Here is a 67,863-nt window from a genome sequence, read left to right on the forward strand (position 1 = left end):
CCTTCCCTCTGATGAGGCCCTCTGAGCTCCAGCACCTTGCAGTGTGGAGACAGCCCCTGCCAGCAACCTCCTCTCCAAGGAGGCCTCAACCGAGGCCTAGGCCCTGGGGAAAGGCACCAGCGGGGATGAGCCTGGGGAGGCGCCCGGCCATGTCTGGACTCAGTCCCCCCAACCTGCCCCTTGGTGGCGCAGTACCCCCGGAGGCCAGGAAGGTCTGGGCAAGGCTGCCAGGGGCAGTGACACTGCTGGGTCCTGCCCCTGGCCTGTGGGGCGTCTGAGCACAACCGGCACTCTCCCGCTGGAAGACCTCCCCGTCTGCCTCCAAAGGACGGTTTGCAAGCACTCCCACCAACTGTTCCCGCCAGGCACGCACAATGCTCCCAAGCCCGGGAGAAAAGCGCTTCGGGCTGGTGCTCTCTCCGGGCCCTTGCCCCTGAGCCTGGGGGCCAGGCAGGGGGAACACACTCCCAGGCCAAGGCAGAACGACATGCACACGTCTGTTCCTGCCCCCTGCACCGGCAGAGAGCTCGGGGGAGCCAGAGACTGCCAGGCTGCTGCTGGGCTGGCTGCCTGTGTGGGACGGGGCAGAGCCGACCTAGGGGCAAGTTGGGCCTCTTGCTCTCCCTGCTGCCCTGAGGCTGCTGGGTCAAAGAGGTCTTGGGAATCCAGCCCTTTGCTGGTCGCTTTCCTCTGACGAGGCCCTCTGAGCTCCAGCACCTTTCAGTGTGGAGACAGCCCCTGCCAGCAACCTCCTCTCCAAAGAGGCCTCAACCGAGGCCTACGCCCAGGGGAAAGGCACCAGCGGGGATGAGCCAGGGGAGGTGCCCGAGCATGTCTGGACCCAGTCCCCGCAGCCTGCCCCTTCGTGGGGCAGTACCCCCGGAGGCCAGGAAGGTCTGGGCAAGGCTGGCCAGGGGCAGAGGCCCTGCTGGGTCCTGCCCCTGGCCTGTGGGGCCTCTGAGCACAACCGGCCCTCTCCCACTGGAAGACCTCCCCGGGTGCCTCCAAAGTCCTGTTTGCAAACACTCCCGACCGCTGTTCACGCCAGGCTCGCACAATGCTCCCAAGCCCGGGAGAAAAGTGCTTTGGAGTGATGCTCTCTGCGGGCCCTTGCCCTTGAGCCTGGGTGCAAGGCAGGGGGAACACACTCCCAGGCCAAGGCAGAACCACATGCCCACGTCTGTTCCTCTCCCCTGCACCGGCAGAGAGCTTGGGGGAGCCAGAGTCTGTCAGGCAGCTGCTGGGTTGGCCGCCTGTGTGGGAAGGGGCAGAGCCGCCCTAGGGGCAAGTTGGGCCTCTTGCTCTCCCTGCTGCCCTTAGGCTGCTGGGCCATAGAGGTCTTGGGCATCCAGCCCCTTACTGGTCCCTTCCCTCTGACGAGGCCCTCTGAGCTCCAGCACCTTGCAGTGTGGAGACAGCCCCTGCCAGCAACCTCCTCTCCAAGGAGGCCTCAACCGAGGCCTAGGCCCAGGGGAAAGGCACCAGCGGGGATGAGCCAGGGGAGGCGTCCGAGCATGTCTGGACCCAGCCCCGCATCCTGCCCCTTGGTGGGGCAGTACCCCCGGAGGCCAGGAAGGTCTGGGCAAGGCTGGCCAGGGGCAGAGGCCCTGCTGGGTCCTGCCCCTGGCCTGTGGGGCCTCTGAGCACAACCGGCCCTCTCCCACTGGAAGACCTCCCCGGCTGCCGTCAAAGGCCGGTTTGCAAGCGCTCCCGCCCACTGTTCCCAGCAGGCGCGCACAATGCTCCCAGGCCCGGGAGAAAAGCGCTTCGGGGTGGTGGTCTCGCCGGGCCCTTGCCCCTGAGCCTGGGGGCAATGCAGGGGGAACACACTCCCAGGCCAAGGCAGAACCACATGCACACGTCTGTTCCTGCCCCTGCACCGGCAGAGAGCTCAGGGGAGCCAGAATCTGTCAGGCAGCTGCTGGGCTGGCCGCCTGTGTGGGAAGAGGCAGAGCCGACCTAGGGGCAAGTTGGGCCTCTTGCTCTCCCTGCTGCCCTGAGGCTGCTGGGCCAAAGAGGTCTTGGGCATCCAGCCCCTTGCTGGTCCCTTCCCTCTGACGAGGCCCTCTGAGCTCCAGCACCTTGCAGTGTAGAGACAGACCCTGCCAGCAACCTCCTCTCCAAGGAGGCCTCAACCGAGGCCTAGGCCCAGGGGAAAGGCACCAGCGGGGATGAGCCTGCGGAGGCGCCCGGGCATGTCTGGACCCAGTCCCCTCAGCCTGCCCCTTGGTGGGGCAGTACCCCCGGAGGCCAGGAAGGTCTGGGCAAGGCTGGCCAGGGGCAGGCGCCCTGCTGGGTCCTGCCCCTGGCCTCTGGGGCCTCTGAGCACAACCGGCCCTCTCCCACTGGAAGACCTCCCCGGGTGCCTCCAAAGGCCGGTTTGCAAGCACTCCCGCCCGCTGTTCCCGCCAGGCATGCACAATGCTCCCAAGCCGGGAGAAAAGCACTTCGGGGTGTTGCTCTCTCCGGGCCCTTGCCCCTGAGCCTGGGGGCCAGGCAGTGGGTCCACACTCCCAGGCCAAGGCAGAACCACATGCACACGTCTGTTCCTGACCCCTGCACCGGCAGAGAGCTCGGGGGAGCCAGAGTCTGTCAGGCAGCTGCTGGGCTGGCCGCCTGTGTGGGAAGGGGCAGAGCCGACCTGGGGGCAAGTTGGGCCTCTTGCTCTCCCTGCTTCCCTGAGGCTGCTGGGCCAAAGAGGTCTTGGGCATCCAGCCCCTTGCTGGTCCCTTCCCGCTGACGAGGCCCTCTGAGCTCCAGCACCTTGCAGTGTGGAGACAGCCCCTGCCAGCAACCTCCTCTCCAAGGAGGCCTCAACCGAGGCCTAGTCCCAGGGAAAGGCACCAGCGGGGATGAACCTGGGGAGGCGCCCGGGAATGTCTGGACCCAGTCCCCGCAGCCTGCCCCTTGGTGGGGCAGTACCCCCGGAGGCCAGGAAGGTCTGGGCAAGGCTGGCCAGGGGCAGGGGCCCTGCTGGGTCCTGACCCTGGCCAGTGGGGCCTCTGAGCACAACCGGCCCTCTTCCACTGGAAGACCTCCCCGGCTGCCTCCAAAGGCCGGTTTGCAAGCGCTCCTGCGCACTGTTCCCAGCAGGCGCGCACAATGCTCCCAAGCCCGGGAGAAAAGCGCTTCGGGGTGGTGCTCTCACCGGGCCCTTGCCCCTGAGCCTGGGGGCCAGGCAGGGGGAACACACTCCCAGGCCAAGGCAGAACCACATGCACACGTCTGTTCCTGCCCCCTACACCGGCAGAGAGCTCGGGGGAGCCAGAGACTGCCAGGCTGCTGCTGGGCTGGCTGCCTGTGTGGGACGGGGCAGAGCCGACCTAGGGGCAAGTTGGGCCTCTTGCTCTCCCTGCTGCCCTGAGGCTGCTGGGTCAAAGAGGTCTTGGGCATCCAGCCCTTTGCTGGTCCCTTCCCTCTGACGAGGCCCTCTGAGCTCCAGCACCTTGCAGTGTGGAGACAGCCCCTGCCAGCAACCTCCTCTCCAAAGAGGCCTCAACCGAGGCCTACGCCCAGGGGAAAGGTACCAGCGGGGATGATCCTGGGGAGGCGCACGGACATGTCTGGACCCAGTCCCCGCAGCCTGCCCCTTGGTGGGGCAGTACCCCCGGAGGCCAGGAAGGTCTGGGCAAGGCTGGCCAGGGGCAGGGGCCCTGCTGGGTCCTGACCCTGGCCTGTCGGGCCTCTGAGCACAACCGGCCCTCTCCCACTGGAAGACCTCCCCGGCTGCCTCCAAAGTCCTGTTTGCAAACACTCCCGCCCGCTGTTCACGCCAGGCTCGCACAATGCTCCCAATCCCGGGAGAAAAGTGCTTCGGGATGGTGCTCTCTCCGGGCCCTTGGAAGACCTCCCCGGCTACCTCCAAAGGCGGGTTTGCAAGTACTCATTCCCGCTGTTCCCGCCAGCTGCGCACAATGCTCCCAAGCCCGGGAGAAAAGCATTTTGGGGTGGTGCTCTCTCCGGGCCCTTGGAAGACCACCCCGGCTGCCTCAAAAGGCCGGTTTGCAAGCACTCAGGCCCGCTGTTCCCGCCAGCCGCGCACAATGCTCCCTAGCCCGGGAGAAAAGCATTTTGGGGTGGTGCTCACTCCGGGCCCTTGAAAGACCTGCCCGGCTGCCTCCAAAGTCCAGTTTGCAAGAACTCATGCCCGCTGTTCCCGCCAGCCGCGCACAATGCTCCCAAGACCGGGAGAAATGCGCTTCGGGGTGGTGTTCTCTCCGTGCCCATGGAGGACCTCCCCGGCTGCCCCCAAAGGCCGGTTTGCAATCACTCCCACTCACTGTTCCGGCCAGCCACGCACATGCTCCAAAACACGGGAGAGAAGCGCTTTGGGGTGGTGCTCTCTCCCGGCCCTTGGAAGACTTCCCTGGCTGCCTCCAAAGGCCGGTTTGCAAGAACTCCCTCCCGCTGTCCCGCCAGCCGCACACAATGCTCCCAAGCCCGGGAGAAAAGCGCTTCGGGGTGGTGCTCTCTCAGGGCCCTTTGAAGACCTCCCCAGTCGCCTCCAATGGCCGGTATGCAAGCACTCATGCCCGCTGTTCCCACCAGCCGTGTACAATGCTCCCCAGCCCGGGAGAAAAGCATTTTGGGGTGGTGATCAGTCCGGGCCCTTGGAAGACCTCCCCGGCTGCCTCCAAAGGACAGTTTGCAAGCACTCATGACCGCTGTTCCCGCCAGCCGCGCACAATTCTCCCAAGACCGTGAGAAAAGCGCGTCGGGGTGGTGTTCTCTCCGGGACCATGGAGGACGTCCCCGGCTGCCCCCAAAGCCGGTTTGCAAGCACTCCCACTCGCTGTTCCCGCCAGCCACACACAATGTTCCAAAACCCCGGAGAAAAGCGCTTCGGGGTGGTGCTCTCTCCGGGCCCTTGGAAGACTTCTCTGGCTGCCTCCTAAGGCCGGTTTGCAAGAACTCCCTCCCGCTGTCCCGCCAGCCGCACACAATGCTCCCAATCACGGGAGAAAAGCGCTTCGGGGTGGTGCTCTCTCAGTGCCCTTTGAAGACCTCCCCGGCTGCCTCCAATGGCAGGTATGCAAGCACTCATGCCCGCTGTTCCCACCAGCAGTGGACAATGCTCCCAAGCACGGGAGAAAAGCATTTTGGGGTGGTGCTCACTCCTTGCCCTTGGAAGACCTCCGCGCCTGCCTCCAAAGGCCGGTTTGCAAGCACTCCCAACCGCTGTTCCCGCCAGCCATGCAAATGCTCCCAAGCAGGGGAGAAAAGCATTTTGGGGTGGTGCTCTCTCCGGGCCCTTGCCCCTGTGCCTGGGGGCCAGGCAGGGGGTCCACATTCCCAGGCAAAGGCAGAACCACATGCACACGTCTGTTCCTGCCCCCTGCACCGGCAGAGATCTCGGGGGAGCCAGAGTCTGTCAGGCAGCTGCTGGGCTGGGGGCCTGTGTGGGAAGGGGTAGAGCCGACCTAGGGACAAGTTGGGCCTCTTGCTCTCCCTGCTGCCCTGAGGCTGCTGGGCCAAAGAGGGCTTGGACATCCAGCCCCTTGCTGGTCCCTTCCCTCTGACGAGGCCCTCTGAGCTCCAGCACCTTGCAGGGTGGAGACAGACCCTGCCATCAACCTCCTCTCCAAGGAGGCCTCATCGAGGCCTAGTCCCAGGGAAAGGCACCAGCGGGGATGAACCTGCGGAGGCGCCCGGGAATGTCTGGACCCATTCCCCGCAGCCTGCCCCTTGGTGGGGCAGTACCCCCGGAGGCCAGGAAGGTCTGGGCAAGGCGGCCAGGGGCAGGGGCCCTGCTGGGTCCTGCCCCTGGCCTGTGGGGCCTCTGAGCATGACCGGCCCTCTCCCGCTGGAAGACCTCCCCGACTGCCTCCAAAGGCCGGTTTGCCAACACTCGCGCCCGCTGTTCCCGCCAGGCACGCACAATGCTCCCATGCCCGGAAAAAAGCGCTTCGGGGTGGTGCTCTCTCCGGGCCCTTGTCCCTGAGACATGGGGCAATGCAGGGGGAACACACTCCCAGGCCAAGGCAGAACCACATGCACACGTCTGTTCTGCCCCCTGCACCGGCAGAGAGCTCGGGGGAGCCAGAGTCTGTCAGGCAGCTGCTGGGCTGGCCTCCTGTGTGGGAAGGGGCAGAGCCGACCTAGGGGCAAGTTGGGCCTCTTGCTCTCCCTGCTGCCCTGAGGCTGCTGGGCCAAAGAGGTCTTGGACATCCAGCTCCTTGCTGGTCCCTTCCCTCTGACGAGGCCCTCTGAGCTCCAGCACCTTGCAGTGTGGAGACAGCCCCTGCCAGCAACCTCCTCTGCAACGAGGCCTCAACCGAGGCCTAGTCCCAGGGAAAGGCACCAGCGGGGATGAACCTGCGGAGGCGCCCGGGAATGTCTGGACCCAGTCCCCGCAGCCTGCCCCTTGGTGGGGCAGTACCCCCGGAGGCCAGGAAGGTCTGGGCAAGGCTGGCCAGGGGCAGGGGCCCTGCTGGGTCCTGCCCCTGGCCTGTGGGTCCTCTGAGCATGACCGTCCCTCTCCCGCTGGAAGACCTCCCCGACTGCCTCCAAAGGCCGGTTTGCCAACACTCGCGCCCGCTGTTCCCGCCTGGCACGCACAATGCTCCCAAGCCCGGGAAAAAAGCGCTTCGGGGTGGTGCTCTCTCCGGGCCCTTGCCCCTGAGCCTGGGGGCAATGCAGGGGGAACACACTCCCAGGCCAAGGCAGAACCACATGCACACGTCTGTTCCTGGCCCCTGCACCGGCAGAGAGCTCGGGGGAGCCAGAGTCTGCCAGGCAGCTGCTGGGCTGGCGGGCTGTGTGGGAAGGGGCAGAGCCGACCTAGGAGCAAGTTGGGCCTCTTGCTCTCCCTGCCTCCCTGAGGCTGCTGGGCCAAAGAGGTCTTGGACATCCAGCCCCTTGCTGATCCCTTCCCTCTGACGAGGCCCTCTGAGCTCCAGCACCTTGCAGTGTGGAGACAGCCCCTGCCAGCAACCTCCTCTCCAAGGAGGCCTCAACCGAGGCCTCGGCCCAGGGGAAAGGCACCATCGGGGATGAGCCTGGGGAGGCGCCCGGCCATGTCTGGGCCCAGTCCCCGCAGCCTGACCCTTGGTGGGGCAGTACCTCCGGAGGCCAGGAAGGTCTGGGCAAGGCTCCCAGGGGCAGGGACTCTGCTGGGTCCTGCCCCTGGCCTGTGGGGCCTCTGAGCAAAACCGGCACTCTCCCACTGGAAGACCTCCCCGTCTGCCTCCAAAGGCCGGTTTGCAAGCACTCCCGCCCGCTGTTCCCGCCAGGCACGCACAATGCTCCCAAGCCCGGGAGAAAAGCGCTTCGGGGTGGTGCTCTCTCCGGGCCCTTGCCCCTGAGCCTGGGGGCCAGGCAGGGGGAACACACTTCCAGGCCAAGGCAGAACCACATGCACACGTCTGTTCCTGCCCCCTACACCGGCAGAGAGCTCGGGGGAGCCAGAGACTACCAGGCTGCTGCTGGGCTGACTGCCTGTGTGGGACGGGGCAGAGCCGAACTAGGGGCAAGTTGGGCCTCTTGCTCTCCCTGCTGCCCTGAGGCTGCTGGGTCAAAGAGGTCTTGGGCATCCAGCCCCTTGCTGGTCCCTTCCCTCTGAAGAGGCCCTCTGAGGTCGAGCACCTTGCAGTGTGGAGACAGCCCCTGCTAGCAACCTCCTCTCCAAGGAGGCCTCAACCGAGGCCTAGGACCAGGGGAAAGGCACCAGCGGGGATGAGCCTGGGGAGGCGCCCGGGAATGTCTGGACCCAGTCCCCGCAGCCTGCCCCTTGGTGGGGCAGTACCCCCGGAGGCCAGGAAGGTCTGGGCAAGGATGGCCAGGGGCAGGGGCCCTGCTGGGTCCTACCCCTGGCCTGTGGGGCCTCTGAGCACAACCGGCCCTCTCCCACTGGAAGACCTCCCTGGCTCCATCCAAAGGCCGGTTTGCAAGCACTCCCGCCCACTGTTCCCACCAGGCGTGCACAATGCACCCAATCCCGGGAGAAAAGCGCTTCGGTGTGGTGCTCTCTCCGGACTCTTGCCCCTGAGCCTGGGGGCCAGGCAGGGGGTCCACACTCCCAGGCGAAGGCAGAACCATATGCACACGTCTGTTCCTGCCCCTTGCACCAGCAGAGAGCTCAGGGGAGCCCGAGTCTGTCAGGCAACTGCTGGGCTGGCCGCTTGTGTGGGAAGGGGCAGAGCCGACCTAGGGGCAAGTTGGGCCTCTTGCTCTCCCTGCTGCCCTGAGGCTGCTAGGCCAAAGAGGTCTTGGGCATCCAGCCCCTTGCTGGTCCCTTCCCTCTGACGAGGCCCTCTGAGCTCCAGCACCTTGCAGTGTGGAGACAGCCCCTGCCAGCAACCTCCTCACCAAGGAGGCCTGAACCGAGGCCTAGGCCCAGGGGAAAGGCACCAGCGGGGATGAGACTGGGGAGGCGCCCGGGCATGTCTTGACCCAGACCCCGCAGCCTGCCCCTTGGTGGCACAGTACCTCCGGAGGCCAGGAAGGTCTGGGCAAGGCTGGTCAGGGGCAGAGGCCCTGCTGGGTCCTGTCCCTGGCCTGTGGGGCCTCTGAGCACAACCAGCCCTCTCCCACTGGAAGACCTCCCCGGCTGCCTCCAAAGGCCGGTTTGCAAGCACTCCCGCCCACTGTTCCCGCCAGACACGCACAATGCTCCCAAGCCCGGGAGAAAAGCGCTTCGGGGTGGTGCTCTCTCCGTGCCCTTTCCCCAGAGCCTGGGGGCGAGGCAGGGGTTCCACAATCCCAGGCCAAGTCAGAACCACATGCACACGTCTGTTCCTGCCCCCTGCACCGGCAGAGAGCTCTGGGGAGCCAGAGTCTGCCAGGCAGCTGCTGGGCTGGCTGCCTGTGTGGGAAGGGGCAGAGCCGACCTAGGGGCAAGTTGGGCCTCTTGCTCTCCCTGCTGCCCTGAGGCTGCTGGGCCAAAGAGGTCTTGGGCATCCAGCCCCTTGCTGGTCCCTTCCCTCTGACGAGGCCCTCTGAGATCCAGCACCTCGCAGTGTGGAGACAGCCCCTGCCAGCATCCTCCTCTGCAACGAGGCCTCAACCGAGGCCTAGGCCCAGGGGAAAGGCACAAGCGGGGATGAGCCAGGGGAGGCGCCCGGGCATGTCTGGACCCTGTCCCCGCAGCCTGCCCCTTGGTGGGGCAGTACCCCCGGAGGCCAGGAAGGTCTGGGCAAGGCTGGCCATGGGCAGGGGCCCTGGGGGTCCTGCCCCTGGCCTGTGGGGCCTCTGAGCACAACCGGCCCTCTCCAACTGGAAGACCTCCCCGGCTGTATCCAAAGGCCAGTTTGCAAGCACTCCCGCCCACTGTTTCCGCCAGGTGCGCACAATGCTCCCAAGCCCGGGAGAAAAGTATTTTTGTGTGGTGCTCACTCCGGGCCCTTGGAAGACCTCCCTGGCTGCCTCCAAGGCCGGTTTGCAAGCACTTCTGCCTGCTGTTCCCACCAGCCGGGCACAATGCTCCCTAGCCCGGGAGAAAAGCATTTTTGGGTGGTGCTCACTCCGGGCCCTTGGAAGACCTCCCTGGCTGCCTACAAGGCCGGTTTGCAAGCACTTCTGCCTGCTGTTCCCGCCACACGCGCACAATGCTCCCAAGCCCGGGAGAAAAGCGTTTCGGGGTGGTGTTCTCTCTGGGCCCAAGAAAGACCTCCCGGGCTGCCCCCAAAGGCCGGTTTGCAAGCACTCCCACTCGCTGTTCCCGCCATCCGTGCAAATGCTCCAAGCCCAGGAGAAAAGCGCTTCGGGGTGGTGCTCTCTCCCGGCCCTTGGAAGACCTCCCCGGCTGCCTCCAAAGGCTGGTTTTCAAGGACTCCCCCCGCTGTCCCGCCAGCCGCACACAATGCTCCCAATCACGGGAGAAAAGCGCTTCGGGGTGGTGATCTCTCCGGGCCCTTGGAAGACCTCCCCGGCTGCCTCCAAAGGCCGGTTTGCAAGCACTCAATCCCGCTGTTCCCGCCCGCCGCGCACAATGCTCCCAAGCCCGGGAGAAAAGCGCTTCGGGGTGGTGCTCTCTCCCGGCCCTTGGAAGACCTCCCCGGCTGCCTCCAAAGGCCGGTTTGCAAGCACTCAATGCCGCTGTTCCCGCCAGCCGCGCACAATGATCCCAAGCCCGGGAGAAAAGCGCTTCGGGGTGGTGCTCTCTCCCGGCACTTGGAAGACCTCCCCGGCTGCCTCCATAGGCTGGTTTTCAAGAACTCCCTCCCGCTGACCCGCCAGCCGCACACAATGCTCCCAAGCCCGGGAGAAAAGCATTTTGGGGTGGTGCTCTCTCCGGGCCCTTGGAAGACCTCCCCGGATGCCTACAAAGGCCGGTTTGCAAGCACTCATGTCCGCTGTTCCCGACAGCCACGCACAATGCTCCCAATTCCGGGAGAAAAGTGCTTCGGGATGGTGCTCTCTCCGGGCCCTTGGAAGACCTCCCCGGCTGCCTCCAAAGGCCGGTTTGCAAGCACTCCCGCCCGCTGTTCCCGCCAGCCTCGCACAATGCTTCCAATACCGGGAGAAAAGTGCTTCGGGGTGGTGCTCTCTCCGGGCCCTTGGAAGACCTCCCAGGCTGCCCCCAAAGGCCGGTTTGCAAGCACTCCCACTCGCTGTTCCCGCCAGCCACGCACAATCCTCCAAAACCCCAGAGAAAAGCGCTTCGGGGTGGTGTTCTCTCCGTGCCCATGGAAGACCTCCCGGGGTGCCCCCAAAGGCGGGTTTGCAAGGACTCCTTCCTGCTGTTCCCGCCAGCCACGCACAATGCTCCCAAGCCCGGGAGAAAAGCATTTTGGGGTGGTGCTCACTCCGGGCCCTTGGAAGACCTCCCCGGCTGCTCCAAAGGCAAGTTTGCAAGCACTCCTGCCTGCTGTTCCCGCCAGCCGCGCACAATGCTCCCAAGCCCGGGAGAAAAGAGCTTCAGGGTGGTGCTCTCTCCGGGCACTTTCAAGACCTCCCCGCCTGCCTCCAAAGGCAGGTTTGTAAGTACTCATTCCCGCTGCTTCCGCCAGCCACGCACAATGCTCCCAAGCCCGGGAGAAAAGCATTTTGGGGTGGTGATCAGTCCGGGCCCTTGGAAGACCTCCCCGGCTGCCCCCAAAGGCCTGTTTGGAAGCACTCCCACTCGCTGTTCCCCCCATCCGAGCAAATGTTCCAAGCCCGGGAGAAAAGCGCTTCGGGGTGGTGCTCTCTCCTGGCCCTTGGAAGACCTCCCCGGCTGCCTCCAAAGGCCGGCTTGCAAGCACTCATGCCCGCTGTTCCCGCCAGCCGCGCACAATGCTCCAAAACCCGAGAGAAAAGCGCTTCGAGGTGGTGTTCTCTCCGGGCCCTTGGAAGACCTCCACGGCTGCCTCCAAAGGCCGGTTTGCAAGCACTCCTGCCTGCTGTTCCCGCCACCCGTGCACAATGCTCCCAATCCCGGGAGAAAAGTGCTTCGGGATGGTGCTCTCTCCGGGCCCTTGGAAGACCTCCCCGGCTACCTCCAAAGGCGGGTTTGCAAGTACTCATTCCCGCTGTTCCCGCCAGCTGCGCACTATGCTCCCAAGCCCGGGAGAAAAGCGCATCGGGGTGGTGTTCTCTCCGTGTCCATGGAGGACCTCCCCGGCTGCCCCCAAAGGCCGGTTTGCAATCACTCCCACTCACTGTTCCGGCCAGCCACGCACATGCTCCAAAACACGGGAGAGAAGCGCTTTGGGGTGGTGCTCTCTCCCGGCCCTTGGAAGACTTCCCCGGCTGCCTCCAAAGGCCGGTTTGCAAGAACTCCCTCCCGCTGTCCCGCCAGAGGCACACAATGCTCCCAGTCACGGGAGAAAAGCGCTTCGGGGTGGTGCTCTCTCAGGGCCGTTGCCCCTGAGCCTGGGGGCCAGGCAGGGGGTCCACCCTCCCAGGCCAAGGCAGAACCACATGCACACGTCTGTTCCTGCCCCCTGCACCGGCAGAGAGCTCGGGGGAGCCAGAGTCTGTCAGGCAGCTGCTGGGCTGGCCGCCTGTGTGGGAAGGGGCAGAGCCGACCTAGGGGCAAGTTGGGCCTCTTGCTCTCCCTGCTGCCCTGAGGCTGCTGGGCCAAAGAGGTCTTGGGCATCCAGCCCCTTGCTGGTCCCTTCCCTCTGACGAGGCCCTCTGAGCTCCAGCACCTTGCAGTGTGGAGACAGCCCCTGCCAGCAACTTCCTCTCCAAGGAGGCCACAACCGAGGCCTAGGCCCAGGGGAAAGGCACCAGCGGGGATGAGACAGGGGAGGCGCCCGGGCATGTCTGGACCCAGGCCCCGCAGCCTGCCCCTTGGTGGGGCAGTACCCCCGGAGGCCAGGAAGGTCTGGGCAAGGCTGGCCATGGGCAGGGGCCCTGCTGGGTCCTTCCACTGGCCTGTGGGGCCTCTGAGCACATCCGGCCCTCTCCCGCTGGAAGACCTCCCCGGCTGCCTCCAAAGGCCGGTTTGCAAGCACTTCTGCCTGCTGTTCCCGCCACACGCGCACAATGCTCCCAAGCCCGGGAGAAAAGCATTTTTGTGTGGTGCTCACTCCGGGCCCTTGGAAGACCTCCCTGGCTGCCTCCAATGCCGGTTTGCAAGCACTTCTGCCTGCTGTTCCCACCAGCCGCGCACAATGCTCCCTAGCCCGGGAGAAAAGCATTTTTGGGTGGTGCTCACTCCGGGCCCTTGGAAGACCTCCCTGGCTGCCTACAAGGCCGGTTTGCAAGCACTTCTGCCTGCTGTTCCCGCCACACGCGCACAATGCTCCCAAGCCCGGGAGAAAAGCGTTTCGGGGTGGTGTTCTCTCTGGGCCCAAGAAAGACCTCCCGGGCTGCCCCCAAAGGCCGGTTTGCAAGCACTCCCACTCGCTGTTCCCGCCATCCGTGCAAATGCTCCAAGCCCAGGAGAAAAGCGCTTCGGGGTGGTGCTCTCTCCCGGCCCTTGGAAGACCTCCCCGGCTGCCTCCAAAGGCTGGTTTTCAAGAACTCCCCCCGCTGTCCCGCCAGCCGCACACAATGCTCCCAATCACGGGAGAAAAGCGCTTCAGGGTGGTGATCTCTCCGGGCCCTTGGAAGACCTCCCCGGCTGCCTCCAAAGGCCGGTTTGCAAGCACTCAATCCCGCTGTTCCCGCCCGCCGCGCACAATGCTCCCAAGCCCGGGAGAAAAGCGCTTCGGGGTGGTGCTCTCTCCCGGCCCTTGGAAGACTTCCCCGGCTGCCTCCAAAGGCTGGTTTTCAAGAACTCCCTCCCGCTGACCCGCCAGCCGCACACAATGCTCCCAAGCCCGGGAGAAAAGCATTTTGGGGTGGTGCTCTCTCCGGGCCCTTGGAAGAACTCCCCGGCTGCCTACAAAGGCCAGTTTGCAAGCACTCATGTCCGCTGTTCCCGACAGCCGCGCACAATGCTCCCAATTCCGGGAGAAAAGTGCTTCGGGATGGTGCTCTCTCCGGGCCCTTGGAAGACCTCCCCGGCTGCCTCCAAAGGCCGGTTTGCAAGCACTCCCGCCCGCTGTTCCCGCCAGCCTCGCACAATGCTTCCAAGACCGGGAGAAAAGTGCTTCGGGGTGGTGCTCTCTCCGGGCCCTTGGAAGACCTCCCAGGCTGCCCCCAAAGGCCGGTTTGCAAGCACTCACACTCGCTGTTCCCGCCAGCCACTCACAATCCTCCAAAACCCCGGAGAAAAGCGCTTCGGGGTGGTGTTCTCTCCGTGCCCATGGAAGACCTCCCGGGGTACCCCCAAAGGCCGGTTTGGAAGCACTCCCACTCGCTGTTTCCGCCATCCGCGCAAATGTTCCAAGCCCGGGAGAAAAGCGCTTCTGGGTGGTGCTCTCTCCTGGCCCTTGGAAGACCTCCCCGGCTGCCTCCAAAGGCCGGTTTGCAAGCACTCCCGCCCGCTGTTCCCACCAGCCACGCACAATGCTCCCAAGCCCGGGAGACAAGCGCTTCGGGGTGGTGTTCTCTCCGTGCCCATGGAAGACCTCCCGGGGTGCCCCCAAAGGCCGGTTTGGAAGCACTCCCACTCGCTGTTCCCGCCAGCCACGCACAATCCTCCAAAACCCCAGAGAAAACGCTTCGGGGTGGTGTTCTCTCCGTGCCCATGGAAGACCTCCCGGGGTGCCCCCAAAGGCCGGTTTGCAAGGACTCCTTCCTGCTGTTCCCGCCAGCCACGCACAATGCTCCCAAGACCGGGAGAAATGCGCTTCGGGGTGGTGTTCTCTCCGTGCCCATGGAGGACCTCCCCAGCTGCCCCCAAAGGCCGGTTTGCAATCACTCCCACTCACTGTTCCGGCCAGCCACGCACATGCTCCAAAACACGGGAGAGAAGCGCTTTGGGGTGGTGCTCTCTCCCGGCCCTTGGAAGACTTCCCCGGCTGCCTCCAAAGGCCGGTTTGCAAGAACTCCCTCCCGCTGTCCCGCTAGCCGCACACAATGCTCCCAATCACGGGAGAAAAGCGCTTGGGAGTGGTGCTCTCTCAGGGCCCTTTGAAGACATCCGCGGCTGCCTCCAATGGCCGGTATGCAAGCACTCATGCCCGCTGTTCCCACCAGCCGTGTACAATGCTCCCAAGCACGGGAGAAAAGCATTTTGGGGTGGTGCTCACTCCTTGCCCTTGGAAGACCTCCGCGCCTGCCTCCAAAGGCCGGTTTGCAAGCACTCCTGCCTGCTGTTCCCGCCACCCGCGCACACTGCTCCCAAGCCCCTGAGAAAAGCGCATCGGGGTGGTGTTCTCTCCGGGCCCATGGAGGACCTCCCCGGCTGCCCCAAAAGGCCGGTTTGCAACACTCCCGCCCGCTGTTCCCGCCAGGCACGCACAATGCTCCCAAACCCGGGAGAAAAGCACTTCGGGGTGGTGCTGTCTCCGGGCACTTGCCCCTGAGCCTATGGGCAAGGCAGGGGGAACACACTCCCAGACCAAGGCAGAACCACATGCACACGTCTGTTCCTGCCCCCTGCACCGGCAGAGAGCTCGGGGGAGCCAGAGTCTGTCAGGCAGCTGCTGGGCTGGCGGCCTGTGTGGGATGGGGCAGAGCCGACCTAGGGGCAAGTTGGGCCTCTTGCTCTCCCTGCTGCCCTGAGGCTGCTGGGCCAAAGAGGTCTTGGGCATCCAGCCCCTTGCTGGTCCCTTCCCTCTGACGAGGCCCTCTGAGCTCCAGCACCTTGCAGTGTGGAGACAGCCCCTGCCAGCAACCTCCTCTCCAAGGAGGCCTCAACCGAGCCCTAGGCCCAGGGGAAAGGCACCAGCGGGGATGAGCCTGGGAAGGCGCCCGGGCATGTCTGGACCCAGTCCCCGCAGCCTGACCCTTGGTGGGGCAGTACCCCCGGAGGCCAGGAAGGTCTGGGCAAGGCTGGCCAGGGGCAGGGGCCCTGCTGGGTCCTGCCCCTGGCCTGTGGGGACTCTGAGCACAACCGGCACTCTCCTGCTGGAAGACCTCCCCGGCTGCCTCCAAAGGCCGGTTTGCAAGCACTCCCGCCCGCTGTTCCCGCCAGGCACGCACAATGTTCCCAAGCCCGGGAGAAAAGCGCTTCGGGGTGGTGCTCTCTCCGGGCCCTTGCCCCTGAGCCTGGGGGCCAGGCAGGGGTTCCACACTCCCAGGCCAATGCAGAACGACATGCACACGTCTGCTCCTTCCCCCTACACAGGCAGAGAGCTCGGGGAAGCCAGAGACTGCCAGGCTGCTGCTGGGCTGGCCGCCTGTGTGGGAAGGGGCAGAGCCGACCTAGGGGCAAGTTGGGCCTCTTGCTCTCCCTGCTGCCCTGAGGCTGCTGGGCCAAAGAGGTCTTGGGCATCCAGCCCCTTGCTGGTCCCTTCACTCTGACGAGGCCCTCTGAGCTCCAGCACCTCGCAGTGTGGAGACAGACCCTGCCAGCAACCTCCTCTCCAAGGAGGCCTCAACCGAGGCCTAGGCCCAGGGGAAAGGCACCAGCGTGGATGAGCCTGGGGAGGCGGCCGGGAATGTCTGGACCCAGTCCCCGCAGCCTGCCCCTTGGTGGGGCAGTACCCCCGGAGGCCAGGAAGGTCTGGGCAAGGCTGGCCAGGGGCAGGGGCCCTGCTGGGTCCTGCCCCTGGCCTGTGGGGCGTCTGAGCACAACCGGCCCTCTCCCACTGGAAGACCTCCCCGGCTGCCTCCAAAGGCCGGTTTGCAAACACTCCCGCCCACCGTTCACGCCAGGAACGCACAATGCTCCCAAGCCCGGGAGAAAAGCGCTTCAGGGTGGTGCTCTCTCCGGGCCCTTGCCCCTGAGCCTGGGGGACAGGCAGGGGGAACACACTCCCAGGCCAAGGCAGAACCACATGCACACGTCTGTTCCTGCCCCCTGCACCGGCAGAGAGCTCGGGGGAGCCAGAGTCTGTCAGGCAGCTGCTGGGCTGGCGGCCTGTGTGGGAAGGGGCAGAGCCGACCTAGGGGCAAGTTGGGCCTCTTGTTCTCCCTGTTGCCCTGAGGCTGCTGGGCCAAAGAGGTCTTGCACATCCAGCGCCTTGCTGGTCCCTTCCCTCTGACGAGGCCCTCTGAGCTCCAGCACCTTGCAGTGTGGACACAGCCCCTGCCAGCAACCTCCTCTCCAAGGAGGCCTCAACCGAGGCCTAGGCCCAGGGGAAAGGCACCAGCGGGGATGAGCCTGGGGAGGCGCCCGGGCATGTCTGGACCCAGTCCCCGCAGCCTGCCCCTTGGTGGGGCAGCACCCCCGGAGGCCAGGAAGGTCTGGGCAAGGCTCGCCAGGGAGAGTGGCCCTGATGGCTTCTGCCCCTGGCCTCTGGGGCCTCTGAGCACAAGCTACCCTCTCCCACTGGAAACCTCCCCGGCTGCCTCCAAAGGCCGGTTTGCAAGCACTTCTGCCTGCTGTTCCCGCCACACGCGCACAATGCTCCCAAGCCCGGGAGAAAAGCATTTTTGTGTGGTGCTCACTCCGGGCCCTTGGAAGACCTCCCTGGCTGCCTCCAAGGCCGGTTTGCAAGCACTTCTGCCTGCTGTTCCCACCAGCCGGGCACAATGCTCCCTAGCCCGGGAGAAAAGCATTTTTGGGTGGTGCTCACTCCGAGCCCTTGGAAGACCTCCCTGGCTGCCTCCAAGGCAGGTTTGCAAGCACTTCTGCCTGCTGTTCCCGCCACACGCGCACAATGCTCCCAAGCCCGGGAGAAAAGCGTTTCGGGGTGGTGTTCTCTCTGGGCCCAAGAAAGACCTCCCGGGCTGCCCCCAAAGACCGGTTTGCAAGCACTCCCACTCGCTGTTCCCGCCATCCGTGCAAATGCTCCAAGCCCAGGAGAAAAGCGCTTCGGGGTGGTGCTCTCTCCCGGCCCTTGGAAGACCTCCCCGGCTGCCTCCAAAGGCTGGTTTTCAAGGACTCCCCCCGCTGTCCCGCCAGCCGCACACAATGCTCCCAATCACGGGAGAAAAGCGCTTCGGGGTGGTGATCTCTCCGGGCCCTTGGAAGACCTCCCCAGCTGCCTCCAAAGGCCGGTTTGCAAGCACTCCCGCCCGCTGTTCCCGCCAGCCTCGCACAATGCTTCCAAGACCGGGAGAAAAGTGCTTCGGGGTGGTGCTCTCTCCGGGCCCTTGGAAGACCTCCCCGGCTGCCTCCAAAGGCCGGTTTGCAAGCACTCCCGCCCGCTGTTCCCGCCAGCCTCGCACAATGCTTCCAAGACCGGGAGAAAAGTGCTTCGGGGTGGTGCTCTCTCCCGGCCCTTGGAAGACCTCCCCGGCTGCCTCCAAAGGCCGGTTTGCAAGCACTCAATCCCGCTGTTCCCGCCAGCCGCGCACAATGCTCCCAAGCCCGGGAGAAAAGCGCTTCGGGGTGGTGTTCTCTCCGTGCCCATGTAAGACCTCCCGGGGTGCCCCCAAAGGCCGGTGTGGAAGCACTCCCACTCGCTGTTCCCGCCATCCGCGCAAATGTTCCAAGCCCGGGAGAAAAGCGCTTCTGGGTGGTGCTCTCTCCTGGCCCTTGGAAGACCTCCCCGGCTGCCTGCAAAGGCCGGTTTGCAAGCACTCCCGCCCGCTGTTCCCACCAGCCACGCACAATGCTCCCAAGCCCGTGAGAAAAGCATTTTGGGGTGGTGCTCACACCGGGCCCTGGAAGACGTCCCCGGCTGCCTTCAAAGGACGGTTTTCAAGCACTCCTTCCTGCTGTTCCCGCCACCCGCGCACAATGCTCCCAAGCCGGGAGAAAAGCTCTTCGGGGTGGTGCTCTCTACAGGCCCTTGGAAGACCTCCCCGGCTGCCTCCAAAGCCGGTTTCCAAGGACTCCTTCCTGCTGTTCCCGCCAGCCACGCACAATGCTCCCAAGCCCGGGAGAAAAGCATTTTGGGGTGGTGCTCACTCCGGGCCCTTGGAAGACCTCCCCGGCTGCCTCCAAAGGCCAGTTTGCAATCACTCCTGCCTGCTGTTCCCGCCAGCCGCGCACAATGCTCCCAAGCCCGGGAGAAAAGCGCTTCAGGGTGGTGCTCTCTCCTGGCACTTTCAAGACCTCCCCGGCTGCCTCCAAAGGCAGGTTTGTAAGTACTCATTCCCGCTGCTTCCGCCAGCCACGCACAATGCTCCCAAGCCCGGGAGAAAAGCATTTTGGGGTGGTGATCAGTCCGGGCCCTTGGAAGACCTCCCCGGCTGCCCCCAAAGGCCGGTTTATAAGCACTCCCACTCGCTGTTCCCGCCAGCCGCGCACAATGCTCCAAAACCCGAGAGAAAAGCGCTTCGAGGTGGTGTTCTCTCCGGGCCCTTGGAAGACCTCCACGGCTGCCTCCAAAGGCCGGTTTGCAAGCACTCCTGCCTGCTTTTCCCGCCACACGCGCACAATGCACCCAAACCCGGGAGAAAAGCGCTTCGGGGTGGTGCTCTCTCCGGGCCTTTGGAAGACCTCCCCGGCTGCCTCCAAAGGCCGGTTTGCAAGGACTCCTTCCTGCTGTTCCCGCCAGCCACGCACAATGCTCCCAATCCCGGGAGAAAAGTGCTTCGGGATGGTGCTCTCTCCGGGCCCTTGGAATACCTCCCCGGCTACCTCCAAAGGCGGGTTTGCAAGTACTCATTCTCGCTGTTCCCGCCAGCTGCGCACTATGCTCCCAAGCCCGGGAGAAAAGCGCATCGGGGTGGTGTTCTCTCCGTGCCCATGGAGGACCTCCCCGGCTGCCCCCAAAGGCCAGTTTGCAATCACTCCCACTCACTGTTCCTGCCAGCCACGCACATGCTCCAAAACACGGGAGAGATGCGCTTTGGGGTGGTGCTCTCTCCCGGCCCTTGGAAGACTTCCCCGGCTGCCTCCAAAGGCCGGTTTGCAAGAACTCCCTCCCGCTGTCCCGCCAGACGCACACAATGCTCCCAATCACGGGAGAAAAGCGCTTCGGGGTGGTGCTCTCTCACGGCCCTTTGAAGACCTCCCCGGCTGCCTCCAATGGCCGGTATGCAAGCACTCATGCCCGCTGTTCCCACCCGCCGTGTACAATGCTCCCAAGCACGGGAGAAAAGCATTTTGGGGTGGTGCTCACTCCTTGCCCTTGGAAGACCTCCGCGCCTGCCTCCAAAGGCCGGTTTGCAAGCACTCCTGCCTGCTGTTCCCGCCACCCGCGCACACTGCTCCCAAGCCCGGGAGAAAAGCGCATCGGGGTGGTGTTCTCTCCGGGCCCATGGAGGACCTCCCCGGCTGCCCCCAAAGGCCGGTTTGCAAGCATTCCCACTAGCTGTTCCCGCCAGCCATGCAAATGCTCCCAAGCCGGGGGGAAAAGCATTTTGAGGTGGTGCTCTCTCCGGGCCCTTGCCCCTGTGCCTGGGGGCCAGGCAGGGGGTCCACACTCCCAGGCCAAGTCAGAACCACATGCACACGTTTGTTCCTGCCCCCTGCACCGGCAGAGAGCTCGGGGGAGCCAGAGTCTGCCAGGCAGCTGCTGGGCTGGCTGACTGTGTGGGAAGGGGCAGAGCCGACCTAGGGGCAAGTTGGGCCTCTTGCTCTCCCTGCTGCCCTGAGGCTGCTGGGCCAAAGAGGTCTTGGGCATCCAGCCCCTTGCTGGTCCCTTCGCTCTGACGAGGCCCTCTGAGCTCCAGCATCTCGCAGTGTGGAGACAGCCCCTGCCAGCAACCTCCTCTCCAAGGAGGCCTAAACCGAGGCCTAGGCCCAGGGGAAAGGCACCAGCGGGGATGAGCCTGGGGAGGCGCCCGGGCATGTCTGGACCCAGTCCCCGCAGCCTGCCCCTTGGTGGGGCAGTACCCCCGGAGGCCAGGAAGGTCTGGGCAAGGCTGGCCAGGGGCAGGGGCCCTGCTGGGTCCTGCCCCTGGCCTGTGGGGCCTCTGAGCACGACCGGCCCTCTCCCACTGGAAGACCTCCCCGGCTGCCTCCAAAGGCTGGTTTGCAAGCACTCCCGCCCACTGTTCCCACCAGGCGCGCACAATGCTCCCAAGCCCGGGAGAAAAGCGCTTCGGGGTGGTGCTCTCTCCGGGCCCTTGCCCCTGAGCCTGGGGGCCAGGCAGGGGGTCCACACTCCCAGGCCAAGGCAGAACCACAGGCACACGTCTGTTCCTGCCCCCTGCACCGGCACAGAGCTCGGGGGAGCCAGAATCTGTCAGGCAGCTGCTGGGTTGGCCGCCTGTGTGGGAAGGGGCAGAGCCGACCTAGGGGCAAGTTGGGCCTCTTGCTCTCCCTGCTGCCCTGAGGCTGCTGGGCCAAAGAGGTCTTGGGTATCCAGCCCCTTGCTGGTCCCTTCCCTCTGACGAGGCCCTCTGAGCTCCAGCACCTTGCAGTGTGGAGACAGCCCCTGCCAGCAACTTCCTCTCCAAGGAGGCCACAACCGAGGCCTAGGCCCAGGGAAAAGGCACCAGCGGGTATGAGACAGGGGAGGCGCCCGGGCATGTCTGGACCCAGTCCCCGCAGCCTGCCCCTTGGGGGGGCAGTACTCCCGGAGGCCAGGAAGATCTGGAAAAGGCTGGCCAGGGGCAGGGGCTCTGCTGGGTCCTGCCCCTGGCCTGTAGGGCCTCTGAGCACAACCGGCCCTCTCCCACTGGAAGACCTCCCCGGCTGCCTCCAAAGGCCGGTTTGCCAACACTTCCGCCCGCTGTTCCCGCCAGGCACGCACAATGATCCCAAGCCCGGGAGACAAGCGCTTCGGGGTGGTGCTCTGACCGGCCCCTTGCCCCTGAGCCTGGGGGCAATGCAGGGGGAACACACTCCCAGGCCAAGGCAGAACCACATGAACAAGTCTGTTCCTGCCCCCTGCACCGGCAGAGAGCTCCGGGGAGCCAGAGTCTGTCAGGCAGCTGCTTGTCTGGCGGCCTGTGTGGGAAGGGGCAGAGCCGACCTAGGGGCAAGTTGGGCCTCTTGCTCTCCCTGCTGCCCTGAGGCTGCTGGGCCAAAGAGGTCTTGGGCATCCAGCCCCTTGCTGGTCCCTTCCCTCTGACGAGGCCCTCTGAGCTCCAGCACCTTGCAGTGTGGAGACAGCCCCTGCCAGCAAACTCCTCTCCAAGGAGGCCTCAACCGAGGCCTAGGCCCAGGGGAAAGGCACCAGCGGGGATGAGCCTGGGGAGGCGCCCGGGCATGTCTGGACCCACTCCCCGCAGCCTGCCCCTTGGTGATGCAGTACCCCCGGAGGCCAGGAAGGTCTGGGCAAGGCTGGCCAAGGGCAGGGGCCTTGCTGGATTCTGCCCCTGGCCTGTGGGGCGTCTGAGCACATCCGGCCCTCTCCACTGGAAGACCTCCCCGGCTGCCTCCAATGGCCGGTTTGCAAGCGCTCCCGCCCACTGTTCCCAGCAGGCGCGCACAATGCTCCCAAGCCCGGGAGAAAAGCGCTTCAGGGTGGTGCTCTCTCCGGGCCCTTGCCCCTGAGCCTGGGGGCAAGGCAGGGTGTCCACACTCCCAGGCCAAGGCAGAACCACATGCACACGTCTGATCTGCCCCCTGCACCGGCAGAGAGCTCGGCAGAGCCAGAATCTGTCAGGCAGCTGCTGGGCTGGCCGCCTGTGTGGGAAGGGGCAGAGCCGACCTAGGGGCAAGTTGGGCCTCTTGCTCTCCCTGCTGCCCTGAGGCTGCTGGGCCAAAGAGGTCTTGGGCATCCAGCCCCTTGCTGGTCCCTTCCCTCTTACGAGGCCCTCTGAACTCCAGCACCTTGCAGTGTGGAGACAGCCCCTGCCAGCAACCTCCTCTCCAAGGAGGCCTCAACCGAGGCCTAGGCCCAGGGGAAAGGCACCAGCGGGGATGAGCCTGGGGAGGCGCCCGGGCATGTCTGGACCCAGTCCCCGCAGCCTGCCCCTTGGTGGGGCAGTACCCCCGGAGGCCAGGAAGGACTGGGAAAGGCTGGCCAGGGGCAGGGGACCTGCTGGGTCCTGCCCCTGGCCTGTGGGGCCTCTGAGCACATCCGGCCCTCTCCCGCTGGAAGACCTCCCTGGCTGCCTCCAAAGGCCGGTTTGCCAACCCTCACGCCCACTGTTCCCACCAGGTTCGCACAATGCTCCCAAGCCCGGGAGAAAAGCGCTTCGGGGTGGTGCTCTCACCGGCCCCTTGCCCCTGAGCCTGGGGGCAATGCAGGGGGAACACACTCCCAGGCCAAGGCAGAACCACATGCACACGTCTGTTCCTGCCCCCTGCACCGGCAGAGAGCTCAGGGGAGCCAGAGTCTGTCAGGCAGCTGCTGGGCTGGCCGCCTGTGTGGGAAGGGGCAGAGCCGACCTAGGGGCAAGTTGGGCCTCTTGCTCTCCCTGCTGCCCTGAGGCTGCTGGGCCAAAGAGGTCTTGGGCATCCAGCCCCTTGCTGGTCCCTTCCCTCTGACGAGGCCCTCTGAGCTCCAGCACCTTGCAGTGTGGAGACAGCCCCTGCCAGCAACCTCCTCTGCAACGAGGCCTCAACCGAGGCCTAGGCCCAGGGGAAAGGCACCAGCGGGGAATAGCCTGGGGAGGCGCCCGGGCATGTCTGGACCCAGTCCCCGCAGCCTGCCCCTTGGTGGGGCTGTACCCCCGGAGGCAGGAAGGTCTGGGCAAGGCTGGCCAGGGGCAGGGGCCCTGCTGGGTCCTGCCCCTTGCCTGTGGGGCCTCTGAGCACAACCGGCCCTCTCTCGCTGGAAGACCTCCCCGGCTGCCTCCAATGGCCGGTTTTCAACCCCTCATGCCCGCTGTTCACACCAGCCGCGCACAATGCTCCCAAGCCCGGGAGAAAAGCGTTTCGGGGTGGTGTTCTCTCTGGGCCCAAGAAAGACCTCCCGGGCTGCCCCCAAAGGCCGGTTTGCAAGCACTCCCACTCGCTGTTCCCGCCATCCGTGCAAATGCTCCAAGCCCATGAGAAAAGCACTTCGGGGTGGTGCTCTCTCCGGGCAATTTCAAGACCTCCCCGGCTGCCTGCAAAGGCCGGTTTGTAAGTACTCATTCCCGCTGCTTCCGCCAGCCACGCACAATGCTCCCAATCCTGGGAGAAAAGCATTTTGGGGTGGTGCTCTCTCCGGACCCTTGGAAGACCTCCCGGGCTGCCTCCAAAGGCCGGTTTGTAAGCACTCATGTCCGCTGTTCCGGACAGCCGCACACAATGCTCCCAAGCCCGGGAGAAAAGCATTTTGGGGTGGTGATCAGTCCGGGCCCTTGGAAGACCTCCCCGGCTGCCTCCAAAGGACAGTTTGCAAGCACTCATGCCCGCTGTTCCCGCCAGCCGTGCACAATGCTCCCAAGACCGTGAGAAAAGCGCTTCGGGGTGGTGTTCTCTCCGGGACCATGGAGGACGTCCCCGGCTGCCCCCAAAGGCCGCTTTGCAAGCACTTCCACTCGCTGTTCCCGCCAGCCACACACAATGTTCCAAAACCCCGGAGAAAAGCGCTTCGGGGTGGTGCTCTCTCCCGGCCCTTGGAAGACCTCCCCGGCTGCCTCCAAAGGCCGGTTTGCAAGCACTCAATCCCGCTGTTCCCGCCAGCCGCGCACAATGCTCCCAAGCCCGGGAGAAAAGCGCTTCGGGGTGGTGCTCTCTCCCGGCCCTTGGAAGACCTCCCCGGCTGCCTCCAAAGGCCGGTTTGCAAGCACTCCCGCCCGCTGTTCCCGCCAGCCTCGCACAATGCTCCCAAGACCGGGAGAAAAGTGCTTCGGGGTGGTGCTCTCTCCTGGCCCTTGGAAGACCTCCCCGGCTGCCCCCAAAGGCCGGTTTGCAAGCACTCCCACTCGCTGTTCCCGCCAGCCGCGCACAATGCTCCCAATCACGGGAGAAAAGCGCTTCCGGGTGGTGCTCTCTCCGGGCCCTTGGAATATCTCCCCGTCTGCCTCCAATGGCCAGTTTGCAAGCACTCATGCCCGCTGTTCCCACCAGCCGCGCACAATGCTCCCAAGCCCCGGAGAAAAGCTTTTTGGGGTGGTGCTCACACCGGGCCCTGGAAGACCTCCCCGGCTGCCTCAAAAGGCCGGTTTGCAACACTCCCGCCCGCTGTTCCCGCCAGGCACGCACAATGCTCCCAAACCCGGGAGAAAAGCACTTCGGGGTGGTGCTGTCTCCGGGCACTTGCCCCTGAGCCTATGGGCAAGGCAGGGGGAACACACTCCCAGACCAAGGCAGAACCACATGCACACGTCTGTTCCTGCCCCCTGCACCGGCAGAGAGCTCGGGGGAGCCAGAGTCTGTCAGGCAGCTGCTGGGCTGGCGGCCTGTGTGGGATGGGGCAGAGCCGACCTAGGGGCAAGTTGGGCCTCTTGCTCTCCCTGCTGCCCTGAGGCTGCTGGGCCAAAGAGGTCTTGGGCATCCAGCCCCTTGCTGGTCCCTTCCCTCTGACGAGGCCCTCTGAGCTCCAGCACCTTGCAGTGTGGAGACAGCCCCTGCCAGCAACCTCCTCTCCAAGGAGGCCTCAACCGAGCCCTAGGCCCAGGGGAAAGGCACCAGCGGGGATGAGCCTGGGAAGGCGCCCGGGCATGTCTGGACCCAGTCCCCGCAGCCTGACCCTTGGTGGGGCAGTACCCCCGGAGGCCAGGAAGGTCTGGGCAAGGCTGGCCCGGGGCAGGGGCCCTGCTGGGTCCTGCCCCTGGCCTGTGGGGACTCTGAGCACAACCGGCCCTCTCCTGCTGGAAGACCTCCCCGGCTGCCTCCAAAGGCCGGTTTGCAAGCACTCCCGCCCGCTGTTCCCGCCAGGCACGCACAATGTTCCCAAGCCCGGGAGAAAAGCGCTTCGGGGTGGTGCTCTCTCCGGGCCCTTGCCCCTGAGCCTGGGGGCCAGGCAGGGGTTCCACACTCCCAGGCCAATGCAGAACGACATGCACACGTCTGCTCCTTCCCCCTACACAGGCAGAGAGCTCGGGGAAGCCAGAGACTGCCAGGCTGCTGCTGGGCTGGCCGCCTGTGTGGGAAGGGGCAGAGCCGACCTAGGGGCAAGTTGGGCCTCTTGCTCTCCCTGCTGCCCTGAGGCTGCTGGGCCAAAGAGGTCTTGGGCATCCAGCCCCTTGCTGGTCCCTTCACTCTGACGAGGCCCTCTGAGCTCCAGCACCTCGCAGTGTGGAGACAGACCCTGCCAGCAACCTCCTCTCCAAGGAGGCCTCAACCGAGGCCTAGGCCCAGGGGAAAGGCACCAGCGTGGATGAGCCTGGGGAGGCGGCCGGGAATGTCTGGACCCAGTCCCCGCAGCCTGCCCCTTGGTGGGGCAGTACCCCCGGAGGCCAGGAAGGTCTGGGCAAGGCTGGCCAGGGGCAGGGGCCCTGCTGGGTCCTGCCCCTGGCCTGTGGGGCGTCTGAGCACAACCGGCCCTCTCCCACTGGAAGACCTCCCCGGCTGCCTCCAAAGGCCGGTTTGCAAACACTCCCGCCCACCGTTCACGCCAGGAACGCACAATGCTCCCAAGCCCGGGAGAAAAGCGCTTCAGGGTGGTGCTCTCTCCGGGCCCTTGCCCCTGAGCCTGGGGGACAGGCAGGGGGAACACACTCCCAGGCCAAGGCAGAACCACATGCACACGTCTGTTCCTGCCCCCTGCACCGGCAGAGAGCTCTGGGGAGCCAGAGTCTGTCAGGCAGCTGCTGGGCTGGCGGCCTGTGTGGGAAGGGGCAGAACCGACCTAGGGGCAAGTTGGGCCTCTTGTTCTCCCTGTTGCCCTGAGGCTGCTGGGCCAAAGAGGTCTTGCACATCCAGCGCCTTGCTGGTCCCTTCCCTCTGACGAGGCCCTCTGAGCTCCAGCACCTTGCAGTGTGGACACAGCCCCTGCCAGCAACCTCCTCTCCAAGGAGGCCTCAACCGAGGCCTAGGCCCAGGGGAAAGGCACCAGCGGGGATGAGCCTGGGGAGGCGCCCGGGCATGTCTGGACCCAGTCCCCGCAGCCTGCCCCTTGGTGGGGCAGCACCCCCGGAGGCCAGGAAGGTCTGGGCAAGGCTCGCCAGGGAGAGTGGCCCTGATGGCTTCTGCCCCTGGCCTCTGGGGCCTCTGAGCACAAGCTACCCTCTCCCACTGGAAACCTCCCCGGCTGCCTCCAAAGGCCGGTTTGCAAGCACTTCTGCCTGCTGTTCCCGCCACACGCGCACAATGCTCCCAAGCCCGGGAGAAAAGCATTTTTGTGTGGTGCTCACTCCGGGCCCTTGGAAGACCTCCCTGGCTGCCTCCAAGGCCGGTTTGCAAGCACTTCTGCCTGCTGTTCCCACCAGCCGGGCACAATGCTCCCTAGCCCGGGAGAAAAGCATTTTTGGGTGGTGCTCACTCCGGGCCCTTGGAAGACCTCCCTGGCTGCCTCCAAGGCAGGTTTGCAAGCACTTCTGCCTGCTGTTCCCGCCACACGCGCACAATGCTCCCAAGCCCGGGAGAAAAGCGTTTCGGGGTGGTGTTCTCTCTGGGCCCAAGAAAGACCTCCCGGGCTGCCCCCAAAGACCGGTTTGCAAGCACTCCCACTCGCTGTTCCCGCCATCCGTGCAAATGCTCCAAGCCCAGGAGAAAAGCGCTTCGGGGTGGTGCTCTCTCCCGGCCCTTGGAAGACCTCCCCGGCTGCCTCCAAAGGCTGGTTTTCAAGGACTCCCCCCGCTGTCCCGCCAGCCGCACACAATGCTCCCAATCACGGGAGAAAAGCGCTTCGGGGTGGTGATCTCTCCGGGCCCTTGGAAGACCTCCCCAGCTGCCTCCAAAGGCCGGTTTGCAAGCACTCCCGCCCGCTGTTCCCGCCAGCCTCGCACAATGCTTCCAAGACCGGGAGAAAAGTGCTTCGGGGTGGTGCTCTCTCCGGGCCCTTGGAAGACCTCCCCGGCTGCCTCCAAAGGCCGGTTTGCAAGCACTCCCGCCCGCTGTTCCCGCCAGCCTCGCACAATGCTTCCAAGACCGGGAGAAAAGTGCTTCGGGGTGGTGCTCTCTCCCGGCCCTTGGAAGACCTCCCCGGCTGCCTCCAAAGGCCGGTTTGCAAGCACTCAATCCCGCTGTTCCCGCCAGCCGCGCACAATGCTCCCAAGCCCGGGAGAAAAGCGCTTCGGGGTGGTGTTCTCTCCGTGCCCATGTAAGACCTCCCGGGGTGCCCCCAAAGGCCGGTGTGGAAGCACTCCCACTCGCTGTTCCCGCCATCCGCGCAAATGTTCCAAGCCCGGGAGAAAAGCGCTTCTGGGTGGTGCTCTCTCCTGGCCCTTGGAAGACCTCCCCGGCTGCCTGCAAAGGCCGGTTTGCAAGCACTCCCGCCCGCTGTTCCCACCAGCCACGCACAATGCTCCCAAGCCCGTGAGAAAAGCATTTTGGGGTGGTGCTCACACCGGGCCCTGGAAGACGTCCCCGGCTGCCTTCAAAGGACGGTTTTCAAGCACTCCTTCCTGCTGTTCCCGCCACCCGCGCACAATGCTCCCAAGCCGGGAGAAAAGCTCTTCGGGGTGGTGCTCTCTACAGGCCCTTGGAAGACCTCCCCGGCTGCCTCCAAAGCCGGTTTCCAAGGACTCCTTCCTGCTGTTCCCGCCAGCCACGCACAATGCTCCCAAGCCCGGGAGAAAAGCATTTTGGGGTGGTGCTCACTCCGGGCCCTTGGAAGACCTCCCCGGCTGCCTCCAAAGGCCAGTTTGCAATCACTCCTGCCTGCTGTTCCCGCCAGCCGCGCACAATGCTCCCAAGCCCGGGAGAAAAGCGCTTCAGGGTGGTGCTCTCTCCTGGCACTTTCAAGACCTCCCCGGCTGCCTCCAAAGGCAGGTTTGTAAGTACTCATTCCCGCTGCTTCCGCCAGCCACGCACAATGCTCCCAAGCCCGGGAGAAAAGCATTTTGGGGTGGTGATCAGTCCGGGCCCTTGGAAGACCTCCCCGGCTGCCCCCAAAGGCCGGTTTATAAGCACTCCCACTCGCTGTTCCCGCCAGCCGCGCACAATGCTCCAAAACCCGAGAGAAAAGCGCTTCGAGGTGGTGTTCTCTCCGGGCCCTTGGAAGACCTCCACGGCTGCCTCCAAAGGCCGGTTTGCAAGCACTCCTGCCTGCTTTTCCCGCCACACGCGCACAATGCACCCAAACCCGGGAGAAAAGCGCTTCGGGGTGGTGCTCTCTCCGGGCCTTTGGAAGACCTCCCCGGCTGCCTCCAAAGGCCGGTTTGCAAGGACTCCTTCCTGCTGTTCCCGCCAGCCACGCACAATGCTCCCAATCCCGGGAGAAAAGTGCTTCGGGATGGTGCTCTCTCCGGGCCCTTGGAATACCTCCCCGGCTACCTCCAAAGGCGGGTTTGCAAGTACTCATTCTCGCTGTTCCCGCCAGCTGCGCACTATGCTCCCAAGCCCGGGAGAAAAGCGCATCGGGGTGGTGTTCTCTCCGTGCCCATGGAGGACCTCCCCGGCTGCCCCCAAAGGCCAGTTTGCAATCACTCCCACTCACTGTTCCTGCCAGCCACGCACATGCTCCAAAACACGGGAGAGATGCGCTTTGGGGTGGTGCTCTCTCCCGGCCCTTGGAAGACTTCCCCGGCTGCCTCCAAAGGCCGGTTTGCAAGAACTCCCTCCCGCTGTCCCGCCAGACGCACACAATGCTCCCAATCACGGGAGAAAAGCGCTTCGGGGTGGTGCTCTCTCAGGGCCCTTTGAAGACCTCCCCGGCTGCCTCCAATGGCCGGTATGCAAGCACTCATGCCCGCTGTTCCCACCCGCCGTGTACAATGCTCCCAAGCACGGGAGAAAAGCATTTTGGGGTGGTGCTCACTCCTTGCCCTTGGAAGACCTCCGCGCCTGCCTCCAAAGGCCGGTTTGCAAGCACTCCTGCCTGCTGTTCCCGCCACCCGCGCACACTGCTCCCAAGCCCGGGAGAAAAGCGCATCGGGGTGGTGTTCTCTCCGGGCCCATGGAGGACCTCCCCGGCTGCCCCCAAAGGCCGGTTTGCAAGCATTCCCACTAGCTGTTCCCGCCAGCCATGCAAATGCTCCCAAGCCGGGGGGAAAAGCATTTTGAGGTGGTGCTCTCTCCGGGCCCTTGCCCCTGTGCCTGGGGGCCAGGCAGGGGGTCCACACTCCCAGGCCAAGTCAGAACCACATGCACACGTTTGTTCCTGCCCCCTGCACCGGCAGAGAGCTCGGGGGAGCCAGAGTCTGCCAGGCAGCTGCTGGGCTGGCTGACTGTGTGGGAAGGGGCAGAGCCGACCTAGGGGCAAGTTGGGCCTCTTGCTCTCCCTGCTGCCCTGAGGCTGCTGGGCCAAAGAGGTCTTGGGCATCCAGCCCCTTGCTGGTCCCTTCGCTCTGACGAGGCCCTCTGAGCTCCAGCATCTCGCAGTGTGGAGACAGCCCCTGCCAGCAACCTCCTCTCCAAGGAGGCCTAAACCGAGGCCTAGGCCCAGGGGAAAGGCACCAGCGGGGATGAGCCTGGGGAGGCGCCCGGGCATGTCTGGACCAAGTCCCCGCAGCCTGCCCCTTGGTGGGGCAGTACCCCCGGAGGCCAGGAAGGTCTGGGCAAGGCTGGCCAGGGGCAGGGGCCCTGCTGGGTCCTGCCCCTGGCCTGTGGGGCCTCTGAGCACGACCGGCCCTCTCCCACTGGAAGACCTCCCCGGCTGCCTCCAAAGGCTGGTTTGCAAGCACTCCCGCCCACTGTTCCCACCAGGCGCGCACAATGCTCCCAAGCCCGGGAGAAAAGCGCTTCGGGGTGGTGCTCTCTCCGGGCCCTTGCCCCTGAGCCTGGGGGCCAGGCAGGGGGTCCACACTCCCAGGCCAAGGCAGAACCACAGGCACACGTCTGTTCCTGCCCCCTGCACCGGCACAGAGCTCGGGGGAGCCAGAATCTGTCAGGCAGCTGCTGGGTTGGCCGCCTGTGTGGGAAGGGGCAGAGCCGACCTAGGGGCAAGTTGGGCCTCTTGCTCTCCCTGCTGCCCTGAGGCTGCTGGGCCAAAGAGGTCTTGGGTATCCAGCCCCTTGCTGGTCCCTTCCCTCTGACGAGGCCCTCTGAGCTCCAGCACCTTGCAGTGTGGAGACAGCCCCTGCCAGCAACTTCCTCTCCAAGGAGGCCACAACCGAGGCCTAGGCCCAGGGAAAAGGCACCAGCGGGTATGAGACAGGGGAGGCGCCCGGGCATGTCTGGACCCAGTCCCCGCAGCCTGCCTCTTGGTGGGGCAGTACCCCCGGAGGCCAGGAAGGTCTGGGCAAGGCTGGCCAGGGGCAGGGGCCCTGCTGGGTCCTGCCCCTGGCCTGTGGGGCCTCTGAGCATGACCGGCCCTCTCCCGCTGGAGACCTCCCCGACTGCCTCCAAAGGCCGGTGTGCCAACACTCGCGCCCGCTGTTCCCGCCAGGCACGCACAATGCTCCCAAGCCCGGGAGAAAAGCGCTTCGGGGTGGTGCTCTCTCCGGGCCCTTGCCCCTGAGCCTGGGGGCAATGCAGGGGGAACACACTCCCAGCCAAGGCAGAACCACATGCACACTTCTGTTCCTGCCCCCTGCACCGGCAGAGAGCTCGGGGGAGCCAGAGTCTGCCAGGCAGCTGCTGGGCTGGCGGCCTGTGTGGGAAGGGGCAGAGCCGACCTAGGGGCAAGTTTGGCCTCTTGCTCTCCCTGCTGCCCTGAGGCTGCTGGGCCAAAGAGGTCTTGGGCATCCAGCCCCTTGCTGGTCCCTTCCCTCTGATGAGGCCCTCTGAGCCCCAGCACCTTGCAGTGTGGAGACAGCCCCTGCCAGCAACCTCCTCTCCAAGGAGGCCTCAACCGAGGCCTAGGCCTAGGGGAAAGGCACCAGCGGGGATGAGCCTGGGGAGGCGCCCGGCCATGTCTGGACCCAGTCCCCGCAGCCTGCCCCTTGGTGGGGCAGTACCCCCGGAGGCCAGGGAGGTCTAGGCAAGGCTGCCAGTGGCAGGGACACTGCTGGGTCCTGCCCCTGGCCTGTGGGGCGTCTGAGCACAACCGGCACTCTCCCGCTGGAAGACCTCCCCGGCTGCCTCCAAAGGCCGGTTTGCAAGCGCTCTCGCCCACCGTTCCCGCCAGGCGCGCACAATGCTCCCAAGCCCGGGAGAAAAGCACTTCGGGGTGGTGCTCTCTCCGGGCCCTTGCCCCTGAGCCTGGGGGCCAGGCAGGGGTCCAGACTCCCAGGCCAAGGCAGAACCACATGCACACGTCTGTTCCTGCCCCCTGCACCGACAGAGAGCTCGGGGGAACCAGAGTCTGCCAGGGAGCTGCTGAGCTGGCCGCCTGTGTGGGAAGGGGCAGAGCCGACCTAGGGGCAAGTTGGGCCTCTTGCTCTCCCTGCTGCCCTGAGGCTGCTGGGCCAAAGATGTCTTTGGCATCCAGCCACTTGCTGGTCCCTTCCCTCTGACGAGGCCCTCTGAGCTCCCGCACCTTGCAGTGTGGAGAAAGCCCCTGCCAGCAACCTCCTCTCCAAGGAGGCCTAAACCGAGGCCTAGGCCCAGGGGAAAGGCACCAGCGGGGATGAGCCTGGGGAAGCGCCCGGGCATGTCTGGACCCAGTCCCCGCAGCCTGACCCTTGGTGGGGCAGTACCCCCGGAGGACAAGAAAGTCTGGGCAAGGCTGGCCAGGGGCAGGGGCCCTTCTGGGTCCTGCCCCTGGCCTGTGGGGCCTCTGAGCACAACCGGCCCTCTCCCGATGGAAGACCTCCCCGCCTGCCTCCAAAGGCCAGTTTGCAAGGACTCCTTCCTGCTGTTCCCGCCAGCCACGCACAATGCTCCCAATCCCGGGAGAAAAGTGCTTCGGGATGGTGCTCTCTCCGGACCCCTGGAAGACCTCCCCGGCTACCTCCAAAGGCCGGTTTGCAAGTACTCATTCCCGCTGTTCCCGCCAGCTGCGCACAATTCTCCCAAGCCCGGGAGAAAAGCATTTTGGGGTGGTGCTCTCTCCGGGCCCTTGGAAGACCACCCCGGCTGCCTCAAAAGGCCGGTTTGCAAGCACTCATGCCCGCTGTTCCCGCCAGCCGCGGACAATGCTCCCTAGCCCGGGAGAAAAGCATTTTGGGGTGGTGTTCACTCCGGGCCCTTGAAAGACCTGCCCGGCTGCCTCCAAAGTCCGGTTTGCAAGAACTCATGCCCGCTGTTCCCGCCAGCCGCGCACAATGCTCCCAAGACCGGGAGAAATGCGCTTCGGGGTGGTGTTCTCTCCGTGCCCATGGAGGACCTCCCCGGCTGCCCCCAAAGGCCAGTTTGCAATCACTCCCACTCACTGTTCGGGCCAGCCACGCACATGCTCCAAAACACGGGAGAGAAGCGCTTCTGGGTGGTGCTCTCTCCCGGCCCTTGGAAGACTTCCCCGGCTGCCTCCAAAGGCCGGTTTGCAAGAACTCCCTCCCGCTGTCCCGCCAGCCGCACACAATGCTCCCAATCACGGGAGAAAAGCGCTTCGGAGTGGTGCTCTCTCAGGGCCCTTTGAAGACATCCCCGGCTGCCTCCAATGGCCGGTATGCAAGCACTCATGCCCGCTGTTCCCACCAGCTGTGTACAATGCTCCCAAGCACGGGAGAAAAGCATTTTGGGGTGGTGCTCACTCCTTGCCCTTGGAAGACCTCCGCGCCTGCCTCCAAAGGCCGGTTTGCAAGCACTCCTGCCTGCTGTTCCCGCCACCCGCGCACACTGCTCCCAAGCCCGGGAGAAAAGCGCATCGGGGTGGTGTTCTCTCCGGGCCCATGGAGGACCTCCCCGGCTGCCCCAAAAGGCCGGATTGCAAGCATTCCCACTAGCTGTTCCCGCCAGGCATGCAAATGCTCCCAAGCCCATGAGAAAAGCGCTTCGGGGTGGTGCTCTCTACGGGCCCTTGCCCCTGAGCCTGGGGGCCAGGCATGGGGTCCACACTCCCAGGCGAAGGCAGAACCACATGCACACGTCTGTTCCTGCCCCTTTGCACCGGTAGAGAGCTCAGGGGAGCCCGAGTCTGTCAGGCAGCTGCTGGGCGGGCCGCTTGTGTGGGAAGGGGCAGAGCCGACCTAGGGGCAAGTTGGGCCTCTTGCTCTCCCTGCTGCCCTGAGGCTGCTAGGCCAAAGAGGTCTTGGGCAACCAGCCCCTTGCTTGTCCCTTCCCTCTGACGAGGCCCTCTGAGCTCCAGCACCTTGCAGTGTGGAGACAGCCCCTGCCAGCAACCTCCTCTCCAAGGAGGCCTCAACCGAGACCTAGGCCCAGGGGAAAGGCACCAGCGGGGATGAGCCAGGGGAGGCGCGCGGGCATGTCTGGACTCAGTCCCCGCAGCCTGCCCCTTGGTGGCGCAGTACCCCTGGAGGCCAGGAAGGTCTGGGCAAGGCTGGCCAGGGGCAGGGGCCCTGCTGGGTCCTGTCCCTGACCTACGGGGCCTCTGAGCACAACCGTCCCTCTCCCACTGGAAGACCTCCCCGGCTGCCTCCAAAGGACGGTTTGCAAGCACTCCCGCCCACTGTTCCACCAGGCTCGCACAATGCTCCCAAGCCCGGGAGAAAAGCGCTTCCGTGTGGTGCTCTCTCCGGGCCCTTGCCCCTGAGCCTGGGGCCAGGCAGGGGATCCACACTCGCAGGCCAATCAGAACCACATGCACACGTCTGTCCCAGCCCCCTGCACCGGCAGAGAGCTCGGGGGAGCCAGAGTCTGTCAGGCAGCTGCTGGGCTGGCAGCCTGTGTGGGAAGGGGCAGAGCCGACCTAGGGGCAAGTTGGGCCTCTTGCTCTCCCTGCTGCCCTGAGGCTGCTGGGCCAAAGAGGTCTTGGGCATCCAGCCCCTTGCTGGTCCCTTCCCTCTGACGAGGCCCTCTGAGCTCCAGCACCTTGAAGTGTGGAGACAGCCCCTGCCAGCAACCTCCTCTCCAAGGAGGCCTCAACCGATGCCTAGGCCCAGGGGAAAGGCACCAGCGGGGATGAGCCTGGAGAGGCGCCCGGGCATGTCTGGACCCAGTCCCCGCAGCCTGCCCCTTGGGGGGGCAGTACTCCCGGAGGCCAGGAAGATCTGGAAAAGGCTGGCCAGGGGCAGGGGCTCTGCTGGGTCCTGCCCCTGGCCTGTAGGGCCTCTGAGCACAACCGGCCCTCTCCCACTGGAAGACCTCCCCGGCTGCCTCCAAAGGCCGGTTTGCCAACACTTCCGCCCGCTGTTCCCGCCAGGCACGCACAATGATCCCAAGCCCGGGAGACAAGCGCTTCGGGGTGGTGCTCTCACCGGCCCCTTGCCCCTGAGCCTGGGGGCAATGCAGGGGGAACACACTCCCAGGCCAAGGCAGAACCACATGAACAAGTCTGTTCCTGCCCCCTGCACCGGCAGAGAGCTCGGGGGAGCCAGAGTCTGTCAGGCAGCTGCTTGTCTGGCGGCCTGTGTGGGAAGGGGCAGAGCCGACCTAGGGGCAAGTTGGGCCTCTTGCTCTCCCTGCTGCCCTGAGGCTGCTGGGCCAAAGAGGTCTTGGGCATCCAGCCCCTTGCTGGTCCCTTCCCTCTGACGAGGCCCTCTGAGCTCCAGCACCTTGCAGTGTGGAGACAGCCCCTGCCAGCAACCTCCTCTCCAAGGAGGCCTCAACCGAGGCCTAGGCCCAGGGGAAAGGCACCAGCGGGGATGAGCCTGGGGAGGCGCCCGGGCATGTCTGGACCCACTCCCCGCAGCCTGCCCCTTGGTGATGCAGTACCCCCGGAGGCCAGGAAGGTCTGGGCAAGGCTGGCCAAGGGCAGGGGCCTTGCTGGATTCTGCCCCTGGCCTGTGGGGCGTCTGAGCACATCCGGCCCTCTCCACTGGAAGACCTCCCCGGCTGCCTCCAATGGCCGGTTTGCAAGCGCTCCCGCCCACTGTTCCCAGCAGGCGCGCACAATGCTCCCAAGCCCGGGAGAAAAGCGCTTCAGGGTGGTGCTCTCTCCGGGCCCTTGCCCCTGAGCCTGGGGGCAAGGCAGGGTGTCCACACTCCCAGGCCAAGGCAGAACCACATGCACACGTCTGATCTGCCCCCTGCACCGGCAGAGAGCTCGGCAGAGCCAGAATCTGTCAGGCAGCTGCTGGGCTGGCCGCCTGTGTGGGAAGGGGCAGAGCCGACCTAGGGGCAAGTTGGGCCTCTTGCTCTCCCTGCTGCCCTGAGGCTGCTGGGCCAAAGAGGTCTTGGGCATCCAGCCCCTTGCTGGTCCCTTCCCTCTTACGAGGCCCTCTGAACTCCAGCACCTTGCAGTGTGGAGACAGCCCCTGCCAGCAACCTCCTCTCCAAGGAGGCCTCAACCGAGGCCTAGGCCCAGGGGAAAGGCACCAGCGGGGATGAGCCTGGGGAGGCGCCCGGGCATGTCTGGACCCAGTCCCCGCAGCCTGCCCCTTGGTGGGGCAGTACCCCCGGAGGCCAGGAAGGACTGGGAAAGGCTGGCCAGGGGCAGGGGACCTGCTGGGTCCTGCCCCTGGCCTGTGGGGCCTCTGAGCACATCCGGCCCTCTCCCGCTGGAAGACCTCCCCGGCTGCCTCCAAAGGCCGGTTTGCCAACACTCACGCCCACTGTTCCCACCAGGTTCGCACAATGCTCCCAAGCCCGGGAGAAAAGCGCTTCGGGGTGGTGCTCTCACCGGCCCCTTGCCCCTGAGCCTGGGGGCAATGCAGGGGGAACACACTCCCAGGCCAAGGCAGAACCACATGCACACGTCTGTTCCTGCCCCCTGCACCGGCAGAGAGCTCAGGGGAGCCAGAGTCTGTCAGGCAGCTGCTGGGCTGGCCGCCTGTGTGGGAAGGGGCAGAGCCGACCTAGGGGCAAGTTGGGCCTCTTGCTCTCCCTGCTGCCCTGAGGCTGCTGGGCCAAAGAGGTCTTGGGCATCCAGCCCCTTGCTGGTCCCTTCCCTCTGACGAGGCCCTCTGAGCTCCAGCACCTTGCAGTGTGGAGACAGCCCCTGCCAGCAACCTCCTCTGCAACGAGGCCTCAACCGAGGCCTAGGCCCAGGGGAAAGGCACCAGCGGGGAATAGCCTGGGGAGGCGCCCGGGCATGTCTGGACCCAGTCCCCGCAGCCTGCCCCTTGGTGGGGCTGTACCCCCGGAGGCAGGAAGGTCTGGGCAAGGCTGGCCAGGGGCAGGGGCCCTGCTGGGTCCTGCCCCTTGCCTGTGGGGCCTCTGAGCACAACCGGCCCTCTCTCGCTGGAAGACCTCCCCGGCTGCCTCCAATGGCCGGTTTTCAACCCCTCATGCCCGCTGTTCACACCAGCCGCGCACAATGCTCCCAAGCCCGGGAGAAAAGCGTTTCGGGGTGGTGTTCTCTCTGGGCCCAAGAAAGACCTCCCGGGCTGCCCCCAAAGGCCGGTTTGCAAGCACTCCCACTCGCTGTTCCCGCCATCCGTGCAAATGCTCCAAGCCCATGAGAAAAGCACTTCGGGGTGGTGCTCTCTCCGGGCAATTTCAAGACCTCCCCGGCTGCCTGCAAAGGCCGGTTTGTAAGTACTCATTCCCGCTGCTTCCGCCAGCCACGCACAATGCTCCCAATCCTGGGAGAAAAGCATTTTGGGGTGGTGCTCTCTCCGGACCCTTGGAAGACCTCCCGGGCTGCCTCCAAAGGCCGGTTTGTAAGCACTCATGTCCGCTGTTCCGGACAGCCGCACACAATGCTCCCAAGCCCGGGAGAAAAGCATTTTGGGGTGGTGATCAGTCCGGGCCCTTGGAAGACCTCCCCGGCTGCCTCCAAAGGACAGTTTGCAAGCACTCATGCCCGCTGTTCCCGCCAGCCGTGCACAATGCTCCCAAGACCGTGAGAAAAGCGCTTCGGGGTGGTGTTCTCTCCGGGACCATGGAGGACGTCCCCGGCTGCCCCCAAAGGCCGCTTTGCAAGCACTTCCACTCGCTGTTCCCGCCAGCCACACACAATGTTCCAAAACCCCGGAGAAAAGCGCTTCGGGGTGGTGCTCTCTCCCGGCCCTTGGAAGACCTCCCCGGCTGCCTCCAAAGGCCGGTTTGCAAGCACTCAATCCCGCTGTTCCCGCCAGCCGCGCACAATGCTCCCAAGCCCGGGAGAAAAGCGCTTCGGGGTGGTGCTCTCTCCCGGCCCTTGGAAGACCTCCCCGGCTGCCTCCAAAGGCCGGTTTGCAAGCACTCCCGCCCGCTGTTCCCGCCAGCCTCGCACAATGCTCCCAAGACCGGGAGAAAAGTGCTTCGGGGTGGTGCTCTCTCCTGGCCCTTGGAAGACCTCCCCGGCTGCCCCCAAAGGCCGGTTTGCAAGCACTCCCACTCGCTGTTCCCGCCAGCCGCGCACAATGCTCCCAATCACGGGAGAAAAGCGCTTCCGGGTGGTGCTCTCTCCGGGCCCTTGGAATATCTCCCCGTCTGCCTCCAATGGCCAGTTTGCAAGCACTCATGCCCGCTGTTCCCACCAGCCGCGCACAATGCTCCCAAGCCCGGGAGAAAAGCTTTTTGGGGTGGTGCTCACACCGGGCCCTGGAAGACCTCCCCGGCTGCCTCAAAAGGCCGGTTTGCAACACTCCCGCCCGCTGTTCCCGCCAGGCACGCACAATGCTCCCAAGCCTGGGAGAAAAGCGCTTCAGGGTGGTGCTCTCTCCGGGCCCTTGCCCCTGAGCCTGGGGGCAAGGCAGGGTGTCCACAATCCCAGGCCAAGGCAGAACCACATGCACACGTCTGATCTACCCATTGCACCGGCAGAGAGCTCGGCAGAGCCAGAGTCTGTCAGGCAGCTGCTGGGCTGGCCGCCTGTGTGGGAAGGGGCAGAGCCGACCTAGGGGCAAGTTGGGCCTCTTGCTCTCCCTGCTGCCCTGAGGATGCTGGGCCAAAGAGGTCTTGGGCATCCAGCCCCTTGCTGGTCCCTTCCCTCTGACGAGGCCCTCTGAGCTCCAGCACCTTGCAGTGTGGAGACAGCCCCTGCCAGCAACCTCCTCTCCAAGGAGGCCTCAACCGAGGCCTAGGTCCAGGGGAAAGGCACCAGCGGGGATGAGCCTGGGGAGGCGCCTGGGCATGTCTGGACCCAGTCCCCGCAGCCTGCCCCTTGGTGGGGCAGTACCCCCGGAGGCCAGGAAGGACTGGGAAAGGCTGGCCAGGGGCAGGGGACCTGCTGGGTCCTGCCCCTGGCCTGTGGGGCCTCTGAGCACATCCGGCCCTCTCCCGCTGGAAGACCTCCCCGGCTGCCTCCAAAGGCCGGTTTGCCAACACTCCTGCCCACTGTTCCCACCAGGCGCGCACAATGCTCCCAAGCCCGGGAGAAAAGCGCTTCGGGGTGGTGCTCCCACCGGGCCCTTGCCCCTGAGCCTGGGGGCAAAGCAGGGGTTCCACACTACCAGGCCAAGGCAGAACCACATGCACACGTCTGTTCCTGCCCCCTGCACCGGCAGAGAGCTCACGGGAGCCAGAGTCTGTCAGGCAGCTCCTGGGCTGGCCGCCTGTGTGGGAAGGGGCAGAGCCGACCTAGGGGCAAGTTGGGCCTCTTGCTCTCCCTGCTGCCCTGAGGCTGCTGGGCCAAAGAGGTCTTGGGCATCCAGCCCCTTGCTGGTCCCTTCCCTCTGACGAGGCCCTCTGAGCTCCAGCACCTTGCACTGTGGAGACAGCCCCTGCCAGCAACCTCCTCTGCAATGAGGCCTCAACCGAGGCCTAGGCCCAGGGGAAAGGCACCAGCGGGGATGAGCCTGGGGAGGCGCCCGGGCATGTCTGGACCCAGTCCCCGCAGCCTGCCCCTTGGTGGGGCTGTACCCCCGGAGGCAGGAAGGTCTGGGCAAGGCTGGCCAGGGTCAGGGGCCCTGCTGGGTCCTGCCCCTGGCCTGTGGGGCCTCTGAGCACAACCGGCCCTCTCCCGCTGGAAGACCTCCCCGGCTGCCTCCAAAGGCCGGTTTGCAAGCGCTCCCGCACACTGTTCCCAGCAGGCGCGCACAATGCTCCCAAGCCCGGGAGAAAAGCGCTTCGGGGTGGTGCTCTCACCGGGCCCTTGCCCCTGAGCTTGGAAGCAATGCAGGGGGAACACACTCCCAGGCCAAGGCAGAACCACATGCACACGTCTGTTTCTGCCCCCTGCACCGGCAGAGAGCTCAGGGGAGCCAGAGTCTGTCAGGCAGCTGCTGGGCTGGCCGCCTGTGTGGGAAGGGGCAGAGCCGACCTAGGGGCAAGTTGGGCCTCTTGCTCTCCCTGCTGCCCTGAGGCTGCTGGGCCAAAGGGGTCTTGGGCATCCAGCCCCTTGCTGGTCCCTTCCCTCTGACGAGGCCCTCTGAGCTCCAGCACCTTGCAGTGTAGAGACAGCCCCTGCCAGCAACCTCCTCTCCAAGGAGGCCTCAACCGAGGCCTAGGCCCAGGGGTAAGGCACCAGCGGGGATGAGACTGGGGAGGCGCCCGGGCATGTCTGGACCCAGTCCCCGCAGCCTGCCCCTTGGTGGGGCTGTAACCCCGGAGTCAGGAAGGTCTGGGCACGGCTGGCCAGGGGCTGGGGCCCCGCTGGGTCCTGCCCCTGGCCTGTGGGGCCTCTGAGCTCAACCGGCCCTCTCCCAGTGGAAGACCTCCCCGGCTGCCTCCAAAGGCCGCTTTGCAAGCACTCCCGCCCACTGTTCCCACAAAGCACGCAAAATGTTCCCAAGCCCGGTAGAAAAGCGCTTCGGGGTGGTGCTCTCTCCGGGCCCTTGCCCCTGAGCCTGGGGGCCAGGCAGGGGGAACACACTCCCAGGCCAAGGCAGAGCGACATGCACACGTCTGTTCCTGCCCCCTACACCGGCAGAGAGCTCGGGGGAGCCAGAGACTGCCAGGCTGCTGCTGGGCTGGCTGCCTGTGTGGGACGGGGCAGAGCCGACCTAGGGGCAAGTTGGGCCTCTTGCTCTCCCTGCTGCCCTGAGGCTGCTGGGTCAAAGAGGTCTTGGGCATCCAGCCCTTTGCTGGACCCTTCCCTCTGACGAGGCCCTCTGAGCTCCAGCACCTTGCAGTGTGGAGACAGCCCCTGCCAGCAACCTCCTCTCCAAGGAGGCCTAAACCGAGGCCTAGGCCCAGGGGAAAGGCACCAGCGGGGATGAGCCTGGGGAGGCGCCCGGGCATCTCTGGACCCAGTCCTTGCAGCCTGCCCCTTGGTGGGGCAGTACCCCCGGAGGCCAGGAACGTCTGGGAAAGGCTGGCCAGGCGCAGGGGACCTGCTGGGTCCTGCCCCTGGCCTGAGGGGCCTCTGAGCACATCCGGCCCTCTCCCGCTGGAAGAACTCCCCGGCTGCCTCCAAAGGCCGGTTTGCCAACACTCACGCCCACTGTTCCCACCAGGCGCGCACAATGCTCCCAAGTCCGGGAGAAAAGCGCTTCGGGGTGGTGCTCTCACCGGGCCCTTGCCCCTGAGCCTGGGGGCAATGCAGGGGGAACACACTCCCAGGCCAAGGCAGAACCACATGCACACGTCTGTTCCTGCCCCCTGTACCGGCAGAGAGCTAGGGGAGCCAGAGTCTGTCAGGCAGCTGCTGGGCTGGCCGCCTGTGTGGGAAGGGACTGAGCCGACCTAGGGGCAAGTTGGGCCTCTTGCTCTCCCTGCTGCCCTGAGGCTGCTGGGCCAAAGAGGTCTTGGGCATCCAGCCCCTTGCTGGGCCCTTCCCTCTGACGAGGCCCTCTGAGCTCCAGCACCTCGCAGTGTGGAGACAGCCCCTGCCAGCAACCTCCTCTGCAACGAGGCCTCAACCGAGGCCTAGGCCCAGGGGAAAGTCACCAGCAGGGATGAGCCTGGGGAGGCGCCCGGGCATGTCTGGACCCAGTCCCCGCAGCCTGCCCCTAGGTGGGGCTGTACCCCCGGAGGCAGGAAAGTCTGGGCAAGGCTCGCCAGGGGCAGGGGCCCTGCTGGGTCCTGCCCCTCGCCTGTGGGGCCTCTGAGCACAACTGGCCCTCTCCCACTGGAAGACCTCCCCGGCTGCCTCCAAAGGCCGGTTTGGAAGCACTCCCGCCCACTGTTCCCACCAGGGGCGCACAATGCTCCCAAGCCCGGGAGAAAAGCGCTTCGGGGTGGTGCTCTCTCCGGGCCCTTGCCCCTGAGCCTGGGGGCCAGGCAGGGGATCCACACTCCCAGGCCAAGGCAGAACCACATGCACACGTCAGTTCCTGTTCCCTCCACCGGCAGAGAGCTGGGGGGAGCCAGAGTCTGTCAGGCAGCTGCTGGGCTGGCCGCCTGTGTGGGAAGGGGCAGAGCCGACCTAGGGGCAAGTTGGGCCTCTTCCTCTACCTGCTGCCCTGAGGCTGCTGGGCCAAAGAGGTCTTGGGCATCCAGCCCCTTGCTGGTCCCTTCCCTCTGACGAGGCCCTCTGAGCTCCACCACCTTGCAGTGTGGAGACAGCCCCTGCCAGCAACCTCCTCTCCAAGGAGGCCTCAACCGAGGCCTAGGCCCAGGGTAAAGGCACCAGCGGGGATTAGCCAGGGGAGGCGCCCGGGCATGTCTGGACCCAGTCCCCGCAGCCTGCCCCTTGGTGTGGCAGTACCCCCGGAGGCCAGGAAGGTTTGGGCAAGGCTGGCCAGGGGCAGGGGACCTGCTTGGTCCTGACCCTGGCCTGTGGGGCCTCTGAACACAACCGGCCCTCTCCCACTGGCAGACCTCCCCGGCTGCCTCCAATGGCCGGTTTGCAAGCCCTCATGCCCGCTGTTCCCACCAGCTGCGCACAATGCTCCCTAGCCCGGGAGAAAAGCATTTTTGGGTGGTGCTCACTCCAGGCCCTTGGAAGACCTCCCTGGCTGCCTCCAAGGCCGGTTTGCAAGCACTTCTGCCTGCTGTTCCCGCCACACGCGCACAATGCTCCCAAGCCCGGGAGAAAAGCGTTTCGGGGTGGTGTTCTCTCTGGGCCCAAGAAAGACCTCCCGGGCTGCCCCCAAAGGCCGGTTTGCAAGCACTCCCACTCGCTGTTCCCGCCATCCGTGCAAATGCTCCAAGCCCAGGAGAAAAGCGCTTCGGGGTGGTGCTCTCTCCCGGCCCTTGGAACACCTCCCCAGCTGCCTCCAAAGGCTGGTTTTCAAGAACTCCCCCCGCTGTCCCGCCAGCCGCACACAATGCTCCCAATCACGGGAGAAAAGCGCTTTGGGGTGGTGATCTCTCCGGGCCCTTGGAAGACCTCCCTGGCTGCCTCCAAGGCCGGTTTGCAAGCACTCATGTCCGCTGTTCCCGACAGCCGCGCACAATGCTCCCAATTCCGGGAGAAAAGTGCTTCGGGATGGTGCTCTCTCCGGGCCCTTGGAAGATCTCCCCGGCTGCCTCCAAAGGCCGGTTTGCAAGCACTCATGCCCGCTGTTCCCACCAGCCGCGCACAATGCTCCCAAGCACGGGAGAAAAGCTTTTTGGGGTGGTGCTCACACCGGGCCCTGGAAGACCTCCCCGGCTGCCTCAAAAGGCCGGTTTGCAAGCGCTCCCTCCCACTGTTCCCACCAAGCACGCAAAATGCTTCCAAGCCCGGGAGAAAAGCGCTTCGGGGTGGTGCTCTCTCCGGGCCCTTGCCCCTGAGCCTGTGGGGAAGGCATGGGGAACACATTCCCAGACCAAGGCAGAACGACATGCACACATCTGTTCCTATCCCCTGCACCGGCAGAGAGCTCGGGGGAGCCAGAGGCTGTCAGGCAGCTGCTGGGCTGACCGCCTGTGTGGGAAGGGGCAGAGCCGACCTAGGGGCAAGTTGGGCCTCTTGATCTCCCTGCTGCCCTGAGGCTGCTGGGCCAAAGAGGTCTTGGGCATCCAGCCCCTTACTGGTCCCTTCCCTCTGTCGAGGCCCTCTGAGCTCCAGCACCTTGCAGTGTGGAGACAGCCCCTGCCAGCAATCTCCTCTCCAAGGAGGTCTCAACCGAGGCCTAGGCCCAGGGGAAAGGCACCAGCGGGGATGAGCCAGGGGAGGCGCCCGGGCATGTCTGGACCCAGTCCCGGCAGTCTGCCCCTTGGTGGCTCAGTACCCCAGGAGGGCAGGAAGGTCTGGGCAAGGCTGGCCAGGGGCAGGGGCCCTGCTGTGTCCTGCCCCTGGCCTGTGGGGCCTCTGAGCACAACCGGCCCTCTCCCACTGGAAGACGTCCCCGGCTGCCTCCAAAGGCCGGTTTGCAAGCACTCCCGCCCACTCTTCCCGCCAGGCGCGCACAATGCTCCCAAGCCCGGGAGAAAAGCGCTTCGGGGTGGTGCTCTCTCCGGGCCCTTGCCCCTGAGCCTGGGGGCCAGGCAGGGGTCCACACTCCCAGGCCAAGGCAGAACCACATGCACCCGTCTGTTCCTATCCCCTGCACCGGCAGAGAGCTCGGGGGAACCAGAGTCTGCCAGGGAGCTGCTGGGCTGGCCGCCTGTGTGGGAAGGGGCAGAGCCAACCTAGGGGCAAGTTGGGCCTCTTGCTCTCCCTGCTGCCCTGAGGCTGCTGGGCCAAAGAGGTCTTGGACATCCAGCCACTTGCTGGTCCCTTCCCTCTGACGAGGCCCTCTGAGCTCCCGCACCTTGCAGTGTGGAGAAAGCCCCTGCCAGCAACCTCCTCTCCAAGGAGGCCTAAACCGAGGCCTAGGCCCAGGGGAAAGGCACCAGCGGGGATGAGCCTGAGGAGGCGCCCGGGCATGTCTGGACCCAGTCCCCGCAGCCTGCCCCTTGGTGGGGCTGTACCCCCGGAGGCAGGAAGGTCTGGGCAAGCCTGGCCAGGGGCAGGGGCCCTGCTGGGTCCTGCCCCTGGCCTGTGGGGCCTCTGAGCACAACCGGCCCTCTCCCACTGGAAGACCTCCCCGGCTGCCTCCAAAGGCCGGTTTGCAAGCACTCCCGCACACTGTTCCCACCAGGCGCGCACAATGCTCCCAAGCCCGGGAGAAAAGCGCTTCGGAGTGGTGCTCTCACCGGGCCCTTGCCCCTGAGCCTGAGGGCAATGCAGGGGGAACACACTCCCAGGCCAAGGCAGAACCACATGCACACGTCTGTTCCTGCCCCCTGCACCGGCAGAGAGCTCGGGGGAGCCAGAGACTGCCAGGCTGCTGCTGGGTTGGCTGCCTGTGTGGGAAGGGGCAGAGCCGACCTAGGGGCAAGTTGGGCCTCTTGCTCTCCCTGCTGCCCTGAGGCTGCTGGGCCAAAGAGGTCTTGGGCATCCAGCCCCTTGCTGGTCCCTTCCCTCTGACGAGGCCCTCTGAGCTCCAGCACCTTGCAGTGTGGAGCCAGCCCCTGCCAGCAACCACCTCTCCAAGGAGGCCTCAACCGAGGCCTAGGCCCAGGGGAAAGGCACCAGCGGGGATGAGCCAGGGGAGGCGCCCGGGCATGTCTGGACCCAGTCCCCGCAGCCTGCCCCTTGGTGGGGCTGTAACCCCGGAGGCAGGACGGTCTGTGCAAGGCTGGCCAGGGGCAGGGACACTGCTGGGTCCTGCCCCTGGCCTGTGGGGCCTCTGAGCACAACCGGCCCTCTCCCACTGGAAGACCTCCCCGGCTGCCTGCAAAGGCCGGTTTGCAATCACTCCCGCCTACTGTTCCCACCAGGCGCGCACAATGCTCCCAAGCCCGGGAGAAAAGCGCTTCGGGGTGGTGCTCTCTCCGGGCCCTTGCCCCTGAGCCTGGGGGCCTGGCAGGGGGTCCACACTCCCAGACCAAGGCAGAACCACATGCACACGTCTGTTCCTGCCCCCTGAACCGGCAGAGAGCTCGCAGGAGCAAGAGTCTGTCAGGTAGCTGCTGGGCTGGCCGCCTATGTGGGAAGGGGAAGAGCTGACCTAGGGGCAAGTTGGGCCTCTTGCTCTCCCTGCTGCCCTGAGGCTGCTGGGCCAAAGAGGTCTTGGGCATCCAGCCCCTTGCTGGTCCCTTCCATCTGACGAGGCCCTCTGAGCTCCAGCACCTTGCAGTGTGGAGACAGCCCCTGCCAGCAACCTCCTCTCCAAGGAGGCCTCAACCGAGGCCTAGTCCCAGGGAAAGGCACCAGCGGGGATGAACCTGGGGAGGCGCCCAGGAATGTCTGGACCCAGTCCCCGCAGCCTGCCCCTTGGTGGGGCAGTACCCCCGGAGGCCAGGAAGGTCTGGGCAAGGCTGGCCAGGGGCAGGGGCCCTGCTGGGTCCTGCCCCTGGCCTGTGGGGCCTCTGAGAATGACCGGCCCTCTCCCGCTGGAGACCTCCCCGACTGCCTCCAAAGGCCGGTTTGCCAACACTCGCGCCCGCTGTTCCCGCCAGGCACGCACAGTGCTCCCAAGCCCGGGAAAAAAGCGCTTCGGGGTGGTGCTCTCTCCGGGCCCTTGCCCCTGAGCCTGGGGGCAATGCAGGGGGAACACACTCCCAGGCCAAGGCAGAACCACATGCACACGTCTGTTCCTGCCCCCTGCACAGGCAGAGAGCTTAGGGGAGCCAGAGTCTGTCAGGCAGATGCTGGGCTGGCCGCCTGTGTGGGAAGGGGCAGAGCCGACCTAGGGGCAAGTTGGGCCTCTTGCTCTCCCTGCTGCCCTGAGGCTGCTGGGCCAAAGAGGTCTTGGGCATCCAGCCCCTTGCTGGTCCCTTCCCTCTGACGAGGCCCTCTGAGCTCCAGCACCTTGCAGTGTGAAGACAGCCCCTGCCAGCAACCTCCTCTCCAAGGAGGCCTCAACCGAGGCCTAGGCCCAGGGGAAAGGCACCAGCGGGGATGAGCCTGGGGAGGCGCCCGGGCATGTCTGGAACCAGTTCCCGCAGCCTGCCCCTTGGTGGGGCAGACCCCCGGAGGCCAGGAAGGTCTGGGCAAGGCTGGCCAGGGGCAGGGGCCCTGCTGGGTCCTGCCCCTGTCCTGTGGGGCCTCTGAGCACATCCGGCCCTCTCCCGCTGGAAGACCTCCCCGGCTGCCTCCAAAGGCCGGTTTGCCAACACTCCTGCCCACTGTTCCCACCAGGCTCGCACAATGCTCCCAAGCCCGGGAGAAAAGCGCTTCGGGGTGGTGCTCTAACCGGGCCCTTGCCCCTGAGCCTGGGGGCAATGCAGGGGGAACACACTCCCAGGCCAAAGCAGAACCACATGCACACGTCTGTTCCTGCCCCCTGCACCGGCAGAGAGCTCGGGGGAGCCAGAGTCTGTCAGGCCGCTGCTGGGTTGGCTGCCTGTGTGGGAAGGGGCAGAGCCGACCTAGGGGCAAGTTGGGCCTCTTGCTCTCCCTGCTGCCCTGAGGCTGCTGGGCCAAAGAGGTCTTGGGCATCCAGCCCCTTGCTGGTCCCTTCCCTCTGACGAGGCCCTCTGAGTTCCAGCACCTCGCAGTGTGGAGACAGCCCCTGCCAGCAACCTCCTCTCCAAGGAGGCCTCAACCGAGGCCTAGGCCCAGGGGAAAGGTACCAGCGGGGATGAGCCTGGGGATGCGCCCGGGCATGTCTGGACCCAGTCCCGGCAGTCTGCCCCTTGGTGGCGCAGTACCCCCGGAGGCCAGGAAGGTCTGGGCAAGGCTGCCAGGGGCAGGGACACTGCTGGGTCCTGCCCCTGGCCTGTGGGGCCTCTGAGCACAACCGGCACTCTCCCGCTGGAAGACCTCCCCGGCTGCCTCCAAAGGCCGGTTTGCAAGCACTCCCACCCGCTGTTCCCGCCAGGCACGCACAATGCTCCCAAGCCCGGGAGAAAAGCGCTTCGGGGTGGTGCTCTCTCCCGGCCCTTGCCCCTGAGCCTGGGGGCCAGGCATGGGGTCCACACTCCCAGGCCAAGGCAGAACCACATGCACACGTCTGTTCCTGCCCCTTGCACCAGCAGAGAGCTCGGGGGAGCCAGAGTCTGTCAGGCAGCTGCTGGGCTGGCCGCTTGTGTTGGAAGGGGCAGAGCCGACCTAGGGGCAAGTTGCGCCTCTTGCTCTCCCTGCTGCCCTGAGGCTGCTGGGCCAAAGAGGTATTGGTCATCCAGCCCCTTGCTGGTCCCTTCCCTCTGACGAGGCCCTCTGAGCTCCAGCACCTTGCAGTGTGGAGACAGCCCCTGCCAGCAACCTCCTCTCCAAGGAGGCCTCAACCGAGGCCTAGGCCCAGGGGAAAGGCATCAGCGGGGATGAGCCTGGGGAGGCGCGCGGGCATGTCTGGACCCAGTCCCCGCAGCCTGCCCCTTTTTGGGGCAGTACCCCCGGAGGCCAGGAAGATCTGGGCAAGGCTGGCCAGGGGCAGGGGCCCTGCTGGGTCCTGCCCCTGGCCTGTGGGGCCTCTGAGCACAACCGGCCCTCTCCCACTGGAAGACCTCCTCAGCTGCCTCCAAAGGCCGGTTTGCAAGCACTCCCGCCCACTGTTCCCACCAAGCACGCAAAATGCTCCCAAGCCCGGGAGAAAAGCGCTTCGGGGTGGTGCTCTCTCCCGGCCCTTGCCCCTGAGCCTGGGGGCCAGGCATGGGGTCCACACTCCCAGGCAAAGGCAGAACCACATGCACACGTCTGTTCCTGCCCCCTGCACAGGCAGAGAGCTCGGGGGAGCCAGAGTCTGTCAGGCAGCTGCTGTGTTGGCCGCCTGTGTGGGAAGGGGCAGAGCCGCCCTAGGGGCAAGTTGGGCCTCTTGCTCTCCCTGCTGCCCTGAGGCTGCTGGGCCAAAGAGGTCTTGGGCATCCAGCCCCTTGCTGGTCCCTTCCCTCTGACGAGGCCCTCTGAGCCCCAGCACCTTGCAGTGTGGAGACAGCCCCTGCCAGCAACCTCCTCTGCAACGAGGCCTCAACCGAGGCCTAGGCCCAGGGGAAAGGCACCAGCGGGGATGAGCCTGGGGAGGCGCCCGGGCATATCTGGACCCAGTCCCCGCAGCCTGCCCCTTGGTGGGGCTGTACCCCCGGAGGCAGGAAGGTCTGGGCAAGGCTGGCCAGGGGCAGGGGCCCTGCTGGGTCCTGCCCCTGGCCTGTGGGGCCTCTGAGCACAACCGGCCCTCTCCCACTGGAAGACCTCCCCGGCTGCCTCCAAAGGCCGGTTTGCAAGCACTCCCGCCCACTGTTCCCACCAGGCGCGCACAATGCTCCCAAGCCCGGGAGAAAAGCGTTTCGGGGTGGTGCTCTCTCCGGGCCCTTGCCCCTGAGCCTGGGGGCCAGGCAGGTGATCCACACTCCCAGGCCAAGGCAGAACCACATGCACACGTCTGTTCCTGCCCCTTGCACCAGCAGAGAGCTCGGGGGAGCCAGAGTCTGTCAGGCAGCTGCTGGGCTGGCCGCTTGTGTGGGAAGGGGCAGAGCCGACCTAGGGGCAAGTTGCGCCTCTTGCTCTCCCTGCTGCCCTGAGGCTGCTGGGCCAAAGAGGTCTTGGGCATCCAGCCCCTTGCTGGTCCCTTCCCTCTGACGAGGCCCTCTGAGCTCCAGCACCTTGCAGTGTGGAGACAGCCCCTGCCAGCAACCTCCTCTCCAAGGAGGCCTCAACCGAGGCCTAGGCCCAGGGGAAAGGCACCAGCCCGGATGAGCCTGGGGAGGCGCGCGGGCATGTCTGGACCCAGTCCCCGCAGCCTGCCCCTTGGTGGGGCAGTACCTCCGGAGGCCAGGAAGATCTGGGCAAGGCTGGCCAGGGGCAGGTGCCCTGCTGGGTCCTGCCCCTGGCCTGTGGGGCCTCTGAGCACAACCGGCCCTCTCCCTCTGGAAGACCTCCCCGGCTGCCTCCAAAGGCCGGTTTGCAAACACTCCCGCCCTCTGTTCACGCCAGGCACGCACAATGCTCCCAAGCCCGGGAGAAAAGCGCTTCGGGGTGGTGCTCTCTCCGGGCCCTTGCCCCTGAGCCTGGGGGACAGGCAGGGGGAACACAATCCCAGGCCAAGGCAGAACCACATGCACACGTCTGTTCCTGCCCCGAGCACCGGCAGAGAGCTCGGGGGAACCAGAGTCTGTCAGGCACCTGCTGGGCTGGCCGCCTGTGTGGGAAGGGGCAGAGCCGACCTAGGGGCAAGTTGGGCCTCTTGCTCTCCCTGCTGCCCTGAGGCTGCTGGGCCAAAGAGGTCTTGGGCATCCAGCCCCTTGCTGGTCCCTTCCCTCTGACGAGGCCCTCTGAGCTCCAGCACCTTGCAGTGTGGAGACAGCCCCTGCCAGCAACCACCTCTCCAAGGAGGCCTCAACCGAGGCCTAGGCCCAGGGGAAAGGCACCAGCGGGGATGAGCCTGGGGAGGCGCCCGTGCATGTCTGGAACCAGTTCCCGCAGCCTGCCCCTTGGTGGGGCAGTACCCCCGGAGGCCAGGAAGGTCTGGGCAAGGCTGGCCAGGGGCAGGGGACCTGCTGGGTCCTGCCCCTGGCCTGTGGGGCCTCTGAGCACATCCGGCCCTCTCCCGCTGGAAGACCTCCCCGGCTGCCTCCAAAGGCCGGTTTGCCAACACTCCTGCCCACTGTTCCCACCAGGCTCGCACAATGCTCCCAAGCCCGGGAGAAAAGTGCTTCGGGGTGGTGCTCTCACCGGGCCCTTGCCCCTGAGCCTGAGGGCAATGCAGGGGGAACACACTCCCAGGCCAAGGCAGAACCACATGCACACGTCTGTTCCTGCCCCCTGCACCGGCAGAGAGCTCGTGGGAGCCAGAGTCTGTCAGGCAGCTGCTGGGTTGGCTGCCTGTGTGGGAACGGGCAGAGCCGACCTAGGGGCAAGTTGGGCCTCTTGCTCTCCCTGCTGCCCTGAGGCTGCTGGGCCAAAGAGGTCTTGGGCATCCAGCCCCTTGCTGGTCCCTTCCCTCTGACGAGGCCCTCTGAGCTCCAGCACCTTGCAGTGTGGAGACAGCCCCTGCCAGCAACCTCCTCTCCAAGGAGGCCTCAACCGAGGCCTAGGCCCAGGGGAAAGGCACCAGCGGGGATGAGCCAGGGGAGGCGCCCGGGCATGTCTGGACCCAGTCCCCGCAGCCTGCTCCTTGGTGGGGCTGTAACCCCGGAGGCAGGACGGTCTGTGCAAGGCTGGCCAGGGGCAGGGGCCCTCCTGGGTCCTGCCCCTGGCCTGTGGGGCCTCTGAGCACAACCGGCCCTCTCCCACTGGAAGACCTCCCCGGCTGCCTGCAAAGGCCGGTTTGCAAGCACTCCCGCCTACTGTTCCCACCAGGGGCGCACAATGCTCCCAAGCCCGGGAGAAAAGCGCTTCGGGGTGGTGCTCTCTCCGGGCCCTTGCCCCTGAGCCTGGGGGCCAGGCAGGGGGTCCACACTCCCAGACCAAGGCAGAACCACATGCACACGTCTGTTCCTGCCCCCTGCACAGGCAGAGAGCTCGGGGGAGCCAGAGTCTGTCAGGCAGCTGCTGGGCTGGCCGCCTGTGTGGGAAGGGGCAGAGCCGACCTAGGGGCAAGTTGGGCCTCTTGCTCTCCCTGCTGCCCTGAGGCTGCTGGGCCAAAGAGGTCTTGGGCATCCAGCCCCTTGCTGGTCCCTTCCCTCTGACGAGGCCCTCTGAGCTCCAGCACCTTGCAGTGTGGAGACAGCCCCTGCCAGCAACCTCTCTCCAAGGAGGCCTCAACCGAGGCCTAGGCCCAGGGGAAAGGCACCAGCGGGGATGAGCCAGGGGAGGCGCTCGGCCATGTCTGGACCCAGTCCCCGCAGCCTGCCCCTTGGTGGGGCAGTACCCCCGGAGGCGAGGAAGATCTGGGCAAGGCTGGCCAGGGGCAGGGGCCCTGCTGGGTCCTGCCCCTGGCCTGTGGGGCCTCTGAGCACAACCGGCCCTCTCTCGTTGGAATACCTCCCCGGCTGCCTCCAATGGCCGGTTTGCAAGCCCTCATGCCCGCTGTTCCCACCAGCCGCGCACAATGCTCCCTAGCCCGGGAGAAAAGCATTTTTGGGTGGTGCTCACTCCGGGCCCTTGGAAGACCTCACTGGCTGCCTCCAAGGCCGGTTTGCAAGCACTTCTGCCTGCTTCTCCCGCCACACGCGCACAATGCTCCCAAGCCCGGGAGAAAAGCGTTTCGGGGTGGTGTTCTCTCTGGGCCCAAGAAAGACCTCCCGGGCTGTCCACAAAGGCCGGTTTGCAAGCACTCCCACTCGCTGTTCCCGCCATCCGTGCAAATGCTCCAAGCCCAGGAGAAAAGCGCTTCGGGGTGGTACTCTCTCCCGGCCCTTGGAAGACCTCCCCGGCTGCCTCCAAAGGCTGGTTTTCAAGAACTCCCTCCCGCTGTCCCGCCAGCCGCACACAATGCTCCCAATCACGGGAGAAAAGCGCTTCGGGGTGGTGCTCTCTCCGGGCCCTTGGAAGACTTCTCTGGCTGCCTCCAAAGGCCGGTTTGCAAGAATTCCCTCCCGCTGTTCCACCAGCCGCACACAATGCTCCAAAACCCGAGAGAAAAGCGCTTCGGGGTGGTGCTCTCTCCCGGCCCTTGGAAGACCTCCCCGGCTGCCTCCAAAGGCCGGTTTGCAAGCACTCCTACCTGCTGTTCCCGCCACACGCGCACAATGCACCCAAGCCCGGGAGAAAAGCGCTTCGGGGTGGTGCTCTATCCGGGCCCTTGGAAGACCTCCCGGCTACCTCCAAAGGCGGGTTTGCAAGTACTCATTCCCGCTGTTCCCGCCAGCTGCGCACAATGCTCCCAAGCCCGGGAGAAAAGCATTTTGGGGTGGTGCTCTCTCCGGGCCCTTGGAAGACCACCCCGGCTGCCTCAAAAGGCCGGTTTGCAAGCACTCAGGCCCGCTGTTCCCGCCAGCCGCGTACAATGCTCCCTAGCCCGGGAGAAAAGCATTTTGGGGTGGTGCTCACTCCGGGCCCTTGAAAGACCTGCCCGGCTGCCTCCAAAGTCCGGTTTGCAAGAACTCATGCCCGCTGTTCCCGCCAGCCGCGCACAATGCTCCCAAGACCGGGAGAAATGCGCTTCGGGGTGGTGTTCTCTCCGTGCCCGTGGAGGACCTCCCCGGCTGCCCCCAAAGGCCGGTTTGCAATCACTCCCACTCACTGTTCCGGCCAGCCACGCACATGCTCCAAAACACGGGAGAGAAGCGCTTTGGGGTGGTGCTCTCTCCCGGCCCTTGGAAGACTTCCCCGGCTGCCTCCAAAGGCCGGTTTGCAAGAACTCCCTCCCGCTGTCCCGCCAGCCGCACACAATGCTCCCAATCACGGGAGAAAAGCGCTTCGGGGTGGTGCTCTCTCAGGGCCCGTTGAAGACCTCCCCGGCTGCCTCCAATGGCCGGTATGCAAGCACTCATGCCCGCTGTTCCCACCAGCCGTGTACAATGCTCCCAAGCATGGGAGAAAAGCATTTTGGGGTGGTGCTCACTCCTTGCCCTTGGAAGACCTCGGCGCCTGCCTCCAAAGGCCAGTTTGCAAGCACTCCTGCCTGCTGTTCCCGCCACCCGCGCACACTGCTCCCAAGCCCGGGAGAAAAGCGCATCGGGGTGGTGTTCTCTCCGGGCCCATGGAGGACCTCCCCAGCTGCCCCCAAAGGCCGGTTTGCAAGCATTCCCACTAGCTGTTCCCGCCAGCCATGCAAATGCTCCCAAGCCGGGGGGAAAAGCATTTTGGGGTGGTGCTCTCTCCGGGCCATTGCCCCTGTGCCTGGGGGCCAGGCAGGGGGTCCACACTCCCAGGCCAAGTCAGAACCACATGCACACGTTTGTTCCTGCCCCCTGCACCGGCAGAGAGCTCGGGGGAGCCAGAGTCTGCCAGGCAGCTGCTGGGCTGGCTGCCTGTGTGGGAAGGGGCAGAGCCAACCTAGGGGCAAGTTGTGGCCTCTTGCTCTCCCTGCTGCCCTGAGGTTGCTGGGCCAAAGAGGTCTTGAGCATCCAGCCCCTTGCTGGTCCCTTCCCTCTGACGAGGCCCTCTGAGCTCCAGCATCTCGCAGTGTGGAGACAGCCCCTGCCAGCAACCTCCTCTCCAAGGAGGCCTCAACCGAGGCCTAGGCCGAGGGGAAAGGCACCAGCGGGAATGAGCCTGGGGAGGCGCCCGGGCATGTCTGGACCCAGGCCCCGCAGCCTGCCCCTTGGTGGGGCAGTACCCCCGGAGGCCAGGAAGGTCTGGGCAAAGCTGGCCAGGGACAGGGGCCCTGCTGTGTACTGTCCCTGGCCTGTGGGGCCTCTGAGCACAACCGGCCCTCTCCGGCTGGAATACTTCCCCAGCTGCCTCCAAAGGCCGGTTTGCCAACACTCCGCCCTCTGTTCCCACCAGGAACGCACAATGCTCCCAAGCCCGGGAGAAAAGCACTTCGGGGTGGTGCTCTCTCCGGGCCCTTGCCCCTGAGCCTGGGGCCAGGCAGCTGATCCACACTCCCAGGCCAAGGCAGAACCACATGCACACGTCTGTTCCTGCCCCCTGCACCGGCAGAGAGCTCGCGGGAGCCAGAGTCTGTCAGGCAGCTGCTGGGCTGGCCGCCTGTGTGGGAAGGGGCAGAGCTGACGTAGGGGCAAGTTGGGCCTCTTGCTCTCCCTGCTGCCCTGAGGCTGCTGGGCCAAAGAGGTCTTGGGCATCCAGCCCCTTGCTGGTCCCTTCCATCTGACGAGGCCCTCTGAGCTCCAGCACCTTGCAGTGTGGAGACAGCCCCTGCCAGCAACCTCCTCTCCAAGGAGGCCTCAACCGAGGCCTACTCCCAGGGAAAGGCACCAGCGGGGATGAACCTGGGGAGGCGCCCGGGAATGTCTGGACCCGGTCTCCGCAGCCTGCCCCTTGGTGGGGCAGTACCCACGGAGGCCAGGAAGGTCTGGGCAAGGCTGGCCAGGGGCAGGGGCCCTGCTGGGTCCTGCCCCTGGCCTGTGGGGCCTCTGAGCATGACCGGCCCTCTCCCGCTGGAGACCTCCCCGACTGCCTCCAAAGGCCGGTTTGCCAACACTCGCGCCCGCTGTTCCCGCCAGGCACGCACAATGCTCCCAAGCCCGGGAAAAAAGCGCTTCGGGGTGGTGCTCTCTCCGGGCCCTTGCCCCTGAGCCTGGGGGCAATGCAGGGGGAACACACTCCCAGGCTAAGGCAGAACGACATGCACACGTCTGTTCCTGCCCCCTACACCGGCAGAGAGCTCGGGGGAGCCAGAGTCTGCCAGGCAGCTGCTGGGCTGGCGGCCTGTGTGGGAAGGGGCAGAGCCGACCTAGGGGCAAGTTGGGCCTCTTGCTCTCCCTGCTGCCCTGAGGCTGCTGGGCCAAAGAGGTCTTGGGCATCCAGCCCCTTGCTGGTCCCTTCCCTCTGACGAGGCCCTCTGAGCTCCGGCACCTTGCAGTGTGGAGACAGCCCCTGCCAGCAACCTCCTCTCCAAGGAGGCCTCAACCGAGGCCTAGGCCTAGGGGAAAGGCATCAGCGGGGATGAGCCTGGGGAGGCGCCCGGCCATGTCTGGACCCAGTCCCCCCAACCTGCCCTTTGGTGGCGCAGTACCCCCGGAGGCCAGGAAGGTCTGGGCAAGGCTGCCAGGGGCAGGGACACTGCTGGGTCCTGCCCCTGGCCTGTGGGGCGTCTGAGCACAACCGGCACTCTCCCGCTGGAAGACCTCCCCGTCTGCCTCCAAAGGACGGTTTGCAAGCACTCCCACCCGCTGTTCCCGCCAGGCACGCACAATGCTCCCAAGCCCGGGAGAAAAGCGCTTCGGGGTGGTGCTCTCTCCGGGCTCTTGCCCCTGAGCCTGGGGGCCAGGCAGGGGGAACACACTCCCAGGCCAAGGCAGAACGACATTCACACGTCTGTTCCTGCCCCCTACACCGGCAGAGAGCTCGGGGGAGCCAGAGACTGCCAGGCTGTTGCTGGGCTGGCTGCCTGTGTGGGTCGGGGCAAGCCGACCTAGGGGCAAGTTGGCCCTCTTGCTCTCCCTGCTGCCCTGAGGCTGCTGGGCCAAAGACATCTTGGGCATCCAGCCCCTTGCTGGTCCCTTCCCTCTGACGAGGCCCTCTGAGCTCCGGCACCTTGCAGTGTGGAGACAGCCCCTGCCAGCAACCTCCTCTCCAAGGAGGCCTCAACCGAGGCCTAGGCCCAGGGAAAGGCACCAGCGGGGATGAACCTGGGGAGGCGCCCGGGAATGTCTGGACCCAGTCCCCGCAGCCTGCCCCTTGGTGGGGCAGTACCCCCGGAGGCCAGGAAGGTCTGGGCAAGGCTGGCCAGGGGCAGGGGCCCTGCTGGGTCCTGCCCCTGGCCTGTGGGGCCTCTGAGCATGACCGGCCCTCTCCCGCTGGAGACCTGCCCGACTGCCTCCAAAGGCCGGTTTGCCAACACTCGCGCCCGCTGTTCCCGCCAGGCACGCACAATGCTCCCAAGCCCGGGAAAAAAGCGCTTCGGGGTGGTGCTCTCTCCGGGCCCTTGCCCCTGAGCCTGGGGGCAATGCAGGGGGAACACACTCCCAGGCTAAGGCAGAACGACATGCACACGTCTGTTCCTGCCCCCTACACCGGCAGAGAGCTCGGGGGAGCCAGTGTCTGCCAGGCAGCTGCTGGGCTGGCGGCCTGTGTGGGAAGGGGCAGAGCCGACCTAGGGGCAAGTTGGGCCTCTTGCTCTCCCTGCTGCCCTGAGGCTGCTGGGCCAAAGAGGTCTTGGGCATCCAGCCCCTTGCTGGTCCCTTCCCTCTGACGAGGCCCTCTGAGCTCCAGCACCTTGCAGTGTGGAGACAGCCCCTGCCAGCAACCACCTCTCCAAGGAGGCCTCAACCGAGGCCTAGGCCCAGGGGAAAGGCACCAGCGGGGATGAGCCAGGGGAGGCGCCCGGGCATGTCTGGACCCAGTCCCCGCAGCCTGCCCCTTGGTGGGGCTGTAACCCCGGAGGCAGGACGGTCTGGGCAAGGCTGGCCAGGGGCAGGGGCCCTGCTGGGTCCTGCCCCTGGCCTGTGGGGCCTCTGAGCACAACCGGCCCTCTCCCACAGGAAGACCTCCCCGGCTGCCTCCAAAGGCCGGTTTGCAAGCACTCCCGCCCACTGTTCCCACCAGGCGCGCACAATGCTCCCAAGCCCGGGAGAAAAGCGCTTCGGGGTGGTGCTCTCTCCGGGCACCTTCAAGACCTCCCCGCCTGCCTCCAAAGGCAGGTTTGTAAGTACTCTTTCCCGCTGCTTCCGCCAGCCACGCACAATGCTCCCAAGCCCGGGAGAAAACCATTTTGGGGTAGTGATCAGTCCGGGCCCTTGGAAGACCTCCCCGGCTGCCCCCAAAGGCCGGTTTGGAAGCACTCACACTCGCTGTTCCCGCCATCCGCGCAAATGTTCCAAGCCCGGGAGAAAAGCGCTTCGGGGTGGTGCTCTCTCCTGGCCCTTGGAAGACCTCCCCGGCTGCCTCCAAAGGCCGGTTTGCAAGCACTCCCGCCCGCTGTTCCCGCCAGCCGCGCACAATGCTCCCAATCACGGGAGAAAAGCGCTTCCGTGTGGTGCTCTCTACAGGCCCTTGGAAGACCTCCCCGGCTGCCTCCAAAGGCCGGTTTGCAAGGACTCCTTCCTGCTGTTCCCGCCAGCCACGCACAATGCTCCCAAGCACGAGAGAAAAGTGCTTCGGGGTGGTGCTCTCTCCGGGCCCTTGGAAGACGTCCCCGGCTGCCTCCAAAGGCCGGTTTGCAAGCACTCATGCCCGTTGTTCCCACCAGCCGCGCACAATGCTCCCAAGCCCGGGAGAAAAGCATTTTGGGGTGGTGCTCACTCCGGGCCCTTGGAAGACCTGCCCGGCTGCCTCCAAAGTCCGGTTTGCAAGAACTCATGCCCGCTGTTCCCGCCAGCCGCGCACAATGCTCCCAAGACCGGGAGAAATGCGCTTCGGGGTGGTGTTCTCTCCGTGCCCATGGAGGACCTCCCCGGCTGCCCCCAAAGGCCGGTTTGCAATCACTCCCACTCACTGTTCCGGCCAGCCACGCACATGCTCCAAAACACGGGAGAGAAGCGCTTCGGGGTGGTGCTCTCTCAGGGCCCTTTGAAGACATCCCCGGCTGCCTCCAATGGCCGGTATGCAAGCACTCATGCCCGCTGTTCCCACCAGCCGTGTACAATGCTCCCAAGCACGGGAGAAAAGCATTTTGGGGTGGTGCTCACTCCTTGCCCTTGGAAGACCTCCGCGCCTGCCTCCAAAGGCCGGTTTGCAAGCACTCCTGCCTGCTGTTCCCGCCACCCGCGCACACTGCTCCCAAGCCCGGGAAAAAAGCGCATCGGGGTGGTGTTCTCTCCGGGCCCATGGAGGACCTCCCCGGCTGCCCCCAAAGGCCGGTTTGCAAGCATTCCCACTAGCTGTTCCCGCCAGCCATGCAAATGCTCCCAAGCCGGGGGGAAAATCATTTTGGGGTGGTGCTCTCTCCGGGCCCTTGCCCCTGTGCCTGGGGGCCAGGCAGGGGGTCCACACTCCTAGGCCAAGTCAGAATCACATGCACACGTTTGTTCCTGCCCCCTGCACCGGCAGAGAGCTCGGGGGAGCCAGAGTCTGCCAGGCAGCTGCTGGGCTGGCTGCCTGTGTGGGAAGGGGCACAGCCGTCCTTGGGGCAAGTTGGGCCTCTTGTTCTCCCTGCTGCCCTGAGGTTGCTGGGCCAAAGAGGTCTTGAGCATCCAGCCCCTTGCTGGTCCCTTCCCTCTGACGAGGCCCTCTGAGCTCCAGCATCTCGCAGTGTGGAGACAGCCCCTGCCAGCAACCTCCTCTCCAAGGAGGCCTCAACCGAGGCCTAGGCCCAGGGGAAAGGCACCAGCGGGAATGAGCCTGGGGAGGCGCCCGGGCTTTACTAGACCCAGTCCCCGCAGCCTGCCCCTTGGTGGGGCAGTACCCCCGGAGGCCAGGAAGGTCTGGGCAAGGCTGGCCAGGGGCAGGGGCCCTGCTGGGTCCTGCCCCTGGCCTGTAGGGCCTCTGAGCACAACCGGCCCTCTCCCACTGGAAGAACTCCCCGGCTGCCTCCAAAGTCCTGTTTGCAAACACTCCCGCCCGCTGTTCACGCCAGGCTCGCACAATGCTCCCAAGCCCGGGAGAAAAGCGCTTTGGAGTGATGCTCTCTGCGGGCCCTTGCCCCTGAGCCTGGGGGCAAGGCAGGGGGAACACACTCCCAGGCCAAGGCAGAACCTCATGCCCACGTCTCTTCCTGTCCCCTGTACCGGCAGAGAGCTTGGGGGAGCCAGAGTCTTTCAGGCAGCTGCTGGGTTGGCCGCCTGTGTGGGAAGGGGCAGAGCCGCCCTAGGGGCAAGTTGGGCCTCTTGCTCTCCCTGCTGCCCTGAGGCTGCTGGGCCAAAGACGTCTTCGGCATCCAGCCCCTTGCTGGTCCCTTCCCTCTGACGAGGCCGTCTGAACTCCAGCACCTTGCAGTGTGGAGACAGCCCCTGCCAGCAACCTCCTCTCCAAGGAGGTCTCAACCGAGGCCTAGGCCTAGGGGAAAGGCACCAGCGGGGATGAGCCTGGGGAGGCGCCCGGCCATGTCTGGACCCAGTCCCCCCAACCTGCCCTTTGGTGGCGCAGTACCCCCGGAGGCCAGGAAGGTCTGGGCAAGGCTGCCAGGGGCAGGGACACTGCTGGGTCCAGCCCCTGGCCTGTGGGGCGTCTGAGCACAACCGGCACTCTCCCGCTGGAAGACCTCCCCGTCTGCCTCCAAAGGACGGTTTGCAAGCACTCCCACCCGCTGTTCCCGCCAGGCACGCACAATGCTCCCAAGCCCGGGAGAAAAGCGCTTCGGGGTGGTGCTCTCTCCGGGCCCTTGCCCCTGAGCCTGGGGGCCAGGCAGGGGGAACACACTCCCAGGCCAAGTCAGAACGACATGCACACGTCTTTTCCTGCCCCCTACACCGGCAGAGAGCTCGGGGGAGCCAGAGACTGCCAGGCAGCTGCTGGGCTGGCTGCCTGTGTGGGACGGGGCAAGCCGACCTAGGGGCAAGTTGGGCCTCTTGCTCTCCCTGCTGCCCTGAGGCTGCTGGGTCAAAGAGGTCTTGGGCATCCAGCCCTTTGCTGGTCCCTTCCCTCTGACGAGGCCCTCTGAGCTCCAGCACCTTGCAGTGTGGAGACAGCCCCTGCCAGCAACCTCCTCTCCAAGGAGGCCTCAACCGAGGCCTAGTCCCAGGGAAAGGCACAAGCGGGGATGAACCTGGGGAGGCGCCCGGGAATGTCTGGACCCAGTCCCCGCAGCCTGCCCTTTGGTGGGGCAGTACCCCCGGAGGCCAGGAAGGTCTGGGCAAGGCTGGCCAGGGGCAGGGGCCCTGCTGGGTCCTGCCCCTGGCCTGTGGGGCCTCTGAGCACAACCGGCCCTCTCCCACTGGAAGACCTCCCCGGCTGCCTCCAAAGGCCGGTTTGCAAGCGCTCCCGCCCACTGTTCCCAGCAGGCGCGCACAATGCTCCCAAGCCCGGGAGAAAAGCGCTTCGGGGTGGTGCTCTCACCGGGCCCTTGCCCCTGAGCCTGGGGGCAATGCAGGGGGAACACACTCCCAGGCCATAGCAGAACCACATGCACACGTCTGTTCCTGCCCCCTGCACCGGCAGAGAGCTCGGGGGAGCCAGAGTCTGTCAGGCAGCTGCTGGGTTGGCTGCCTGTGTGGGAAGGGGCAGAGCCGACCTAGGGGCAAGTTGGGCCTCTTGCTCTCCCTGCTGCCCTGAGGCTGATGGGCCAAAGAGGTCTTGGGCATCCAGCCCCTTGCTGGTCCCTTCCCTCTGACGAGGCCCTCTGAGTTCCAGCACCTCGCAGTGTGGAGACAGCCCCTGCCAGCAACCTCCTCTCCAAGGAGGCCTCAACCGAGGCCTAGGCCCAGGGGAAAGGCACCAGCGGGGATGAGCCTGGGGATGCGCCCGGGCATGTCTGGACCCAGTCCCGGCAGTCTGCCCCTTGGTGGCGCAGTACCCCCGAGGCCAGGAAGGTCAGGGCAAGGCTGCCAGGGGCAGGGACACTGCTGGGTCCTGCCCCTGGCCTGTGGGGCCTCTGAGCACAACCGGCACTCTTCCGCTGGAAGACCTCCCCGGCTGCCTCCAAAGGCCGGTTTGCAAGCACTCCCACCCGCTGTTCCCGCCAGGCACGCACAATGCTCCCAAGCCCGGGAGAAAAGCGCTTCGGGGTGGTGCTCTCTCCCGGCCCTTGCCCCTGAGCCTGGGGGCCAGGCATGGGGTCCACACTCCCAGGCCAAGGCAGAACCACATGCACACGTCTGTTCCTGCCCCTTGCACCAGCAGAGAGCTCGGGGGAGCCAGAGTCTGTCAGGCAGCTGCTGGGCTGGCCGCTTGTGTTGGAAGGGGCAGAGCCGACCTAGGGGCAAGTTGCGCCTCTTGCTCTCCCTGCTGCCCTGAGGCTGCTGGGCCAAAGAGGTCTTGGTCATCCAGCCCCTTGCTGGTCCCTTCCCTCTGACGAGGCCCTCTGAGCTCCAGCACCTTGCAGTGTGGAGACAGCCCCTGCCAGCAACCTCCTCTCCAAGGAGGCCTCAACCGAGGCCTAGGCCCAGGGGAAAGGCACCAGCGGGGATGAGCCTGGGGAGGCGCGCGGGCATGTCTGGACCCAGTCCCCGCAGCCTGCCCCTTGGTGGGGCAGTACCCCGGAGGCCAGGAAGATCTGGGCAAGGCTGGCCAGGGGCAGGGGCCCTGCTGGGTCCTGCCCCTGGCCTGTGGGACCTCTGAGCACAACCGGCCCTCTCCCACTGGAAGACCTCCTCAGCTGCCTCCAAAGGCCGGTTTGCAAGCACTCCCGCCCACTGTTCCCACCAAGCACGCAAAATGCTCCCAAGCCCGGGAGAAAAGCGCTTCGGGGTGGTGCTCTCTCCCGGCCCTTGCCCCTGAGCCTGGGGGCCAGGCATGGGGTCCACACTCCCAGGCCAAGGCAGAACCACATGCACACGTCTGTTCCTGCCCCCTGCACAGTCAGAGAGCTCGGGGGAGCCAGAGTCTGTCAGGCAGCTGCTGTGTTGGCCGCCTGTGTGGGAAGGGGCAGAGCCGCCCTAGGGGCAAGTTGGGCCTCTTGCTCTCCCTGCTGCCCTGAGGCTACTGGGCCAAAGACGTCTTGGGCATCCAGCCCCTTACTGGTCCCTTCCCTCTGACGAGGCCCTCTGAGCTCCAGCACCTTGCAGTGTGGAGACAGCCCCTGCCAGCAACCTCCTCTCCAAGGAGGCCTCAACCGAGGCCTAGGCCCAGGGGAAAGGCACCAGCGGGGATGAGCCAGGGGAGGCGCCCGAGCATGTCTGGACCCAGTCCCCGCAGCCTGCCCCTTGGTGGGGCTGTACCCCCGGAGGCCAGGAAGGTCTGGGCAAGGCTGGCCAGGGTCAGGGGCCCTGCTGGGTCCTGGCCCTGGCCTGTGGGGCCTCTGAGCACAACCGGCCCTCTCCCACTGGAAGACCTCCCCGGCTGCCTCCAAAGGCCGGTTTGCAAGCGCTCCCGCCCACTGATCCCAGCAGGCGCGCACAGTTCTCCCACGCCCGGGAGAAAAGCACTTCGGGGTGGTGCTCTCACCGGGCCCTTGCCCCTGAGCCTGGGGGCAATGCAGGGGGAACACACTCCCAGGCCAAGGCAGAATCACATGCACACGTCTGTTCCTGCCCCCTGCACTGGCAGAGAGCGCAGGGGAGCCAGAGTCTGTCAGGCAGCTGCTGGGCTGGCCGCCTGTGTGGGTGGGGCAGAGCCGCCCTAGGGGCAAGTTGGGCCTCTTGCTCTCCCTGCTGCCCTGAGGCTGCTGGGCCAAAGAGGTCTTGGGCATCCAGCCCCTTGCTGGTCCCTTCCCTCTGACGAGGCCCTCTGAGCCCCAGCACCTTGCAGTGTGGAGACAGCCCCTGCCAGCAACCTCCTCTGCAACGAGGCCTCAACCGAGGCCTAGGCCCAGGGGAATGGCACCAGCGGGGATGAGCCTGGGGAGGCGCCCGGGCATATCTGGACCCAGTCCCCGCAGCCTGCCCCTTGGTGGGGCTGTACCCCCGGAGGCAGGAAGGTCTGGGCAAGGCTGGCCAGGGGCAGGGGCCCTACTGGGTCCTGCCCCTGGCCTGTGGGGCCTCTGAGCACAACCGGCCCTCTCCCACTGGAAGACCTCCCCGGCTGCCTCCAAAGGCCGGTTTGCAAGCACTCCCGCCCACTGTTCCCACCAGGCGCGCACAATGCTCCCAAGCCCGGGAGAAAAGCGTTTCGGGGTGGTGCTCTCTCCGGGCCCTTGCCCCTGAGCCTGGGGGCCAGGCAGGTGATCCACACTCCCAGGCCAAGGCAGAACCACATGCACACGTCTGTTCCTGCCCCCTGCACCAGCAGAGAGCTCGGGGGAGCCAGAGTCTGCCAGGCAGCTGCTGGGCTGTCTGCCTGTGTGGGAAGGGGCAGAGCCGACCTAGGGGCAAGTTGGGCCTCTTGCTCTCCCTGCTGCCCTGAGGCTGCTGGGCCAAAGAGGTCTTGGGCATCCAGCCCCTTGCTGGTCCCTTCCCTCTGAGGAGGGCCTCTGAGCTCCAGCACCTTGCAGTGTGGAGACAGCCCCTGGCAGCAACCTCCTCTCCAAGGAGGCCTCAACCGAGGCCTAGGCCCAGGGGAAAGGCACCAGCGGGGATGAGCCTGGGGAGGCGCCCGGGCATGTCTGGACCCAGTCCCCGCAGCCTGCCCCTTGGTGGGGCAGTACGCCCGGAGGCCAGGAAGATCTGGGCAAGGCTGCCCAGGGGCAGGGGCCCCGCTGGGTCCTGCCCCTGGCCTGTGGGGCCTCTGAGCACAACCGGCCCTCTCCCACTGGAAGACCTCCCCGGCTGCCTCCAAAGGCCGGTTTGCAAACACTCCCGCCCTCTGTTCACGCCAGGCACGCACAATGCTCCCAAGCCCGGGAGAAAAGCGCTTCGGGGTGGTGCTCTCTCCGGGCCCTTGCCCCAGAGCCTGGGGGACAGGCAGGGGGAACACAATCCCAGGCCAAGGCAGAACCACATGCACACGTCTGTTCCTGCCCCTAGCACCGGCAGAGAGCTCGGGGGAGCCAGAGTCTGTCAGGCAGATACTGGGCTGGCTGCCTGTGTGGGAAGGGGCAGAGCCGACCTAGGGGCAAGTTGGGCCTCTTGCTCTCCCTGCTGCTCTGAGGCTGCTGGGCCAAAGAGGTCTTGGGCATCCAGCCCCTTGCTGGTCCCTTCCCTCTGACGAGGCCCTCTGAGCTCCAGCACCTTGCAGTGTGGAGACAGCCCCTGCCAGCAACCTCCTCTCCAAGGAGGCCTCAACCGAGGCCTAGGCCCAGGGGAAAGGCACCAGCGGGGATGAGCCTGGGGAGGCGCCCGGGCATGTCTGGAACCAGTTCCCGCAGCCTGCCCCTTGGTGGGGCAGGACCCCCGGAGGCCAGGAAGGTCTGGGCAAGGCTGGCCAGGGGCAGGGGACCTGCTGGGTCCTGCCCCTGGCCTGTGGGGCCTCTGAGCACATCCGGACCTCTCCCGCTGGAAGACCTCCCCGGCTGCCTCCAAAGGCCGGTTGGCCAACACTCCTGCCCACTGTTCCCACCAGGCTCGCACAATGCTCCCAAGCCCGGGAGAAAAGCGCTTCGGGGTGGTGCTCTCACCGGGCCCTTGCCCCTGAGCCTGAGGGCAATGCAGGGGGAACACACTCCCAGGCCAAGGCAGAACCACATGCACACGTCTGTTCCTGCCCCCTGCACCGGCAGAGAGCTCGTGGGAGCCAGAGTCTGTCAGGCAGCTGCTGGGTTGGCTGCCTGTGTGGGAAGGGGCAGAGCCGACCTAGGGGCAAGTTGGGCCTCTTGCTCTCCCTGCTGCCCTGAGGCTGCTGGGCCAAAGAGGTCTTGGGCATCCAGCCCCTTGCTGGTCCCTTCCCTCTGACGAGGCCCTCTGAGCTCCAGCACCTTGCAGTGTGGAGCCAGCCCCTGCCAGCAACCACCTCTCCAAGGAGGCCTCAACCGAGGCCTAGGCCCAGGGGAAAGGCACCAGCGGGGATGAGCCAGGGGAGGCGCCCGGGCATGTCTGGACCCAGTCCCCGCAGCCTGCCCCTTGGTGGGGCTGTAACCCCGGAGGCAGGACGGTCTGTGCAAGGCTGGCCAGGGGCAGGGACACTGCTGGGTCCTGCCCCTGGCCTGTGGGGCCTCTGAGCACAACCGGCCCTCTCCCACTGGAAGACCTCCCCGGCTGCCTGCAAAGGCCGGTTTGCAATCACTCCCGCCTACTGTTCCCACCAGGCGCGCACAATGCTCCCAAGCCCGGGAGAAAAGCGCTTCGGGGTGGTGCTCTCTCCGGGCCCTTGCCCCTGAGCCTGGGGGCCTGGCAGGGGGTCCACACTCCCAGACCAAGGCAGAACCACATGCACACGTCTGTTCCTGCCCCCTGCACCGGCAGAGAGCTCGCAGGAGCAAGAGTCTGTCAGGTAGCTGCTGGGCTGGCCGCCTATGTGGGAAGGGGAAGAGCTGACCTAGGGGCAAGTTGGGCCTCTTGCTCTCCCTGCTGCCCTGAGGCTGCTGGGCCAAAGAGGTCTTGGGCATCCAGCCCCTTGCTGGTCCCTTCCATCTGACGAGGCCCTCTGAGCTCCAGCACCTTGCAGTGTGGAGACAGCCCCTGCCAGCAACCTCCTCTCCAAGGAGGCCTCAACCGAGGCCTAGTCCCAGGGAAAGGCACCAGCGGGGATGAACCTGGGGAGGCGCCCGGGAATGTCTGGACCCAGTCCCCGCAGCCTGCCCCTTGGTGGGGCAGTACCCCCGGAGGCCAGGAAGATCTGGGCAAGGCTGGCCAGGGGCAGGGGCCCTGCTGGGTCCTGCCCCTGTCCTGTGGGGCCTCTGAGCACATCCGGCCCTCTCCCGCTGGAAGACCTCCCCGGCTGCCTCCAAAGGCCGGTTTGCCAACACTCCTGCCCACTGTTCCCACCAGGCTCGCACAATGCTCCCAAGCCCGGGAGAAAAGCGCTTCGGGGTGGTGCTCTAACCGGGCCCTTGCCCCTGAGCCTGGGGGCAATGCAGGGGGAACACACTCCCAGGCCAAAGCAGAACCACATGCACACGTCTGTTCCTGCCCCCTGCACCGGCAGAGAGCTCGGGGGAGCCAGAGTCTGTCAGGCCGCTGCTGGGTTGGCTGCCTGTGTGGGAAGGGGCAGAGCCGACCTAGGGGCAAGTTGGGCCTCTTGCTCTCCCTGCTGCCCTGAGGCTGCTGGGCCAAAGAGGTCTTGGGCATCCAGCCCCTTGCTGGTCCCTTCCCTCTGACGAGGCCCTCTGAGTTCCAGCACCTCGCAGTGTGGAGACAGCCCCTGCCAGCAACCTCCTCTCCAAGGAGGCCTCAACCGAGGCCTAGGCCCAGGGGAAAGGTACCAGCGGGGATGAGCCTGGGGATGCGCCCGGGCATGTCTGGACCCAGTCCCGGCAGTCTGCCCCTTGGTGGCGCAGTACCCCCGGAGGCCAGGAAGGTCTGGGCAAGGCTGCCAGGGGCAGGGACACTGCTGGGTCCTGCCCCTGGCCTGTGGGGCCTCTGAGCACAACCGGCACTCTCCCGCTGGAAGACCTCCCCGGCTGCCTCCAAAGGCCGGTTTGCAAGCACTCCCACCCGCTGTTCCCGCCAGGCACGCACAATGCTCCCAAGCCCGGGAGAAAAGCGCTTCGGGGTGGTGCTCTCTCCCGGCCCTTGCCCCTGAGCCTGGGGGCCAGGCATGGGGTCCACACTCCCAGGCCAAGGCAGAACCACATGCACACGTCTGTTCCTGCCCCTTGCACCAGCAGAGAGCTCGGGGGAGCCAGAGTCTGTCAGGCAGCTGCTGGGCTGGCCGCTTGTGTTGGAAGGGGCAGAGCCGAACTAGGGGCAAGTTGCGCCTCTTGCTCTCCCTGCTGCCCTGAGGCTGCTGGGCCAAAGAGGTCTTGGTCATCCAGCCCCTTGCTGGTCCCTTCCCTCTGACGAGGCCCTCTGAGCTCCAGCTCCTTGCAGTGTGGAGACAGCCCCTGCCAGCAACCTCCTCTCCAAGGAGGCCTCAACCGAGGCCTAGGCCCAGGGGAAAGGCACCAGCGGGGATGAGCCTGGGGAGGCGCGCGGGCATGTCTGGACCCAGTCCCCGCAGCCTGCCCCTTTTTGGGGCAGTACCCCCGGAGGCCAGGAAGATCTGGGCAAGGCTGGCCAGGGGCAGGGGCCCTGCTGGGTCCTGCCCCTGGCCTGTGGGGCCTCTGAGCACAACCGGCCCTCTCCCACTGGAAGACCTCCTCAGCTGCCTCCAAAGGCCGGTTTGCAAGCACTCCCGCCCACTGTTCCCACCAAGCACGCAAAATGCTCCCAAGCCCGGGAGAAAAGCGCTTCGGGGTGGTGCTCTCTCCCGGCCCTTGCCCCTGAGCCTGGGGGCCAGGCATGGGGTCCACACTCCCAGGCCAAGGCAGAACCACATGCACACGTCTGTTCCTGCCCCCTGCACAGGCAGAGAGCTCGGGGGAGCCAGAGTCTGTCAGGCAGCTGCTGTGTTGGCCGCCTGTGTGGGAAGGGGCAGAGCCGCCCTAGGGGCAAGTTGGGCCTCTTGCTCTCCCTGCTGCCCTGAGGCTGCTGGGCCAAAGAGGTCTTGGGCATCCAGCCCCTTGCTGGTCCCTTCCCTCTGACGAGGCCCTCTGAGCCCCAGCACCTTGCAGTGTGGAGACAGCCCCTGCCAGCAACCTCCTCTGCAACGAGGCCTCAACCGAGGCCTAGGCCCAGGGGAAAGGCACCAGCGGGGATGAGCCTGGGGAGGCGCCCGGGCATATCTGGACCCAGTCCCCGCAGCCTGCCCCTTGGTGGGGCTGTACCCCCGGAGGCAGGAAGGTCTGGGCAAGGCTGGCCAGGGGCAGGGGCCCTGCTGGGTCCTGCCCCTGGCCTGTGGGGCCTCTGAGCACAACCGGCCCTCTCCCACTGGAAGACCTCCCCGGCTGCCTCCAAAGGCCGGTTTGCAAGCACTCCCGCCCACTGTTCCCACCAGGCGCGCACAATGCTCCCAAGCCCGGGAGAAAAGCGCTTCGGGGTGGTGCTCTCTCCGGGCACCTTCAAGACCTCCCCGCCTGCCTCCAAAGGCAGGTTTGTAAGTACTCTTTCCCGCTGCTTCCGCCAGCCACGCACAATGCTCCCAAGCCCGGGAGAAAACCATTTTGGGGTAGTGATCAGTCCGGGCCCTTGGAAGACCTCCCCGGCTGCCCCCAAAGGCCGGTTTGGAAGCACTCACACTCGCTGTTCCCGCCATCCGCGCAAATGTTCCAAGCCCGGGAGAAAAGCGCTTCGGGGTGGTGCTCTCTCCTGGCCCTTGGAAGACCTCCCCGGCTGCCTCCAAAGGCCGGTTTGCAAGGACTCCTTCCTGCTGTTCCCGCCAGCCACGCACAATGCTCCCAAGCACGAGAGAAAAGTGCTTCGGGGTGGTGCTCTCTCCGGGCCCTTGGAAGACGTCCCCGGCTGCCTCCAAAGGCCGGTTTGCAAGCACTCATGCCCGTTGTTCCCACCAGCCGCGCACAATGCTCCCAAGCCCGGGAGAAAAGCATTTTGGGGTGGTGGTCACTCCGGGCCCTTGGAAGACCTGCCCGGCTGCCTCCAAAGTCCGGTTTGCAAGAACTCATGCCCGCTGTTCCCGCCAGCCGCGCACAATGCTCCCAAGACCGGGAGAAATGCGCTTCGGGGTGGTGTTCTCTCCGTGCCCATGGAGGACCTCCCCGGCTGCCCCCAAAGGCCGGTTTGCAATCACTCCCACTCACTGTTCCGGCCAGCCACGCACATGCTCCAAAACACGGGAGAGAAGCGCTTCGGGGTGGTGCTCTCTCAGGGCCCTTTGAAGACATCCCCGGCTGCCTCCAATGGCCGGTATGCAAGCACTCATGCCCGCTGTTCCCACCAGCCGTGTACAATGCTCCCAAGCACGGGAGAAAAGCATTTTGGGGTGGTGCTCACTCCTTGCCCTTGGAAGACCTCCGCGCCTGCCTCCAAAGGCCGGTTTGCAAGCACTCCTGCCTGCTGTTCCCGCCACCCGCGCACACTGCTCCCAAGCCCGGGAAAAAAGCGCATCGGGGTGGTGTTCTCTCCGGGCCCATGGAGGACCTCCCCGGCTGCCCCCAAAGGCCGGTTTGCAAGCATTCCCACTAGCTGTTCCCGCCAGCCATGCAAATGCTCCCAAGCCGGGGGGAAAATCATTTTGGGGTGGTGCTCTCTCCGGGCCCTTGCCCCTGTGCCTGGGGGCCAGGCAGGGGGTCCACACTCCTAGGCCAAGTCAGAATCACATGCACACGTTTGTTCCTGCC

Source organism: Dama dama, unplaced genomic scaffold (genome assembly GCF_033118175.1).
Source record: "Dama dama isolate Ldn47 unplaced genomic scaffold, ASM3311817v1 ptg000082l, whole genome shotgun sequence".
Classification (NCBI taxonomy): Eukaryota; Metazoa; Chordata; class Mammalia; order Artiodactyla; family Cervidae; genus Dama; species Dama dama.